The sequence below is a fragment of the Mizuhopecten yessoensis genome, unplaced genomic scaffold, assembly GCF_002113885.1.
Source record: "Mizuhopecten yessoensis strain PY_sf001 unplaced genomic scaffold, ASM211388v2 scaffold8071, whole genome shotgun sequence".
NCBI classification, from domain to species: Eukaryota; Metazoa; Mollusca; class Bivalvia; order Pectinida; family Pectinidae; genus Mizuhopecten; species Mizuhopecten yessoensis.
Window position 1 is genome coordinate 398,351 of NW_018407364.1, and position 53,455 is coordinate 451,805.

General features: G+C 36.9%; 1 protein-coding gene across 2 annotated transcripts; it reads right to left on the bottom strand.

The window, feature by feature from the left end:
* Positions 1-17,503: 17,503 nt before the first annotated feature.
* Positions 17,504-46,965, bottom strand: LOC110454840 (NXPE family member 4-like). Of its 2 annotated transcripts, none has more exons than XM_021504578.1 (4): positions 46,682-46,965; positions 21,983-22,747; positions 21,156-21,208; positions 17,504-19,486 (listed from the first exon to the last, which is right to left on the bottom strand). In XM_021504578.1, the coding sequence occupies exons 1-4, from the start codon at positions 46,759-46,761 to the stop codon at positions 18,696-18,698; spliced, it is 1,689 nt and encodes a 562-aa protein (XP_021360253.1). In that variant the 5' UTR covers positions 46,762-46,965; the 3' UTR covers positions 17,504-18,695. The 2 variants fall into 2 exon arrangements, with proteins under 2 accessions (XP_021360253.1, XP_021360252.1); XM_021504577.1 differs by lacking the exon at positions 46,682-46,965 and adding an exon at positions 39,175-39,342.
* Between the last annotated feature and the right edge of the window lie 6,490 nt (positions 46,966-53,455).

Here is a 53,455-nt window from a genome sequence, read left to right on the forward strand (position 1 = left end):
AGTTATGTCCCCTTAGTACGGGTACGGGAGTAAACAAAACACCCGCGATCCTCGCCCGCGATCACAACAAAGTCAGAATTTCATGTGAAATATGTTGTTTATTTCAACGAAACTTACATAATTATAAACAGTAAGGTATTTTCTTCTATATATCTGAAAATAACATGTTAATTTTCCCTAAATTTCTACTTATATGTGAAAAACCGTGATTTTCACGGTTGACTGCGGCGTACAAGTTTTACCCCCTTGAAAAACACATTATCGTCGATTTCTAAATTATTAGATAATAAATAAACATTTTTGTAATTGTCACATTTAGAAAATAATGGTTGAAATTATTCTATATTTTTATAAAAATTATAAACCATCGCGTTAATGAGATATTTAAATATCTTTATATTCCCGGTACGGGTTTCAGTCCGGGTCCGTGAACGGGGTACAATATTTACCTACCACCCTCACAACAGAATCAGGACAGTAATAATAAACAGACGTTTATCGAACATTAACAGATTAATACCGTATGTATTGAGACACTGATGTGCTAGATACAACACAAGGTAACACTCGTTTAATACATTGCTATCACACCAAGTACTAACTGACATGAATGCGAAAATATCAGCATTACATGTTTTCGATCGCGCAGACCTACTTTCGTTTTGCAGTTTACATACATTTGTACATGTCGGCATAAACAGTATACCTTAACTTGTGTGCTTCATCGTGCTGAAGATTATACATAGGCGCATTCTAGGAAAAGTTCGTGATTAAAAGCTTGTGTGTGTTGTTTTTTATCTTAAAATTATCGGATAAAAGCATAGAATCATTATTTTACGTTGAATATGTCATTTAACTTTTAAAACTTGTCACCTACAAATATGCGCATACCATAAAGTATTGATGACAACAAGATATACGACAGTCTCACAAGTCGAAGACTTACAACGACTGGAACTTAAGCTCTAAGGGGCTTGTATTTCGACAAACATATATATATAAATGGTAAAACATTGTAACAGTGTAAGGCAACAACAAATTTTATCACAAGATACCTACGTTGGAAGGATTAAGATAAAGAGGCTAAATAATCATGCTGTATAAAATTTGGCACTAAAACAACTTACTTAAAAAACCAGTCCAGAGGGCAGGTGATTGGGACTTAGCATTTATTTGTAACCAGGAGCACGGGTTTGGTAGCCGTTAATATTAAAAGACGTTTTTAGTATTGATGCTGCTCGTGACGCCAGTGATGTATTTTTTTGCTTACAAGTTAAAGCGTCGTTATCCAAAAAGAAGATTAATACAAAATTGAAAAGTGTGAATTGCCTACAGCTCCTGTCAAAAGTCAAAAACATTCCTCTCATGTTCTTTCTCGTCACCTGGACGTTTGTAAGTTAGAACAGCTGGTCTCGCAGACGCTTAAACTATGTACACAATATATATACAGTTATACAACAGTATTGTAATTGTCTCGGTATGGCTACGAATGCGTTCCAGGTCAGGTAATAGAGTATCATATGTATTAAATTCAAATAAAGCACCACTTCAGGACAATCATGGATTCATATGGGTACAATGTTATTAAAATAACATCCATACAGTGCATGCAAGCTGAAATTAACAAATCGTTTGTTTGAAATAACAAGTCATCATTTCCATGAAGTTATCCAAATAAATAAGATCTTTAAGTCAAAATAAACTTCAGGTTTGATTGTTTAATGTACGTCCTATCAACAGCTATACATGGTCATTTAAGGACGGCCTTCCCCATTTGCTAGATGCATGCGTGTGGTGAGTTTGTGCATAATTAATTTGTGTTTCGGGAGTCTGTGGTATGTTCATGTTTGTCTCCTTGTGATAGCGCAGGACTGATGCTGACTTTATAGTTTAATTTTACTGGAGCATACTGCTGAAGACACATCTTATTTTATGATCGAACCTCATTATCTCACCATCTTCAATAGCCAAGGGTTCATAATTTAAATTTGTACTATTCAACCTTGGCAGATTTAGCATTGTGTTTAATTTCCCTCCCCTGCCACCTTGCATAGACACTTTACTAGCAAAACTTTAAACTTTCAAGGTTATTTCAGCACTGGTCGCCTATGTATTTCCCTTGGTTATCATTTACAGTTTAAATATGGCCAATTATCTCTACCAACTGATCATATACAGAAAATGTTTCTATAAGTATTGTCCTCCTTTGTTGTTTTACATAAATCATGACATAGTTGACAAGGCAGCTTGTTACTGGGGGCCGCCATTATTATTTACATGCACAGGTACTTGGTATTAATTTCAAACCCTCAGTTCACATGTGTATTATATAATGTATGATATAAAAAAAATATGTGGACCATAGGATGGTAATTCGTGCCAAGTCCCTGTGCCAGATTCAATCATTTGAAAGCTTGGAGAACAAGGCTAAATCCCCTAATGTTGATTACATGAATATGTGAATACAAAATGAACGCTTGGCTAGCAAAGATGAGATGTTACAGGCTGGACAGATAATGACAACAAAAACAGGCTGAAAACATGTATGGAATGTGTTTAACACATTATGAATATGTAAAATCATGATGGAAGTCCATTTTACCCGAATTACCTGACGTTATTTTCAATACTTCAGTTCATCTATATTTCCACACTGTTCTCTGTATAAGGGATAGGAATCAGTTTGTTTTTTGGGTTTTATAATCCTTGCAACCACTTTTAAGTCATATGTATAAGAAAGGTCTGCCAAATATCTGATTCTTTGACAACTTTACTACAAATATATAGCAGGAATTGAACTTTCTATATCAACTGCACTACACTTCATATTATTTGTTGACATTTTTCTGCTCAACATTCATATTTACAGTGGTGTTCAAATCCACTAATACATAAGTTGACATAAAATTGTACTGCAGTATTTTTTGGTCTGACTTTTGACAATAAGTCTCATCAAGGGTCATTGACCTTAGGCTGTCAGAAGTTGAAGTAGCCAAAGTTATTTGACTTTGGTGTAGAAGCATCCTAAAAGTAGAGGAAATTAAGTGCTGGATTTTCACGAACTCGAAGAGTTGTGCCCCTTTGTTTGCTTTCCTATACATCTTATTTTGGCAGTTTATCATTCATATTTTTATTTTTCCATTTGTTATGCACTTCATATACATGCATCTGATGAGAATGGGAGATATTTAAAAATGCACAAAATTCGCCAAGAAAGCTGAAAGTTACAATAGCTAGGCCAAAAGGTGAAACTTTACACCATGCAGGCAAGGTTTGAACATTTTACTGTAATGTTTGTTTTACTTTCCGTGTGGGGAGGATTTTTCATGCATCTCCACTGTTATATCAATCAATTAATTTTTATTTAGATGGTGTCCATGAGAATTATTTCTTATATAACTTAAAATTTGTTTCAAGTAATACTCATACTCTCTGTTTTAAACTAGGAACACTTGCTATGTACTAGGTGCAGTTATGATTGATTGTCTTCCTTTGAGGATTGGTGAATTTGCGAAATTTGCTGATTGTTTTGCAAGGTACCAATATTTTTATGTTTATAACATATATAGGGTGCCCCCATCGCTACCACTTTCTTTAAAATTTAGATTTTCTTCCCGTTGTTTTTGGAAAACAATATCCAGAAATTCTAGATAGTTTTGAAGTTTTGCTTAAATCTTACCATACTGACAATGTCAGACAATGTCAGACAATTTCAGACATGCGAAACATATAATAATGTGTAATTCTTCTTGAATTTGGTGTACAGATAGATCTTGAATTGACAGATCTGTCAGATCAGCACAAATTACTTAAATTGGAGTCTACATAAAGAGTTATGTCCCTTCACTTTCTTTTTCAAGATTACATGATTCAAACAACTTTCTGCTTGAGTCATCGAATCTGTCAAAATCTGTCAAAGCAAAATTTACATACAATGTACATGGGGAGGGGGGCGAAAAGTTGCTCCCCTGAAGAATCAGGGATTTTCTTTCATGTTTACTACTTGGGGGACATTGAACAGACCAAAATAGATCTTCTGCCCCCATTGCAACACACTTGGGATCTTAAATCTTTCCTTTCTTTCTTCACTGTTCTGCCTTTCCTTGGTCGTGCTGCATGAGAAGCATGGCGAACACTTAAGGATCAGTCTGTGAGTCATCATACGTTGTCGTTGGCGGCGGCAGTCACATTTAAGTTTCCCAGACATTTTTTCGCCACCATTTACCATATCAACTTGTAACTTTGTATGTGGCTTAATCATAATAGATTACAGATCAAGATCCAACCACGTGCCAATATTTTATTTTTTTGCTGGAGTTACATGTATGGCCATTCACACATTGAAAGTTCTCATAATTAACTGTTTGCCATACTTTGTTCGTTACCACTTGCCACTGGTAGTATGTGGCTTTATCATAATGGATTACAGTTCGAGTCCAAACCCTGTGTCAATATTTCATTTTTTTTTTGCCTGAGTTATGGCCCTTTGCACATAAGAAATCTCATAATTAATGTTTTCCCAGACTTTTTTTCGCTACCACTTGCAACATCAATTTGTTACCTAATATGTGGCTCTGTCATAATGGATTACAGTTTGAGTTCAAACCCCGTGTTAATATTCCTTTTTTTTTGCTGGAGTTATGGCCATTCGCACATAGGAAAATAACAAAATAAACTTTTCTTTTTACTTTTTCGCTACCGCTTGCCATATCAATTTGAAACTTTGTTTGTGCTTTATCATAATAGATTCCAGAGTTGGAACTATGTATTAAAATTCCATTTTTGACTGGATTTATGGCCCTTTTGCACATAGGAAATTCTCATAATTAACTGTTTTCCATATTATTTGCAACTTAGTATACATGTATAATGGATTACAGTTTGAGTTAGAATCCAGTGTCCATGTTCTATTTTTTCTGGAGTTATAGCCCTTTGCTTATAGGAAATTCTTATAAGTAACTGTATTTTTTCCGTCAACACATGCACTTCCTTCAAATTGCAGTTTTCTTCTATAGGTGACACCCGTCCTCGTATGACCCTGGCTGTTGCGAGGACATAAGTCACCTGATACAGTACATCATTTGAAGTCCTTCTGTATGGCTTGATGATGTTATGGTCTGGAGCATTACTTGGTTAAGAAGACTGAATGCTGTTTAACAGAGGGTCTCTCTCATAATACTCTGGCCCCCTAGGGGGAGGAGTGGGGTCCCAAAGGGGGATTCTCCAAATAGATTTTACGTCTGTCTGTCCTTCTATCTGTTTTTAGCTCACCTGCCAAGGACAAGTGAGCTTTTGCCCTGGTGCGGCGTCCGGTGTCTCGTCCCGTCGCATCGCATCCCGATTCAATGTAAACACTTAGCAACTTCATTCATTGACAGATTTTGGTCAAACTTTGTACAAAGGTCAAGTATGGGTATACTTCGGGCATCTTTGTATTTCAGGGATCCAAGGCCAATGTCACATTTGCTAAATCAACTTTAAGTGTAGAACCTTGTGTGTGTGCATACATGGACTTTAAGCTTTTGGATAGCTTTTCAGCCTTTGATATCAAAGGTCAAGGTCACTTACTATAAATAGAACATCAGTTTGTGCACTGTATTTCGAATTCTGTTGGACTGATTACACTCAGATTTATCGAGTCCCTCCTGGAGGAAAGTGCCTGCTTGGGATAACTTTTCAGGTCAAAGGTCAATGGGTCACTATAAATAGAAAATCTGTTTAATGCACTAATGCACAATATCTTGATTTCTCTTGGGCTGATTACACTCTTGACTTTATACAGTGCTTCCTCAAAGAAAGTGCCTGCTTGGGATAACTTGCCAGGCCCGGGGGTTAGGTCTCTATCACTGTTACTATATGAGTAGAAAATCAGTTTATAAAATGCACTACTTATATTTTGAGTTCTGTTGGGCTGATTACACTCAAGAATTTATCCAGTGCTTTTATAAAAAAAAAACCACCCACTTGCTTTCACTAGTGTTTCCTACATGTATACCTAACCACAGTTTCTTTTAAATCTTCAATAAACATAATTATTGAGAATAGTCACGGCGGCATTTAAAATATATATATAAATCTTATTACCGGTTAGCTTGTAATAATAATAATACTAATAATAACTTTATTTAAAGAGGGTTACACATTTAGTACAAGACTAATCTTCCATGCGGCCCTCAAACACACACAGTACATGAATGCATAAAGAGATAAATGATATGATATAACTACAAACTACAAACACAATCAATTATTGAGATTACTGTAAACTGACTAGAATTACATGTGTTGTAATGCCTATGGTAACGTATTTCCAACACGAGGATTGAGATATCCCTGCTTTTAGAACAGACCCATGTTTGATTATTTTTCTCACATACATACAAATAAACAAATTCCAGTCGGAATAAACATCGATCTTATACTTCCGGCAAACCCCAAAGCCCTAGGGTTGGGACGGATGATTCCCCATTCACAACAATTGTATGACATCACGAAAACAATACAATGACGTCACGTCGACAATCCATTATTATGACGTCATAGCGCGTGTCAGCTGTCTTTCCCTACCTTGTCTTAGACGGGGGGAAATGCGGTCACGTGTATCGATGCACGTTCTTTTCAAACTATGTGCTGAAATCTCGAGGAAAAGGGAACGCGTAGTGTAACCGACTTCAATAGTATGATTCCAAACTACTCAAAACAGTTATTATTAGTTTATTTATATTACAGTATTAAAATCATGAACAACTATTTGGAGATGCGTTTTTATAGCATGTCATTTATATATATGAATTGATATGTACGGGTCATGGAACTTTTATAAATTTGGTGGGGTCAACACTCGGCCCCCACTTCAATTTCTTTTATTTTTTCGCCATATGTAGAAACATAAAAATGAACAGTAACTGCATATGATATGCATGAAGTAAGCGTAGTGACACTTTTAATTAGAAAAATATGCAAAATTTTCACAAAATTTGTCTATATTTTATACTTCTTTAAAAAACTTTTCATTTATATGTTCTGTCTACAGAATCATATTTATGTAATTTCAAAACAGGTAAAATACTTGTTAGCATGCCAAACATGGCCAATGCATAATCATTAAGATTTGATTATCATTGTTTATTAATGTAACTACCGATACATGTTCTGTTTTTGTATCATACCATAACACTTGTTTTTAAGCTATGCGCTGCAGTGATAACTCATAGATATGTATTCTGCGAAAGTAATCTTTCGTCTGGAGATAGACATAAAGATATAAAAACAATAAAATTATCTTAATAATAAAACTTTTATACTTTTTATATTTATTTTATTTTGTCTTTTGTCCACTCATTAAACGAAATATGAAGAAATATTACTTTCTTTTTTATCTTTAACTCTAAACAAGTAAAGCAAGGAAACATATCCTTGTCTACTTCCCCATACACAAATGATATTTTAGCACATTTGATTCGTGTGACCTTGAACGAAGGTCAAGGTCACCAAAGTTTATCAAAATTATATACATTTAAATGAACAACCAACTATCAAGACACCGAACTTTTATTTTTGAAGAAACATAATTTAAAGAAAAAGTGAGAGAAAGCTTTTGTTGTTATTTCTATTTTTTCAAATCAAAGCTGTTATATGACAAATTTACCGTTTGTCATTTTTTTTTTAGAATTTCTGATATTAAAAGATACCATTGGTAGCCAACTTTAAAGCAAGTATGACACAAAGACTTGTTTTAGAACTATGTAAATTAACGTGTCCAAACTGGGAACTATCTCATTAGTTACTGCTTAAACCTTTAATAAAAAGAACAATTCTTTCTTGAAATAGCGTACTATTTGGTATCAAAACAATAGATGCACACAATGGTTATCTAACTTAAAAGTAATTGTGTCGTAGGAGGACTTGTATTAACGCCCATTTAACGCCCACACATGTTTAAGACAATGAGGTCACTTTTGTCGTAAAATGAATTCTGAAACTACCTCTTTCTGATTTAAGCTTGCTATACCTATACCTTTTTGTTTGCATCATGTTTTGAACTTCCAAGCGGTGGCCGACGCTAATGTTAAATCTCCATAGGCGTTGACCCATCGTCGATAAACCAGGGGTTAAGCCCACTAACGCCCTCTGCAACCCTGGTATGTGTCATAGACATTTTAAGGCACAAAGACAGCTTTTCCAATGGTCTCAGATAAAAATCTGACAAATCGCTAGGCTGATACCTGTCCTTTGAAGATAACAAAGGAGTGACGTCCGATTTCAAAGTCAGTAAATTTTAATCGTTACGCGACCGCGAGATTCTTTTGATGTGCATCAAAGGATCGAACTAGTCTTCTTGTCTCATCCACAAGGTGGCGCACACTGAGCCTTCAATTTTGCTACGACATATATTCAAGGGTGCAGAGTTTGTAAGTGAGCCTAACCTCTGGAGTATCGAGGAGGGCGTTGACCCTACCTTTTCAATTGCAAACCGTTTAAGGACTAATTCTGCAGCTCTTTAGGACTGATGTCAAAAGTATTTTTACAATGGAAATGAAGTATCTATATCTTGAAGTACGTTAGATGGTTAATTTAAACAGATATGAAATACTAATTCTAGTGTGGCAGATTGAAAACACTAAAGTAAGAGAAATATCCAACTATTATCGAAACAAGCGAAGAGGAACAACCCTTGACGTATATCGTTATTAAACAAGTGTTAAACACTATACTATGTCATCATTTGCTTCTACTCTTAATTGGCAAAGTGATTTAGTCACACTAATCTAACCGTTGGTCATTCCGAGGTTGTCACAATATCTTCCCTTTACCCAGAGTTGTCGTTCCTAACACTCATTTGGTGTAAGTGAGTATAAGGAGCGACAGCTCTTGGTAGAGATTGAGGTCGTCCTTGGTTACCCGGTAATACCATCAACTATAATCGATGTTTAGACTACAGTTTTAGTCGGGGTTACATGTACTCCCCTAGCATACTGGTCATTGCTGCTAATATATGAATTATAAATGCATAGGTCAGAGACGTATATATTACAGAGATTGGCAACTCGCGCAGATCTCGCAAAAACACGCATGATCATATTTTTCAGGCAGTGGAATAAGATACGCCGCGAAATTTGGGTTGCAGCTGCGCAATCACGCGGAACCGGGTATCTGAGTGTTTGTTTTGACAGCTAGAAAAGCACATGTCGAAGCAAAATGATATCGATTCTGATGACGATATTCTAGTCAGTGTGTTCGTTAGTCCGTGTCAACATGTCACATATCCTAAACATATATGGCTCATATTAAGAAGCTGGTTAGAAATTTTATGTTATATCTGAATACGTTTTTGAAATTAAATAATGAACGAGAAAGGAGTGCCGGTGTCATGAAATTAATTTTTATCTTGTTTATTCTGAAAACACGGTATTTTCAGAGCTAAATGATTAAATTTTGCAAGTATTGTAACAACCTCATTTTAAAAAGCTGGCTAGATATATTATGTTAGAATAAATATCTGAAGATGTTGTTTTTTTTAATTGAATAATGAATTAGAAAGAAAGGAGTTCGTGTTTTAATGTGTCATGAAAGAATTAACCCTCAAACATCAAAGCCGCCATTTAAACTTGTATATTCTTAAAAAAAGTGTATTTTCAGAGCTAATTAAAGTATTGATCTTTGCAAGTATTGTAACAACCTCATTTTAAAAACCTGGTTAGAAATATTATCAAATAACTAATTTATGAAGACTTTTTGAAATTGTCTAAAGAAAGAAAACGGAGTTCCTGTTCTCCCGAAGCCAGAATCATTACCGATATGTAAAGACAGCCACGATCTAATTCTTACACGTGTAACCTTTCGATTTTTGGTGTTTTCAAAACTTGATTATTCAGGTTAACATTCATTGGAGCATCCAGAACCGTATGGAAATCTCAGCTAGCTACGGGTTTAATATTACGTTGATTTGCGATGTTTTCTCAAGTCATAAATATGTTTTGAACAAGACATATCCACTATGGCGCAGGTGAAGCGTAACTCGCGATATGACATCCGGTTACCTTGACAAATGGTAAGGCCAAGAGCAAGTTGCCAATCTCTGTAATATATACGTCTCTGTATAAGTGTAGAATTTCAATAAAATGTGTTGAAATTGAAAAAAAGACACTTGAATGCATGTTTAATATAGCTCAGAGCATTTTAATAATAAATTGATAATCAGCTAATGAACCTTCAGAACCTTTGTCTTTCATTCCATAGCATGAATACAACTTTATTTCAAAAGCGCACAGAGTTAATTATATAGAGATATTGCACGTAATTTATTTTATTATATGCTTTAAATTGTCTCGCAATCACATTGGCCCGATCCTTTACAAGTGACCAGTCCACAAACTTATGTACATTGGTTATCCGGTGAACATGTAGCCTTTATGGAAATTCCCCGTAGCTTGTGGCAGTTGACCAGAGCGCGATCCGTCAGACGACAACAGAAGATGGCTGCTTGCGAACGCTTCACCTCCGTTTCATCTGAAAATTTCCAAAAACTGCTCGAAGATAACGATGCTGTTAACACAAAAAGGCCGACGAACATGCAGTGCGTGTCCTCCATGCTTATCTTAAGGGAAAAAATCCCCATACTACAGCCAAAAACTGCAACTACGCATTTGAAACTGTTCTTTTTTTGGCATGACTAGTTTTGATTGATCATTTTTGAAAAAAGACATACCTTGCGGGACTTGTAGGAAAATAATAGAGATGAAATAAACAAAACAACAGTGAGACTAGTCTATATGACGGTGTATAAGATCAGTGAGACTAGTCTATATGACGGTGTATAAGATCAGTGAGACTAGTCTATATGACGGTGTATAAGATCAGTGAGACTAGTCTATATGACGGTGTATAAGATCAGTGAGACTAGTCTATATGACGGTGTATAAGATCAGTGAGACTAGTCTATATGACGGTGTATAAGATCAGTGAGACTAGTCTATATGACGGTGTATAAGATCAGTGAGACTAGTCTATATGACGGTGTATAAGATCAGTGAGACTAGTCTATATGACGGTGTATAAGATCAGTGAGACTAGTCTATATGACGGTGTATAAGATCAGTGAGACTAGTCTATATGACGGTGTATAAGATCAGTGAGACTAGTCTATATGACGGTGTATAAGATCAGTGAGACTAGTCTATATGACGGTGTATAAGATCAGTGAGACTAGTCTATATGACGGTGTATAAGATCAGTGAGACTAGTCTATATGACGGTGTATAAGATCAGTGAGACTAGTCTATATGACGGTGTATAAGATCAGTGAGACTAGTCTATATGACGGTGTATAAGATCAGTGAGACTAGTCTATATGACGGTGTATAAGATCAGTGAGACTAGTCTATATGACGGTGTATAAGATCAGTGAGACTAGTCTATATGACGGTGTATAAGATCAGTGAGACTAGTCTATATGACGGTGTATAAGATCAGTGAGACTAGTCTATATGACGGTGTATAAGATCAGTGAGACTAGTCTATATGACGGTGTATAAGATCAGTGAGACTAGTCTATATGACGGTGTATAAGATCAGTGAGACTAGTCTATATGACGGTGTATAAGATCAGTGAGACTAGTCTATATGACGGTGTATAAGATCAGTGAGACTAGTCTATATGACGGTGTATAAGATCAGTGAGACTAGTCTATATGACGGTGTATAAGATCAGTGAGACTAGTCTATATGACGGTGTATAAGATCAGTGAGACTAGTCTATATGACGGTGTATAAGATCAGTGAGACTAGTCTATATGACGGTGTATAAGATCAGTGAGACTAGTCTATATGACGGTGTATAAGATCAGTGAGACTAGTCTATATGACGGTGTATAAGATCAGTGAGACTAGTCTATATGACGGTGTATAAGATCAGTGAGACTAGTCTATATGACGGTGTATAAGATCAGTGAGACTAGTCTATATGACGGTGTATAAGATCAGTGAGACTAGTCTATATGACGGTGTATAAGATCAGTGAGACTAGTCTATATGACGGTGTATAAGATCAGTGTTTTTAGTCTATATGACGGTGTATAAGATCAGTGAGACTAGTCTATATGACGGTGTATAAGATCAGTGAGACTAGTCTATATGACGGTGTATAAGATCAGTGAGACTAGTCTATATGACGGTGTATAAGATCAGTGAGACTAGTCTATATGACGGTGTATAAGATCAGTGAGACTAGTCTATATGACGGTGTATAAGATCAGTGAGACTAGTCTATATGACGGTGTATAAGATCAGTGAGACTAGTCTATATGACGGTGTATAAGATCAGTGAGACTAGTCTATATGACGGTGTATAAGATCAGTGAGACTAGTCTATATGACGGTGTATAAGATCAGTGAGACTAGTCTATATGACGGTGTATAAGATCAGTGAGACTAGTCTATATGACGGTGTATAAGATCAGTGAGACTAGTCTATATGACGGTGTATAAGATCAGTGAGACTAGTCTATATGACGGTGTATAAGATCAGTGAGACTAGTCTATATGACGGTGTATAAGATCAGTGAGACTAGTCTATATGACGGTGTATAAGATCAGTGAGACTAGTCTATATGACGGTGTATAAGATCAGTGAGACTAGTCTATATGACGGTGTATAAGATCAGTGAGACTAGTCTATATGACGGTGTATAAGATCAGTGAGACTAGTCTATATGACGGTGTATAAGATCAGTGAGACTAGTCTATATGACGGTGTATAAGATCAGTGAGACTAGTCTATATGACGGTGTATAAGATCAGTGAGACTAGTCTATATGACGGTGTATAAGATCAGTGAGACTAGTCTATATGACGGTGTATAAGATCAGTGAGACTAGTCTATATGACGGTGTATAAGATCAGTGAGACTAGTCTATATGACGGTGTATAAGATCAGTGAGACTAGTCTATATGACGGTGTATAAGATCAGTGAGACTAGTCTATATGACGGTGTATAAGATCAGTGAGACTAGTCTATATGACGGTGTATAAGATCAGTGAGACTAGTCTATATGACGGTGTATAAGATCAGTGAGACTAGTCTATATGACGGTGTATAAGATCAGTGAGACTAGTCTATATGACGGTGTATAAGATCAGTGAGACTAGTCTATATGACGGTGTATAAGATCAGTGAGACTAGTCTATATGACGGTGTATAAGATCAGTGAGACTAGTCTATATGACGGTGTATAAGATCAGTGAGACTAGTCTATATGACGGTGTATAAGATCAGTGAGACTAGTCTATATGACGGTGTATAAGATCAGTGAGACTAGTCTATATGACGGTGTATAAGATCAGTGAGACTAGTCTATATGACGGTGTATAAGATCAGTGAGACTAGTCTATATGACGGTGTATAAGATCAGTGAGACTAGTCTATATGACGGTGTATAAGATCAGTGAGACTAGTCTATATGACGGTGTATAAGATCAGTGAGACTAGTCTATATGACGGTGTATAAGATCAGTGAGACTAGTCTATATGACGGTGTATAAGATCAGTGAGACTAGTCTATATGACGGTGTATAAGATCAGTGAGACTAGTCTATATGACGGTGTATAAGATCAGTGAGACTAGTCTATATGACGGTGTATAAGATCAGTGAGACTAGTCTATATGACGGTGTATAAGATCAGTGAGACTAGTCTATATGACGGTGTATAAGATCAGTGAGACTAGTCTATATGACGGTGTATAAGATCAGTGAGACTAGTCTATATGACGGTGTATAAGATCAGTGAGACTAGTCTATATGACGGTGTATAAGATCAGTGAGACTAGTCTATATGACGGTGTATAAGATCAGTGAGACTAGTCTATATGACGGTGTATAAGATCAGTGAGACTAGTCTATATGACGGTGTATAAGATCAGTGAGACTAGTCTATATGACGGTGTATAAGATCAGTGAGACTAGTCTATATGACGGTGTATAAGATCAGTGAGACTAGTCTATATGACGGTGTATAAGATCAGTGAGACTAGTCTATATGACGGTGTATAAGATCAGTGAGACTAGTCTATATGACGGTGTATAAGATCAGTGAGACTAGTCTATATGACGGTGTATAAGATCAGTGAGACTAGTCTATATGACGGTGTATAAGATCAGTGAGACTAGTCTATATGACGGTGTATAAGATCAGTGAGACTAGTCTATATGACGGTGTATAAGATCAGTGAGACTAGTCTATATGACGGTGTATAAGATCAGTGAGACTAGTCTATATGACGGTGTATAAGATCAGTGAGACTAGTCTATATGACGGTGTATAAGATCAGTGAGACTAGTCTATATGACGGTGTATAAGATCAGTGAGACTAGTCTATATGACGGTGTATAAGATCAGTGAGACTAGTCTATATGACGGTGTATAAGATCAGTGAGACTAGTCTATATGACGGTGTATAAGATCAGTGAGACTAGTCTATATGACGGTGTATAAGATCAGTGAGACTAGTCTATATGACGGTGTATAAGATCAGTGAGACTAGTCTATATGACGGTGTATAAGATCAGTGAGACTAGTCTATATGACGGTGTATAAGATCAGTGAGACTAGTCTATATGACGGTGTATAAGATCAGTGAGACTAGTCTATATGACGGTGTATAAGATCAGTGAGACTAGTCTATATGACGGTGTATAAGATCAGTGAGACTAGTCTATATGACGGTGTATAAGATCAGTGAGACTAGTCTATATGACGGTGTATAAGATCAGTGAGACTAGTCTATATGACGGTGTATAAGATCAGTGAGACTAGTCTATATGACGGTGTATAAGATCAGTGAGACTAGTCTATATGACGGTGTATAAGATCAGTGAGACTAGTCTATATGACGGTGTATAAGATCAGTGAGACTAGTCTATATGACGGTGTATAAGATCAGTGAGACTAGTCTATATGACGGTGTATAAGATCAGTGAGACTAGTCTATATGACGGTGTATAAGATCAGTGAGACTAGTCTATATGACGGTGTATAAGATCAGTGAGACTAGTCTATATGACGGTGTATAAGATCAGTGAGACTAGTCTATATGACGGTGTATAAGATCAGTGAGACTAGTCTATATGACGGTGTATAAGATCAGTGAGACTAGTCTATATGACGGTGTATAAGATCAGTGAGACTAGTCTATATGACGGTGTATAAGATCAGTGAGACTAGTCTATATGACGGTGTATAAGATCAGTGAGACTAGTCTATATGACGGTGTATAAGATCAGTGAGACTAGTCTATATGACGGTGTATAAGATCAGTGAGACTAGTCTATATGACGGTGTATAAGATCAGTGAGACTAGTCTATATGACGGTGTATAAGATCAGTGAGACTAGTCTATATGACGGTGTATAAGATCAGTGAGACTAGTCTATATGACGGTGTATAAGATCAGTGAGACTAGTCTATATGACGGTGTATAAGATCAGTGAGACTAGTCTATATGACGGTGTATAAGATCAGTGAGACTAGTCTATATGACGGTGTATAAGATCAGTGAGACTAGTCTATATGACGGTGTATAAGATCAGTGAGACTAGTCTATATGACGGTGTATAAGATCAGTGAGACTAGTCTATATGACGGTGTATAAGATCAGTGAGACTAGTCTATATGACGGTGTATAAGATCAGTGAGACTAGTCTATATGACGGTGTATAAGATCAGTGAGACTAGTCTATATGACGGTGTATAAGATCAGTGAGACTAGTCTATATGACGGTGTATAAGATCAGTGAGACTAGTCTATATGACGGTGTATAAGATCAGTGAGACTAGTCTATATGACGGTGTATAAGATCAGTGAGACTAGTCTATATGACGGTGTATAAGATCAGTGAGACTAGTCTATATGACGGTGTATAAGATCAGTGAGACTAGTCTATATGACGGTGTATAAGATCAGTGCGACTAGTCTATATGACGGTGTATAAGATCGGTGAGACTAGTCTATATGACGGTGTATAAGATCAGTGAGACTAGTCTATATGACGGTGTATAAGATCAGTGAGACTAGTCTATATGACGGTGTATAAGATCAGTGAGACTAGTCTATATGACGGTGTATAAGATCAGTGAGACTAGTCTATATGACGGTGTATAAGATCAGTGAGACTAGTCTATATGACGGTGTATAAGATCAGTGAGACTAGTCTATATGACGGTGTATAAGATCAGTGAGACTAGTCTATATGACGGTGTATAAGATCAGTGAGACTAGTCTATATGACGGTGTATAAGATCAGTGAGACTAGTCTATATGACGGTGTATAAGATCAGTGAGACTAGTCTATATGACGGTGTATAAGATCAGTGAGACTAGTCTATATGACGGTGTATAAGATCAGTGAGACTAGTCTATATGACGGTGTATAAGATCAGTGAGACTAGTCTATATGACGGTGTATAAGATCAGTGAGACTAGTCTATATGACGGTGTATAAGATCAGTGAGACTAGTCTATATGACGGTGTATAAGATCAGTGAGACTAGTCTATATGACGGTGTATAAGATCAGTGAGACTAGTCTATATGACGGTGTATAAGATCAGTGAGACTAGTCTATATGACGGTGTATAAGATCAGTGAGACTAGTCTATATGACGGTGTATAAGATCAGTGAGACTAGTCTATATGACGGTGTATAAGATCAGTGAGACTAGTCTATATGACGGTGTATAAGATCAGTGAGACTAGTCTATATGACGGTGTATAAGATCAGTGAGACTAGTCTATATGACGGTGTATAAGATCAGTGAGACTAGTCTATATGACGGTGTATAAGATCAGTGAGACTAGTCTATATGACGGTGTATAAGATCAGTGAGACTAGTCTATATGACGGTGTATAAGATCAGTGAGACTAGTCTATATGACGGTGTATAAGATCAGTGAGACTAGACCGGAATGCGAATTCTGGACCCCAAAAATGTGTACTACTTTTTCAACGGATTAGAAGTGTCCTGGGACAACTTTGTTACATTTATATCGAACAGGAATTCAAAGGGGAGGTTACTGTGTATACTAAAACCCGCGGAGCAGCATGACATGGATTCTTAAGGACCCATAGCCACGTATAGTTCATAACAATTAAAACACCCCACATCACACCGAAACCAAAATGTTTAAAATATCGTTAATGTCATTCAGTAGCAGTAACCCTGAAGAATATTGATATGTGAAGGAAGTAAATCGACTGCATAGACTATGATCTCAGCGATGCTTGGCCCACAACCTGATCTACTGGTGTAGGTTGAAGAACCGTTTCTGAATAATGGAGATTAGCTTAATAATTTTGAAGCTATACACTGTACCTTATTTTATGGGAAAAGCATTTGGGCCACCCAGCAAAATAAATAAATACACTTTTTCGACTTAATATCTCTAATTTCAAGATGATATCTCGAAAGTTCGACTTACTAACTCAAAACTAAGAGGCATTTCAGAGCGTCAACATTTTTAATATAAAAACATTATTAAGAAAAAACATTTGCATTTTCGCAAGTAGTTTAACATAAAATTTATGTAACGTTATTTGTATCCAATGTCCCTCGTCTTTGTTGAAAACAGGATTATATTATTTGTAGCGATGACAACATCAAATTTATCGTTAGCAAGGTACGTATCACGTCGATAGCAATAGTAATATCTAGTGTATCCATAGCGAAATGGAGAGGATGGTGTCAATATGATAGAAATCAACATGCTCGAAATTCAAATAACTACGATCATTAAGTTCTCTGCAGCCTGGAATACAAGATACAAGGAAATTTATTTAGTGTCATTTATGTTAAAAACAGTAACGTAAGCACTGTAGAGCTATTTGTTCGGCAAGGAATACGTCATGACAAAATTGAAGGCTTCAATAATGATACAATTAGACTAGTTCGATCCTTTGATTGAAAGAAACGCGCGGTAGCGTAACGGTAAAATTGAATGGCTCTTCAAGATACAGGTGTCGGCTTAGCAATTGGTCAGGTTTTTTTAAAACCTGGTCCCAATTACATCGTCAACTACATACCTTAATTTTGTCATATATTCCAGGTGTGCAAAGAAAGTAGATGAGCGTAACTCCAACAGGTAGCAATGGTACAGGGATATCGGTACCGTTATAATAGCCAAAATACCAATTATAGTAAACGTTACTCCCTTCCCAGGGGAGGGGCTGTTAACCAAAGGGAACGAAATTCACACATTTCATAAAGCCCCTTAAGACTATTTCATCCATGAAGAGTATTTTATTTCACTAAATTTAGGCTTAGAGAAGAAGATTGTTGACATTTTTGCAAATTTTACCCCTTTTGTACTCGCCCCTCGGGCCCTGGGCGTTAGTCAGGGTTTTAAAATTCAACATATTGCAATCACAGGATGATAATTCTAACGAATTCAATTATATCACACTGAAAATAAATAAAATATACTCTGAAGTGTAATTTCACTTTACAAACTATGCGAGCTAAAAAAAATCGACCAAAATATAACTTCGAATGTCAACACGCAAGGGCGAATCGAACGTGGAGAGAATAGAAAATCAATTACCAAACTTGAGGAGACACCATAGTTGATAAAAGCACAATCTACATGAAGGCAACGGAGGAAGACGACAAGCGCTCTTTTGTAATGAATCAAAATAAAACGTCTCTAAACTCCACACAAATACGACATAAAGTAATTGATCATGTCACTAACGGTCGCAGGACTAGGATGAACGTTGACGTTTTCTATACAAGCTGTCATATCCCAATAGTTTAAATAAGTAATCTTATCTTGGAATTCCCCAAACTCTTCATAGAATAGTTGTTCATGAATCTTTCTAATAAAATCAAGCGGTTTTAGGAGATCGATAAAAGTAGCTGAATGAGGGCCTTTGACAAACACCCTTGCTTCTGGTATTCGTTTAAAGAGTCTTCCAATCGCAAATTTTACATCGCGAACATGTAAGCGGAATTCAGACGGTGTAGTTCTCGCTATGTGCATCATATTATGTATCACAACTGTGACCTTTTTCCTCTCAGGAATACGATCTATATGCCACGCTACCGACTTGATGTGTTCCCGTGGTGAATCCTCCCCGGTATAGAAAGGCAATTCGTGGACGGCCCAAAGCAGAGTGAGATTCAAGTCCTTTCGCTCAGCTCTCCTTAAACTGAACCATCGGCTCGCCGTCTGTCCTTCGTGTTTCGCTGTCACCATAGTTACCGTTTGTTTGATGTGATCAAACCATGAGCGAATATTTGAATCACCAATCAAAAACAGGTACTGATCACGAAGGCATTTCTCATACGACACCTTGGAAGGTACGAACGTAATATCGCAGCCTCGATTGTGCCATTTGTTTTTGTAATAAAACCCAACAGGGGATTCCTCGTACCATGTCTCCTTATTTGGTCTCTTGTTACAAGGCAGATCGGGAGGGAGAACGTAATCACCATCTGAAAAAACAAGTGTATAAATGAATAAAATTATAGTTAAACTTGTCTACGATGTCTACAATCTTTTTCGGAAACCTGTGAAAGCATATTCAAATTCATCTACAGCCTTAACCTATAATGATGAAAAGTAAATAGGCACATTTTTGGACAGAGAACTTTTTACTTATTTTTCAATAATTATAACAGAAATTCAATTGACTTATTTAAATTACTCTTAATGGCCGGAATGGTAGCACATAGTCTTTTTGTGGGCGGAAACCAGAGTACCCGGAGAAACCCACATCCTCCATCTTGAAATCTCTACCCATAGTTGTCGTTCCTTACACTCATTAACACTGTTAAGAATCCCAGGTTTTCGCAGTCATCGTGCCACTTTTTTATATTAACGAGGTTGAGGTCAGCACGTGCCGAGACCTGTAGTGTGATTGGCTGGAAGCGCAGCTATTTTTTTCTCGAAACCAACCAACATGTTTCGGCACGCGCTGACATCAACCTCATTAATATTTTAAAAAAAATGGCACGATGACTGCGATAAACTTTAAAACTCTGAAATGGCGTGTGTTTTTGGAGGAAACGGCGGAAGGAAAATACATTTTACGTGCATATAGGAGGTTTTTAAAAGAATAATCCTCCATCTTTCCAACGGTACTAAGCGTTTTCTCGTAAATTAACAAGACATGTTGTTTTTAATGCAAGACAGTTAGGTAGGGTCGACTTTTCGACATCGAGAGCCTTCCTCCCTTTCGTATATATGATCATTGGGGTGTCACATTTTTACCGAAAGTCGATCTAAACCCTGAAAAAAATGTAAAAGTACTCTGAACACCTTAGGTCAGGTCCAAATATATCTGTAACAAATTATCAGGTCCCCGTGGTTCCTTACACTAATAAACACTGTAAATAATGACGTCGTTCTTGGTGAAAGGGAAGAGTGCCAGCCACTGGACCGTGCCATCGTTTTATCAAGTATTTATATACGTTGTTTGCTTAATGCTTTATATACGTTATAATGAATTTATCAATAAATGTGTCATTGTTCGAGGTAGTTCATGTTTAAAACGCCATTTCTGTCACTTCAGCAAATGCCTGTGAAAACATTTTTGTGTATCACTGTAAACTATTTTTTTTTACACAAAGTTTATGAACGGCTAGCGTTTTTTATGCACAAATATATCATTTCAGTGTCTTTATACCATATATATGGCCATTAGATATTGATTAACATTGAATTGGTCTGATTTAAACATATTCTGATATGTACTGGGCTGTTGAGCATGACGCGAGTGAGTGAGGAAATGAGGCCCCGAAGGGGTGCAGTAACTTCATGGTCATGATGATTTAAGATTGTAAAATTGCAAAATTAACATTTTCAAGAAACCGTCAGAAATATGAATCTTTGTGTGTCAACCAGGCGTGATATCTTCCAAGGCCGAATAGGAAAGGTTCACAGGCCTCAAACGTTGAGGCGATTAAACTGTTTCATGAAAAATGCATGAAAATATGTTTGAAAACGTTCTATTCCATCGTCTGCAATTTTTCGTTTGACAGAGGTATTCAGCAAGTAAAGTTGTTCCCAGGCCCCTAAATCTGGCATTCATTTAGGGGAAAAAATAATAGTGCCACGTGTACACTAAAATGTAAACTATTACGACGAAAACTTTGTACTTACCTCCCTTTATAGTGATTGCAGGACTTTTCTTCAACAACATGTGTTTGTGGAGCCTGTCAAATAAATTTTAAAAAAACAACAATTTGACATCTTCATTGTACATTCGTTACATTGCATCTAATTTGCTTGTAAAACATGTTTTCTACGAGATATTAACTTGGATGGGAAACTCAGAATATATACAAAATACTGTAAAGTGAAAGTTAAACTAACCGCTGTGTGGACATTTCCACGCTGGCAAAAACTCTGAAATCGAAATATTCTATACATAAATATTCGCGTGTTGATGTTTTCACGCTTAGGTTACTCAACCCGAAAAACGCGACCATTTCAACCGCGATAATTTCCACTTTCCCAGTATATGTTGATTTTACATTTTCTAGCACTAGTATGGTTTAGTTTGTAGTCAGCCGTATTTTCAACACTGTTACTGTTCACTCATCCTCGATATCCGGGGGTTACGCTCACTTTCGCTCTCTACACCCCTGCAATATGTCATAGCAAAAATGAAGGTACGCGGCTAGCTATATGATTGGTGTCAGGTAAAAGAAAACCCTGACAGCTAGTTTTCTCGTCTCATCCATAAGGTGCTGCACATTGAGCTTTCGATTTTGCTATGACATACTCCAAGAGTGTAGAGAGCGAAAGTGAGCATAACCCCTGGATATCGAGGATGTTCACTATATTATATTACATTTAACATAGTTGTTAAGTATATCAACGATTGAATTGGCCTGGTATCATACTATCCATACGGCTACCTAAACGTTGTATTTTTGTATGATAATTAGTGGTTTTAAGCTTATATTAAACATGTTATTATTTACCTTGCAATTGTTCTCTGAGGTTGACTCAAATGGTCGGTACGGTGACCTTTAGTAAACTTCCAGTCTTGGCAAGTAAGATTGGAATTTTTGGGTTTCCCACAAAACCAGTGGAGACCGTAATTTTCCTCTGTAAAGTTACACATATCAGCCAGTCCAAACACGTTCGGTTTAACACTGCACGGAGTTCGTTCTTGAATGTTATTTTTGTTAAATCCGGCAACCATATCATGAAGCAATCCGTGTTTCTCTATATATTTATGAACGATCGCAATGTGTTCTTTGGTTGCCGCTATCGACGTCTTTATGACGCAACTACCTGTCCATAAAGCCCTCACGTGACCTGTGTATGAACCGTTCCCATGATCGATGACGTAACCATTTGCGCTGGCATTCTTTGATGTACTTTTTAGCCAAATTCTAAGAATATCTCCTCCGTTTGTGAGAGGTTTACCATATCCGTCAAACAGCATGATTCGAACCTTTATAATGTCTCCCAGTGAATATATTTCCTTATTTAGAGCAAGTGCTTGTGTAGAATCAGCACCTGTTGCAATCCTTTTCAGATCGGTGACGTCGTTAATAGATAAGTATGCTTTATATGATGATAAAAAGGTTTTCGATACAGAGGCGGCAAAGTCCGAAGCGGAGATATTCTGGACCATCTTGTTGAAGCTTTCATTATCAAACACTGCCAGATAATCAGGAGAGATCTGTTCAATGAAACGTTCCGTTGCGATGTGCTGGAATGACGAATCATCGTAGTAACTGAAAAATATGAAATCGTTATGCTTTTAAAATAGTTAAATGTCATGTCCATATACAAATAGGGATTGAACGGCGGTTTTTTTCCACACCGGTATGAACGCAGATCGGCTACATCTATCCCGGTGGGCACACGACGTCCGGAGAACATTCGGAAAACGTCTTATTCTGGTCATAACGTCCGCTACTTAAAAGCAGCGTTATGAGGACGTCTTTTTCCAAACGTCACTAGTAGGTGAACTTATTTTTCCAGTTCTATAAACAGCCCAAATATGACGTTAACAACCTATCATGATAAGGAGTATGGGAGATTGAGAGCCTGACAGCTTACAAGCGCTATTATTCATGAGCCCCTGATGATGGCCATGTGCACTGGGTTCAACGTTTTAACTCTTTTTACGGTTGAGAGCGTGGGAGAAAAATAATCAATCATTCCTGTGGGATATTTGAGTTTATCTCAATTTTTCATGATCTCTGGCCGTAATATCTCTTACACAGGATGTTGTAATGATCAATTGCATATAATACGGACTTTGGTGGAGTTGAATATGTGGTTACATTACATGAACATGAAAAGTGTGATGTTAACCGAGACATAATCGAGGTTAATATCAATCCTCAGGTAAACATTACCACTTACCCATCGAAATAAAAGTCCTTAATTGGTAAATGAGCTATAAAATGATGCTGTATTTTATCATAAATCATGCTCAACGTATGAAAATCAACAAAACAAGCATTGCATTTGGCAGAGAGCATTGAGACGCCACTATTAACATTGGAACACATATTTACTCAATGCTGTTACGTACAGAGACGATATTGATTTTAAAGACATACATATCCTTTTTGGAAATTCAAAGAATGGACTATTCTTAAACCATTTTCTTATACTAATAAAACATCATATATACTGGAGCCACGTTAAAGACTCCATTCCATTTTGGACAGACAAAGAAAGTAGTTTATTCCGATGAAAAATAAACGGGGTCCATTCGAACATTTTTTGAATAATGACGACCTTAATTAATTATCTTAATTATTGCTTGTTTATAATAAAAACGGTTCTCTCCCCTTATTGGTTTGAAATGTTTGCTACCCTCACATGCTCATTAGTGGTGTATCCGGTGCCTAGCTGGCCAATCAGGGGGTTCCCACCTTCCTGCCTCATCTGTGTCATGCCTCAGTACATTTACAAAGTATTTATAATATCTCTTCAACTGACTATATCTCGTACTAAATGTAGGGCTACACGCTCCAAATATAAACCAACTTCTGTGTCAAATTCTTACATAACTTTCACTCCAAACAATCATCCCATTAACTCGCTGACTGCCATTTTTCTTTTCCCCCGATTTGTTTTTATTTTCCGTGGACCTTGCTCCGCATCAATTACAGGTTGTTACGTGTAAATACGGCCACTGTCATTCTTCAGCTAATCTTAACAAACATGCTCATTTTACACAACGTGCTCTTTATACATTCTCTTCTATCCGTGGAGACCTTAACATGCTAGAAATCAATTTTTAGTTGTAGATCGGGCTTCTGACTTACTCAGCACATATTACTGAGTATATTATACCTTCACAAACACAGCATATGGACTATTTTCACAACGTGCTCAAGTGGAACGTACCTAAGACTAAGTAAATAAATGCCCCGTTTAACCGTCCAGCTAGTACACGTACGTAAATAAACGACAACAATGACGAACGACGGCTGTTCGTTGTCCAAACATCACGGTGTCCATCTCCTCTTGTTTGTTATACACATGATGTTTAAAGGGACATCACGTGAAGAGCCATATTTTTTTAATGAATGTTCAAGTGGTTTTTTTTTATTTCCGAATTCAATACATCATATAGGTTAATGTATACATAGAACACAAAACATATTTCATTATCAAGATGGCGGAGGACAGTACCATACTAGCATTTATCACATAAAAAATCTACGTAATGTTTTAATGGGTTTTTTTGGGGCGTCGGTAGTAATATTGCTTAATGTATGTGTTTCTCATTATAGAATTAGCAGGACAAATACGAATGAAATGTATCACATCTTATATATCATTTTTGTCGCAAGTTAAACATATTCTTTGACCTCTCGGAACCCCGTTATAACGTCCAGATTCGATGTTAAGGGAATGCGCCTGCATGCGATACTGACTCAACATGTTTTTGGTAATAGAAGTTAAAGGCTTTACTAAATAGAATTGAGTATTAAAAGTAACGACAAGATGTTTATATATAACATTTAGAAGATGTTTCAAACGCACAACGTAATTCTTGAATAAATACGTCATGCAGACGTTGAGTATACATTTCCACAAACTGATTTTTCACTTTGAACATATTGAACATCCCAGATATGATTAAAACCCATTCTATATAAATCATGTTTAACATGATAAACCCATTATATATAAATCATGTTTGACATGATAAACCCAGTTAAGTTTACAATTTGGCTTTTTCACATTAGGCTCAAGTAGTGCATCATGACATGATTTTAGTACACAGTTATTTGTATTCAAAATATTTATCTAATAGTTCATAATAGGTACTTTGCGCTTTATATGTAAAGAATACTTCCCTATTTCAAAGTAAACCATAAAACTATTGACTGTTTTCTTAACGTTTAATAAATCTTTAAGAAAGAGAAGATGGACTTTTTTAATTTGCGGTGATAAACAATTACCCCATACTTCACACCCATAGTTCAGTATGCATGTTACATATGTACCAAACAAAGATAATTAAGCTTCAGTGTTAAGGATCAAATATTTCATTCTTCTTTTTTAAAGGTAAAAAGCTTTCCAACCTTGATATGCCAATGTATTTTGTGCTACGGTGAATCTTCCGTGATAATAAAAAAACTAATCCTAGATAACAAAATGTGTCCACTATCTCAATGGACTTGCCATTAAACGTTTGCTATTTCTAAAAACAATATTTTTTGTTTTATCATAATTAACAGTTAAATTCCATTCATCAGTGTAACATGGCAGACAATCTAGCATATACTGAAGATTGTTCATATCTTCCTAAAACAAAACTGTGTCATCGGCATACATTAACATAGATAGATTAATCAATTGTAATTCATAACACTGACAATTGGAATCTATAAACTCACTCTCCGTAGCATTAACAAATAATGAAAAAAGCATGAGCGATAACGATTCCCCTTGTAATAAACCAACATGTATATCGAACATAGCAGATAATTTACCATTTAATTTTATGCAAGAACGCACATTATCATAAATAGATATAATTACATTTAGCAGTCTACCGCTAACACCACTTTTCCAAAGTTTATTCCAAAGATTATCACGTGTAACACTATCAAAATTCTTGCTGTAATCTTCAAATACACAATACAGCCTTTTGTTTTGTTTTATTGGATGAATTATTAAACTATGTAGTGTTAAATGAGCATCCCTGGTACCAAGCCCAGGTTTAAAACGAAGTTGGACATCGGTGACAACATCCTCCCTTTTACTCCATTCTAATAATCTTTTTTTAACAAGAAGTAAATAGCTTAGCTAGATGACTAATTAATGTAATTCCCCAGTAATTATTGACATTGTTTTTATCCCCCTTTTTATCAAGAGTTATAATAACAACCTGCGCCCAGGACGCTGGAAAATATCTTACATGTAACATGGAAAATCCTGATATGCCAGATCAATATAACTTAAATATGTTTGACTCAATTTTTTTTTATCTGTAAGTCGAAACGATTTTAGTGCAAGATTTATTTATTTTATTTTATTTTTATGTAATTATTGCGTTTGTTTAAACAATGTACATTAACTTTGAAACCTATGTTGTTCGACAATACTTGTGACATGCCAGTATGATATTTAGACTTTGTGAGTCTTGTTGATACTGGAATTAATATAGACTACAACACTCTTGCATTTTGCAGGATATCAGTATACTTTTTGATTGGAATCAACGTAAGGCAATTTAGAGATTTCCAATGTATTTAATGCATCCTTATATAGAGCTCATTAGGGTTACCTTTTCATGAATCACATTCCAACCAGATTCAATTAAGTAATGCAGTTCTTCTCGTTATTCTCTTCGTAACCACTTTCTATCATTTCCTGATGCACCCCTTCCACCCTCCCCTCCCTGATTTCCTATTCTTCTCTTTGTCTGTTATTCTATTAAAATATATGTAACAGTGCCGTCCTACTGCCAGTTTTTTAATAAGGAGACGAATTGATATAAGTACTTATTGTGTTGATTTTGTATTATTTTGTCACTGCCATATATTGAATAAAATACTGTTTAAACTAATGTAATTCCCCAGTAATTATTGACATTGTTTTTATCCCCCTTTTTATCGAGAGGTATAATAACACCCTGCGCCCAGGACGCTGGAAAATATCTTACATGTAATATAGAATTAAATAATCTGATCAAAACAGGTGAAAAAATATCCTTATATTCAATTATGTATCCGTTAAGTAACATATCCACACCAGTCGACTTGTCACGAGACAACCCCCTAATTACATCTGTTGATTCCTCAAAGCTAAAATCCACATCTAACTAAGCCCCGTGAACACAAGATTTGCCTTCATCGAGCGGCATTGCAAATCGGTAACAATCGCTTTCAGCTCGTCTCTTTCACAACTCGCTTTTGAAACCTCACGTATCACCGCATCGGAGGTTGATCGCTCTGTCTGTTGTTTCAAGACACATATATCATTTTCTTGTTTATCTGTTGTAAATTGCATAGTGTCGAACAACTGTCCAATTGTTTCCGTACTGTGCTCAAGCTCACGTATTTGACATGACAAACTAACAACCTTAATGTTATAATGATCAATAATGTTGAGATGAATATGTGGTTACAATTCAATTAAATTAATTTACTGACTTAAAGCTTTTCAGCTCATCAGTAAACACATAACATTACATAAATACAGTGACAGACACTGCAATAATGCAGTGGAGAATGGGAAGAATAAAGTTACATAGAGAATGGACAGAATAAAGTTACATAGAGAATGGACAGAGGTAGGTTACATAGTTAATGGACAGAATAAAGTTACATAGAGAATGGACAGAATAAAGTTACACAGAGAATGGACATAATAAAGTTACATAGAGAATGGATATAATAAAGTTACATGGAGAATGGACATAATAACGTTACATAGAGAATGGACAGAATAAAGTTACATAGAGAATGGACAGAATAAAGTCACAAAGAGAATGGACAGAATAAAGTTACATAGAGAATGGACAGAATAAAGTTACAAAGAGAATGGACAGAATAAAGTTAAAAAGAGAATGGACAGAATAAAGTTACTTAGAGAATGGTCAGAATAAAGTTACTTAGAGAATGGTCAGAAAAATTTACAAAGAGAATGAACAGAATAAAGTTAAATAGAGAAAGGACAGAATAAAGTTAGATAGAGAATGGACAGAATAAAGTTACATAGAGAATGGACAGAATAAAGTTAAATAGAGAATGAACAGAATAAAGTTAAATAGAGAATGGACAGAATAAAGTTACATAGAGAATGGTCAGAATAAAGATACAAAGAGAATGGACAGAATAAAGTTACATAGAGAATTGACAGAATAAAGTTACATAAAGAATGGACAGAATAAAGTTACATAGAGAATGGACAGAATAAAGTGACATAGAGAATGGACAGAATAAAGTTACATAGAGAAAGGACAGGGGTAGGTTACATAGAGAATGTACAGAATAAAGTTACATAGAGAATGGACAGAATAAAGTTACATAGAGAATGGACAGAATAAAGTTACATAGAGAAAGGACAGAATAAAGTTACATAGAGAATGGACAGAATAAAGTTACATAGAGAATGGACAGAGAAAAGTTAGATAGAGAATGGATATAATAAAGTTACTTAGAGAATGAACAGAATAAAGTTACATAGACAAAGGACAGAATAAAGTTACATAGAGAATGGATATAATAAAGTTACATAGAGAATGGACAGAATAAAGTTACCTAGAGAATGGACAGAGGTAGGTTACATAGAGAATGGACAGAATAAAGTTACCTAGAGAATGGACAGAGGTAGGTTACATAGAGAATGGACAGAATAAAGCTACATAGAGAAAGGACAAAATAAAGTTACATAGAGAATGGACAGAATAAAGTTACATAAAGATTGGACAGCATAAAGTTACATACAGAATGAACAGAGGTAGGTTACATAGAGAATGGACAGAATAAAGTTACTTAGAGAATGGACATAATAAAGTTGCATAGAGAATGGACAGAATAAAGTTACTTAGAGAATGGACAGAATATAGTTACATAGAGAATGGACATAATAACGTTACACAGAGAATGGACAGAATAACGTTACACAGAGAATGGACATAATAAAGTTACATAGAGAATGGACATAATAACGTTACACAGAGAATGGACAGAATAACGTTACACAGAGAATGGACATAATAAAGTTACATAGAGAATGGATATAATAAAGTTACAAAGAGAAAGGACAGAATAACGTTACACAGAGAATGGACATAATAAAGTTACATAGAGAATGGATATAATAAAGTTACAAAGAGAAAGGACAGAATAACGTTACACAGAGAATGGACATAATAAAGTTACATAGAGAATGGATATAATAAAGTTACATAGAGAATGGACAGAATAAAGTTACACAGAGAATGGACATAATAAAGTTACATAGAGAATGGATATAATAAAGTTACAAAGAGAATGGACAGAATAACGTTACACAGAGAATGGACATAATAAAGTTACATAGAGAATGGACATAATAACGTTACACAGAGAATGGACAGAATAAAGTTACATAGAGAATGGACAGAATAAAGTTACTTTGAGAATGTACAGAATAAAGTTACACAGAGAATGGACAGAATAAAGTTACGCAGAGAATGGACATAATATAGTTACATAGACAAAATAAAGCAGTGATGAATGACATTGCTGTGACTGCCCTATGCGTCATGGCATAAAGCGCAAACATTGCATAAACCGTAGTAGTTGTTCAGGGCGTAAACCTAACTGTACATCGGTGATAGTATCGTTCGACTCTGACCACTCTATTAGTCTTTTGTTCAGTTTAGATGTAAATAGCTTCGCCATGCAACTCCGGAGACTTATTCCTCAGTAATTATTAGGATCGCCTTTATCACCTTTTTTATAAATTAGAACCATCACCGCTGTAGACCAATCTTCAGGGAAATATCCAGAGTTAAATACATTGTTAAAAATAGTATGTTAAGCTTGTAGTAAAATGTCACCAGCTAAGTAAAGTAAAAATAAACAACGTTCATCCATTGTATTACTAGTTGTATATTTTCCATATTCAACAGCTTGGCATTGGATAAGATGAAAGGGCATTGGATAAGTAGTGGTCTATTCATATATCCAACGGTTACCCATTGGATATATTAATAGGCACTACTTATCCAATAGTTGGATATCTGAACAATGCCAACCGTTGAACAGGACCAGCGCTCAAAAACATCACAACGTGGAATTACAGTTCGGAGCAAACTTAAGTTGGTAGCCAAGTGCAGTGGAGTTAACAAGAAAAGTAACATAATCCTTATCATATTATGTCCAGACTTTTAAGCAGTTTATACATACATGTACTATGATTTCCCCCGCCCGTCAGCTCCATAAATAAATGAAATATTAGATGTTACCTATTCGTATACTTAAAATGATATAAGCAGTATCCTTTAATGAAAATAGCATGCGTTGAGATATGTATAAACTATAAAGCCTGATGACCTATTAAATTATGAGCCAATGCACCGACTTGGATCTATGGTACATGTATATACATGTATTGCTGGTTTAAAGTTTATCATACTAATTGTTATAGTTATAACAGTATTACGTCTACATAAAATAAGTAATTATATCTTTATATTAATTAGTATATGGTTTCAAGTTTCAAGTTCCAAGTTTTGTATACCCGAATGCAATACAGCATATAGGTTAAATGCTTCAACAATATTACTGCACGTAGGTTGTTCTTTAGGCGGTAGGTAGCACACCGTAAATAATTAACCAATCTACGAAATGTTTTAATATTTTTACGTGACAATTAATTTATACGCACTGGGGGGTCGATAGTAACATTGCTTAAAGTATGTGTTTTTCAGTTCAGAATAAACAGGACAAGTATATCATTTTTGTCGCAAGATAAACATATTCTTTGACTCTCGGAATCCCCATTATAACGTCCAGATACTGACTCAACCATGTGTTGGTAATACATTATAAAAGTTAAAGACTTTACTAAATAAAATTGAATATTAAAAGTATCGTCAAGATGGCTATATACATGTAAATGACATTAACAAGATTTTCAAATGCCCCACGCAATTCTTGAATAGTAATGGGAATAGTATGGAACCATAAGTCTCATTTCTGTATATTCATTCGGAAAGCTCAAGTAGGTATATACTACAGTGACCCACTCTGACCTTACAGGTACCAAAGACTCTATCATCAGTGGCGGATCCAGAGGGGTTTTATGGGCTTCAGCCCCCCCCCNAAGGCTCCCCGAAAACTACTAAAGGAACTCCTGTGTCCTCATCCATGAAACGCCAGTAGGTACACACCATCGGGAAGGGCAGCTAACGCAAGCACGTACGATGGTCACGTGTCCAAAGCGTGGGGTAAGGTCCAGTGAAAAATAATGCTTCATATATAATTTATCATCAACTTAGTTAGCCCGAGTTTCCTCAGGCACTGACACCAGACTTAGACATTTTGACATATAGAAGTCTGGTGTGGGGCCACAGCGCTATATGAACCGAATATTGACTATGTCACAGCATGATGTACCTGATTCTAGTACCCTGCAACCTGAACCCCGTACCCTGTACCCCGTACCCCATACCCTGTACCCCGTAAACTGTATTTTTACAGCACAATACATTCGATACGATATGTATCTTGATACACATATCTGACTTTAAAGTTAGTTTCACAATACATGTAGCTTTACGATGTAAATAGTAAATACAGTTCAAATATATATATAAAAAATAGCTGTTGTACGTTTTCGTATCACTGCACAGTGGATAACATCGTTTCTGTTGTTTAAAAAAAGAGTCGGTGAACTCACAAATCGAATTTATTTAAACTTTGATTGATAATACCCGAAATGAAAGTGTATTCTCTTATGCAAGCAAACACATTGTTTTGCTACAATACACAACAATGTCTTGCGAAGCTAAATGATTTAATGAATTGTTTCAGTCTACGCTGTACTCTGTACCCCGTACCCTGTACCCTGTACCCTGTAAACTGTATTTTCACAGCATAATACTTTGAATTGTTTCCAATCCTTTCCAGGACTTACTACATAACTACTAATCAGGGGCGGGTTCCAGATTTCCAATTTTGTGGACACAGTTTGGACTGAATCACGTCAAGTTACGTCAAGTTAAACAACAACGAAAGAGTCCGCTAATATTACTCTTGTTCATATTTTTCTCTAGTTATCGATGTCGAATTCGAATTATGCTTCGATATTCTCTATGTCGTTTCTATACCTCAGCGGAATGAACCATTGCTATTATATATAATACTTCTAGAAATGTATAAGCTGTAGTATATTAATTCATAAAGAAATCTTTATACCCTCCTATATCAGCTATACTTCATATACCACCTATACCCTCCTACAGTAACTATACGTCCTATACCACCTATACCCTTCTTCATCATCTATACTTCCTAAACCCCCTAAACCTTCCTTCATCACCTATACGTCCTATACCACCTATACCCTCCTACATCACATTTACTTCCTATATCACATATACCCTCCTACATCATCTTTACTTCCTATATCACATATACCCTCCTACATCATCTACATATCATATACCACATACACCCTCCTACATCACCTACACGTCATATACCACCTATACCCTCCTACATAACCTATACCTCCTATACCCCCTTTGCCCTCCTACATCACATTTACTTCCTATTCCACCTATACCCTCCTACATCACCTATACGACCTATACCACCTATACCATCCTATATTATCTATACCCTCTTACATCACATATACCCTCCTACATCATCCGTACTTTCTATACAACATATACCCTCCTACAACACTTTTACCTACTATACCACCATAACCCTTCTACTTCACCTTTACTACGTATACCACCTATACCCTCCTACATCACATATACTTCCTATAACCACCTATACCCTCCTACATCACCTTAAATAACTATATCCTCTTACATCACCTTTATTTTCTATACCACATGTACCCTCCAGCATCATCTATACCCTCTTTCACCAACTATACCCTCCTACATCACCTATATTTCCTATACCTTCCTACGTCACCTTTACTTCCTATACCATTTATACCCTCTTGTATCACCTATACCCTCCTACATAATCTATGCTTCATATATCACATATACCCTCATACAGCAACTATACGTCCTGTACCACCTATACCCTTCTTCATCAGCTATACTTCCAAAACCACCTAAACCTTCCTTCAGCACCTATACATCCTATACCACCTATACCACCTATACCCTCTTACATCACCTACACGTCATATTCCACCTATACCCTCCTACATCTCCTATACGTCATATACGCCCTTGCCCTCCTACATCATCTTTATTTACTATATCACATATACTCCCTACACGTCATATATAACATACAACCTCCTCTATCACCTACACGTCATATACCACCTATACCCTCCTACATCACCTACACGTCATATACCCCCTTTGCCCTCCTACATCATCTTTACTTCCTATACCCCCTTTGCCCTCCTACATCACATTTACTTCCTATTCCATCTATACCCTCCTACAACATCTGTACCCTCTTACATCACCTATACCCTCCTACATGCTATACCCTCGTGCATCACCTATACCCTCCTACGTCATCTATACCCTCTTACACCACCTATACCATCCTACGTCACCTTTACTTTCTATACCTTCCTACGTCACATTAATTTACTTCCTATATCACATATACCCTCCTACATCATACACCCTCCTACATCACCTACTTCCTATGCCATCTATACCCTCCAACATCACCTATATTTCCTAACCCACCTAAGCCTTTTTATCACCTATACGTCCTATACCACCTATACCCTCCTACATCACCTTTACTTCCTATATCACATATACCCTCCTACATCATCTTTACTTCCTTTGTCACATATACCCTCCTACATCATCTACATGTCATATACCACATACACCCTCCTACATCACCTACATGTCATATACCACCTATACCCTCCTACATCACCTATACGTCATATACCCCCTTTGCCCTCCTACATCACATTTACTATTACTATGTACATCGTAAAGCTACATGTATTGTGAAACTAACTTTAAAGTCAGATATGCGTATCAAGATACATATCGAATCGAATGTATTGTGCTGTGAAAATACAGTTTACATGGTACAAAGTACAGGGTACGGGGTTACGGGGTACAGGGTACAGCGTAGACCGAAACAATTCATTAAATCGTTCAGCTTCGCAAGACTTTGTTGTGTATTGTAGCAAAACAATGTGTTTGCTTGCATAATGCAATACAATTTCATTTCGGGTATTATCAGTCAAAGTTCAATTAAATTCGATTTGTGAGTTCACCGATTCTTTTTTTAAACACCAGAAACGATGTTATCCACTGTGCAGTGATACGAAAACGTACAACAGCTAAAAAGAAAAAAAAATATTTGAACTGTATTTACTACATACATCGTAAAGCTACATGTATTGTGAAACTAACTTTAAAGTCAGATATGTGTATCAAGATACATATCGTATCGAATGTATTATGCTGTGAAAATACAGTTTACAGGGTACAGGGTACTACGGGGTACAGGGTACAAGGTACGGGGTACGGGGTACGGGGTACAGGGTACTAGAATCAGGTACATTACAGCATGCTCTTTTCAAACTCGTCAATCCCTGGAGCCTTATAGTAAGCTTGATCACCATGAATTATATATGGTGTAAATGTGGCACTGTAGATATACACATTTTTATACCTCCACGAACAGCACACTGACCGCTCTAAGATGTTTCTGTACGTCTGTCGTGAGTTAAGTAAATGGATGTTTAAGTCGACCGTCTATCTGGAATGTGATTCAACAACAGACTGACAGATGACGTCTGGATCTGATTATTGTCCGGCAATTACACACGCGATATCTCCGGTGATTTTACACGGGTAGTAGCCGACAGCGGACTGTCAAAACATTGCTTGACCGCGGAATTAGATAAGATGCTATCTAATACAAGTCCGTGGCTTGACTAACAGCTTTTGTTACCTTTGGTACCTACGTGTAGATATGTTAGAACATTATAAGTAAAAACTGCTGTTAGTATCGACAGCTGTTAGTATCGACATTTTTGTACATATTACAAGAAAAATCATTATTAACACGGCATAAAATAATGTGGTTACGAAGAACTTTTTTGTACTTATTGTTTAAACACGATTTAAGTACAAAAACTTATTAGTATCAACATGTTTAGAGACTGTAGCCATGGATCCAAAAGTCTGTGGAAGTTGATTAAGCTTGTAATCGCATTTGTGGTCTTAGTATGTATTTGTTATAGTATAAACTATAAACTTTATTTATTTTACAACAATAATGAAACAAGGTATTTCAACTCATATTTATCACTCTTGTTGGCCCATATGTAAGCGCGTGGATGGTCTAAATGTGGAAGGAAACCGGAGTACCCGGAGAAAACCCACGTGGTCGGGCAGGTGACCCCATACCTTTTCACGTCCGATCGGGAAATCGAATCCCGGCCGCCTTGTTGAAAGACTAGAGCGCTATCCACTACGCCACCCGGCCACCCGATAGTATACAATGACTCCTGATTGTAGGTTTGATACATTTGTTGTTTAATTTTCTCGAATATTTGCTTATTGTTAACTGGTACTCTGGTTCTGTACATAATACACGCACCACCATCAGGTGCAAATAAATCTGGGTTTTTTCAAGTATTTTTTGTTTTGTTTTCTAATGGCTGAACTCAAGCTCCAGTGACGCAGAAATTCTTTAGCACGAATGCCTGCCAGAGTTGAAAATAAATCGTGCTTGGATGGAGACATCGTGTCGTACATTAATATTGTTGACCGCTTACCTTATCCCAAGTCCCAAGGGTTACTACTCCAGAATGTCAATATGTTCTCGAAGTGTCTCTCAAAGGTCAGATCATACTGAATATGTTACATATGTATTTACAATAAAAGGAGACACGGCAGTCTAGTGTTAAGACGCCGGGCTCGTGACCAAAGGATTGTACAGCTGTAAATGAGTATGTGGTTGGGCAGTGCTGGAACTGTTGAATGCTAGCAGTGAGCGCCGAAATGGCAGCACCGGCTGAGACAGGTGTTATTCTCGAGCTAAGTTCCTGTAGTATTTTTTTTACAAAGTCAGTTTTTCCACAGGATGTTGGTCCAGAAACAGTCATAGTGAATGGATGATGGAATTGAAACACTCCTGCTCCTCCAATCATAATATCTCCTCCTCCTCCTCCTCCTCCTCCTTTATTTTATTTTAGATTTTTTTTTTTTAGTTTTTACTTTTTAGAAATCTTAAAAAAAATAAATCATCCCGCCATTTCGGATGGCCGTTCATTTTGCTCCGGCCGCCATCTTGGATTGGCCGATCATTCAGTTGACACATGGCCGCCATCTTGGATTGGCCGATCATTCAGTTGACACATGGCCGATCAGCCGATCATTTTGGAGTAGATTCAAAACCTACACACTATACTACTGCTCCCTGAGGGAGTTGAGAAAGATATCGGTTGGTTAACGTTGCAAAGCCTGAAGGTCCTATTTACACGGATAATAATTTGTGTACCGCTTTGAAACAACCTACGAACTAGGTTGTGATGAAGCGGATAATATATATGAGGAGGTCAAATTATTATTATTATCTTAAGTAATCACAAAATTTTGGTTATAAAATTTTAATTATCTGTGTATGTGTGTGTATTGTTTTTAATTTTGTTTTGCTGTTAATCACGTTTCTAAGACTAAAAAGATCAATCGTTTAAAGTGTGTAAAGTGTCTACCTTTGAATACATTCTACAATTGTATAAGATGCAGCCTATTAGAGAAATTTCAATATGAACGGAATCACTGTTACAAAGAAATCAGGCAAAGAATGAAAAGCAATTTCATAAACACATAAACGTACACACATAAATAAAAATAAGGAAAACTAACTATAGTGATCAAAACCTATTGCTGGATTTGATGTTATGATGCACATGTCTAAATCTGCTTGTCTTGAGGTCTACCGAGAGTTGAGCATTACCAAACAAAAATAGTTTTAAATTGAAATCACTACGCTAGGCATTCAAACTTTGGGACAGGAGTCGTCTTTCATTGTTAAAAAGTAGGTACTCATACAAAATAGTGAAAGGCATTTTCACAGGGACGGCTACCGTAATAAACTGGACTATCAGTAAAAATGTCTATATAAAGGTCATATTTAAGTGGACTACACTGATGTCTAAGTTTTGTATGAAAAATACACTGTATTAAATTTACGTTCACCGAAACCTAAGTAGGAAGGAGATAATCACATTTGAGGTAATAAGTCAATGATCGTACTGAAAAATCTACAATGTCAAATTTCATTCAATTACAAAGCTCAAAGTCTAAAATATCCCAGTGGATGAACCCCCTTCTAAGGCCATCTTTAATTTCAAAATACCATGTGTATGGGGAGTAGTAAGAATAAAGTTATCTCCGTGTATAGCAGATATACGTCAACTTCTGGAGGGAATCCCCCCTCCCCCCGCCCGCAATATTTAGCATTTAGGAGGCGTTAATTTAAGGTTTATGTATTGTGGTGTTTCATAACTGTACTTGTTAATAAAGTATCGTTATATGCACATGATTGAACGGTGTTTTATGTATACTGTAATGTATGTCACTCTCCTGTCTATTCTTATTAAGTTTAGAGAATGTTATATGCATATATGTATGTACCTATAAGACTACGGGCTTTTGGCCAATAAAGAACTAGAACTAGTTATACAAACATAAATAAAAATAAGGAAAACTAACTATAGTGATCAAAGCCTATTGATGTCTAAATCTGCCTGTCTTGAGGTCTACCGAGAGTTGAGCATTACCAAACAAAGGTTAGCAACTTTGATTATATTTTAGGTGTATTGACAGACGAGGCTAGTACCTGTGAACTGGGTAGGGATTGTCAGCCTGTTGTCAATATAATGTCGGCGGATGACTGGAACAAGCGTAGCGTGTAGATGTTAAGAATTTCAATGACATGACATTTCAGAGTGGATCTGAGTGGCCTCAATTAGCAATAGGCACCTTTTGTATAGGCGAGGAACTCAAATATACCACAGAGCTTCTTCTTTCGTTTCTTGGGTACTCCCCTTATCTGCAATCGGTCCTGGTACAAATATTTCGGTACAACTACCAACTACATTATGTATGAAGAATCCGGTACGGTATACAGAAAAAAAATCGCTGTTGTTCAATACGCTCACTTAATTAAGTTTCGATGAGTATTTTAGAAGTAATTAAAAAAACTACAATGTCAAATTATGGGTATGGGGTCATCCAATTACAAAGCTCAATCATGCGTCAGTCTAAAATATCCCATTGGGGGAACCCCCTTCTACGGTCACTTACCCCTTAGAAGGGAATTCACACGGATAGGAGGGCCATTTTTAATTTCAAAATACCATGTGTATGGAGAGTAGTAAGAATAAAGTTATCTCCGTGTATAGCAGATATACGTCAACTTCTGGAGAGAATCCGCCCCCCACCCCCACCCCCCAGCGGTTGCTTATGCTTATTGTTAACCCAAGAGCTATTGGGTTGATACCAGGACTTATCGCGATCTAAACATTTTGTTCTTTTATGAGACAATGTGGACATAGCAGTTTGCGGCTGCTTTTAGACGAGCCTCGATAAAGCCTTGAAGGCGTACATAACCCCTTGTAGGTCCGTCAGGATTTACACCCGAAAATATAACATTTAAAAACGGACAAACCGGGTGTTTGGCAAAAACGAACATGCCCCATATAATACCTTATATATATATCTGATCTCCAAAAGAGGATATGAACAACACGAAATTGAGCACTAAGCATTAAATTATTCTTAAAACTGTAAGATAAAACTTTTTTTCAGGTTCTTGATTTCATACAAGTACAAAATCACTCTGTTAAGAAATTTCGTAGCTGATTTTTACACGTTCTTTGAAATCTTTAAGATATCTTTGATGTTTATCAAAGCGAGACATGGCGATGACCACACACAAGATGAATACAAAGAACATTGTAACATGAATGTGTCAATATGTTAACTCACCTGTACGAGACAAAAATCCACACGATCACAAGGAATATTACAGGAATTGAAAGTCGAAAAAATACAGCACGTATAGCCATCTTCCCTATCGATCTACCGTCCGCGCTATACACTACATGTAACAACCAACAACCGTATCCGGAGCTACAGACGCGAGCTATGTAATATAAAGGGTCTATGCGCATGCCCAGGTATATATTTATAGATATCAAACGTTATGGACAGCGTCACCTATTTAACCAGCCGGAGAAATGTGATACTAGCCGGCTTTATCCAACCACAGAATTGGATACGACCGGGTCAAACCATTCAGATTGAAAACAAATTGTTTTCACGTTATGAGGGTCCGCTAATGCATGCCTTACAAGGCTTTGTCAAGGCTAGCCTGAAAGCAGCATCACTCAGATTAATAGGTCTGACCTTATTTCATAAACGAACAACTTTGGACCAACCGGTCAAACTGTTTGAATCGCAATAAAAGATAGCGGCCAAAATTTCCACAAGGACCTCAGAATTTGTTACAGCTATATCTTGACATTAAATTAGGTGTTCAGAGAAACCTATTGCTTTTTATGGATTTAGATTAAATTCCGGTTAAAATGCCATCCCCTATCATGATATCATACGAGAAGGGTGAAAAGCTATCGATGTCGAAAAATCAACCCCACCTATCTTTCTTGCATAAAAAAACCACATTTCTGGTTGACGTACAAAAAAAAAGTTTAGTACCGTTGGAAAGATGGAAAGTTTTTCTTTCAGAAACATCCTACATTCACGTAAAAGTTACTCTCCTTCTGCAGACATGACATCCGTTTTCTTCAAAACCACACGCCATTTCCGAGCTTCTAAGAGTTACTTTTATGAGATTGACTTCAGCCACGTGCCGAAACATGTGGTGTGATTGGTTGGTGTGATTCCGAAAAGAGCAGCCATCTTTCCCCCTTAAGGTGGGTCCATCCTTTTGAAAACAAGCATGTCATTTCAGTCTAATTAGGCTTATTGTGTTGCATTTATTTACGTAGATTCCATATATGAAAAGATAAAAAGGGGTTCTCGACTCACTTGTTGAGATATTTGAGCTGTAAGGTAGCCATTTTTCTTAAAGTTTTCCCAAAAATATGAAAATTTAGTAAAAATATGTTTTCTATAATATTTACGAAAAATTTGAGTTACAACCAAGTTGCATGTTTTGTAGACATTCCGTGATGTACTATCAAAAGCAAAAAAAATAAAATAATTATATTTGCTATATTTATGCATTTTTCGTGGCCGTCCATTCTCTTCAAAATGCAATTTTTGACAAATTTCATCGAACAAACGCATTAGAAACAAGCAAAAATGTTATCAAAACCCATATCAATTTTATAAAACTTTGACAGAAGACAGCCAAGTGTATATGCTTTTCGATAAGTATAAAAAAATAGTGGGGCTCCCGATAAAGATTTAGCAATTTTGCTAACTTGAAGCAGAGACGTATATATTACAGAGATTGGCAACTCGCGCAGATCTCGCAAAAACACCCATTTTGTTCAGGCAGTTGAAATTAGATACGCCGCGATACTCGGGTTGTGGCTGCGCAATCACGCGGAACCGGGTCTCTGAGTGTCTCTTTTGACAGCTAAAAAACATGTCGAAGCAGAATGATATCGAGCCTGGTGACGAGAGTCTGGTCCATGTGTTACCTGTGGAAATTTGATCATGTATTCGTTAGTTCGTGTCAACATGTCACATATCCTAGACATATTCAATAAGGAACGGGAACGGAGTGCGTATGTCATGAAAGGAATTAACCCTCACATCACATCACAGCCGCCATTCTTATTTGTTTATTCTGAAAACACTGTATCTTCAGAGCTAAATTATAAAACTTTGAAAGTATTATAACAACCTCATTTTAAAAAGCTGGCTAGAAATATTATGTAAGAATAAACATCTGCAGACTTTTTTGAAATTGTCTAAAGAACAAAAACGGAGTCCTTGTTCTCCTGTAGCCAGAATCTGCAACCTTGCGATGGTTGGTGTTTTCAAGACTTATTTATTCAAGTTTACATCCAATAGAGTACTACCAAATCGCATGGAAATCTCAGCTAGCTACGGGTTTAATAAAACGTTAATTTTCGATGTTTTCTCACGGCATAATTAACAGGACAGGATTATTGAATGCAGCGAAACGTATATCCAATATGGCGCAGGTGAAGCGTAACTCGCGATATGACATCCGGTTACCGTGACCAATGGTAAGGTCAAGAGCAAGTTGCCAATCTCTATAATATATGTAGACCTCTGCTTGAAGTCAGAACTCCGTCCCCCACCCCTATTTTGCCTTTTCATACTTTAATTAGTAAAAGGCAAAATTATGTCATGTTACCATTCAAATCATCAAAAACTATAAATTTTGGTATACGTTAAATTTAAGTAACATTAATGCTCGGAAAATAAATAAAAATCAATAATCCGAAGTTCCGATCCGTATGTTGATGTTGTTATGAGTGTGGGGGCTCCAGACAGCGCTACAATATTCCAACCTCGGTCTTACGATGATCTTGTAAGCCTACTCCTTGATGTTCTGTGGAGCCGAAGTAAGGTTTCTCCTTAGCATTCCTAACACACGATAGGCTTTTGATGTTACATTTCCTATTTGAGTATTCCATCTCACGTTACTGTTGATGGTGATTCCGAGGTACGGTGTTTCGTTGATCTGTTTCAGCAGGTCCCATCCTAGAGTATAGGTACTGGCATGTCTGTGCTTCCTGGCAAGTGTAACTATCATAGAGTTACACTTTTTGGTGTTGAAAACCATCTGCAATTTCACTGACCACTCATGCAGGAAATCTAGATATGTCTGTAATATTTACTGGTCGTGTTGGTTGTTGATCTCTCGATAAAGGAGACAGTCGTCGGCAAACATACGGATGGTGCTGTTTATGTTGTCAACAATGTCGTTGATTTAAAGTAGGAACAGGATCGGGTCTATTGTTGTCCCTTGTGGTACCCCGGATAGGACATCTGCTGTTGTGGATACGTCACCGTCAACTACAACTTATTGAGTTCTACTCCTCAAGAAGCATTGTATCCACAGTACCACTCTGTTGTGGATACGTCACCGTCAACTACAACTTATTGAGTTCTACTCCTCAAGAAGCATTGTATCCACATTACCACTCTGTTGTCAAATCTGTAGTGTTGTAACTTCCGTACTAGTCTTCGATGAGGGACATGGCAAAGGCCTTTGAAAAATACAATACAACCAGATCAACCTGGGATGAGACTATAAGTCATAGCACTGGTGGTGATGGCGAGTTGTGACTCACAAGGTCGGCGTTGTCGAAAACCATGCTGGTAGTCCGATAGTTTGTTGCTCCTGTCAAGATGGTCTATGACAAACTTATCTTTCAAAACCAATTCCTGCTAACTATAAAAACGCTATTGTTAGATTAAGTTCATCTTCGCATTGTCTTCTTATCGAATCGGGCAGCCACAGAAATGTTCCACGTCAGCTTCGAACTTGTCCTGTGTGTCTTAATGACATCGAGGACGAATATCGTTTCATTTTAAAATGCCCCTTGAAAAACGATCTGGTCTCAAATATATGAAGCCCTATTATCGAATAAATCCAACCGTCTTTAAAAATACGAAGGAATTGTGCAATTTAGAAAAATCGTCCATCACGCAAACATATAACGAGCAAATTATTTATAAGATAATTAAATGTTCTATGAATGGAATGGACCAGGAAATATTTGTTGTAATTAGGTTTAATGTAAATGTTGTATCTTTAAACTGATAACATTAGTAAACTGTTCCAGGTAAATTTAATTATGAAAATCACATAAAAATATACCTTATACAGCATAGTAAATTACGATTTAAGAGCACACCAATGTATATCTGAGTGTTAAAAAGATACCTTATGCAGCACAATTAATTACAATTTAAGAACACATTAATTTGTATCGGAGTTATTTGTTTACAATAAAAATAAGGAGTATTTATTTGAATCAAAAGTAACATTACTCAATACTAACAAATGTGGTCTTAAAAGAAAGTGACAGTATTGAAAAAATTAATAAACATGAAAATTAATTAATTAAATCTAAAGAGGGGAAATGTATAAGAAGGAACCAGAATTCCTCATGTACGTGAAATAAGGGAGAATGGTATCCCACAGGGGAGCTGTATCTGCCAAATCGTTTTCAATATTTCGATAACATCGTTACAGGTCTAGGAAAATAATAAAAACAAATGCGTCACAGTATGCCAATGGGAGTGGTACGTGTGTCTGACTGTTCAATCATAGTGTAGAAAATAAATGAAATCAAATATCATCCGAACTTGTGGTAATCTTAAACTTGTCAAATCTGGGGCTTTAAAATATATAAATCAAAATGTCAGTGACATATAAACATGGTAATATAGATGATCCAACAATTGGACTAGGTTGTAAAATTATTGAAATAAAAAAAAGATAATTTCTTAATTTTGTATTTTGAATGAGAATTTATCTCTTTACTGGGTTTCATATGGTCAATTTTATTTTATTTCTGCTTTTTTTTCACATTTAGTAATAATTTATATGCATTTTAAAGTTCTTTTAGTAAAAAAAACTTCATCTGTGCTTAATGTGAGCTAAAACATTTCAGTTTTCATCGTACATGAATGTCAGGTCCAGCACAATCTACCGATTGAACTTTATAACTGTGACCTGTAACCTGTTTAGTTATATCCACCTGTAATTTATAGCTGTATTGAAATTTAATTCTGAGATTTTAGTTTTCATTAAAATAAAGCAAAAATTATTTATACTATTGACTATAACAAGTATACACGTAGAGGTTCATAAATGTAAATTTTCCGAATTTTTTACATCACATTTTTCTCCAACAGAAAACTTTATTTTCTCCTATTTTTTTTAATGAATACGCAAAGTTTGAATTTTAACTTTAAATGCTATTAAATATCAAAATCAGATATTACAGAAATAGGGTTTTACGTATGGCCACAGATTTAAGTTTGATATCAAAATCAGATAATAAAGGAAAAGTTTAGTACTATTAAACACGGATACTGGAATATTTCATTCCAATTCCAGTTTTTTTTTCTTCAAAATATAAGGAAACATCTCAGTAGATATGATGCTACAACTGAAAAGGGTACAAGTAATCCATAATTGTTGATACGGACCAAATATAGCAATAGCAATACAGGAGAGTGTGTCGTATGGTACCATATCAGGTATTCACAGGTGAAATCCAACATTTATGAAACAGTATATAATTGAGTTCCATTGTTTCGTAAAACAACACCTGCCTATTGTTGGTAAATATGTTGGCACTCGGAGAACACCCCAACTCACCATAGCAAGAGATTTTTACATATAAACTGTAGCATATGATCCCTAGTTTTGGTTGAATGATACATCAATCCATTGTTAATTTGACAACATTCGTCTTTTGGGGAAATGTTCGACTGTTTGAGAATTTCAGTTTTATGCTTCTACGAAAAACGTACCAAGTACTCATTTTTATTTTAATAGGTGTTTTTGTTGTGATAAGGTTTATGTCTACACCTCACCAAAAGAAAATTGAAAACAAAGGAGGGGCCATTTTGGAAACACCCCCCCCCCCCCCCCCCCCCNGTAAAAACAACGTTTGTTAGACAATTTCAAGCAAGAGTGTGAGCATTTAAATTTTGTTTCGTCGCCAAACGTGTTTCATACAGGCATGTTGTAGATCGCGTTGCATTGCAAACTTATCTTTCAAAACCAATTCCTGCTAACTAAAAAAAGGCTATTGTTAGATTACGTTTATCTTCACATTGTCTTCTTATCGAATCGGGCAGACACAGAAATGTTCCACGTCAGCTTGCCCTATGTGTCTTAATGACATCGAGGACGAATATCGTTTCATTTTAAAATGCCCCTTGTAAAACGATGTGGTTTCAAATATGTGAAGCCCTACTATTGAATAAATCCCTCCTTCTTTAAATTGGTTATATTTCCATCATCTGTGAATACGAAGGAATTGTGCAATATAAAAAAATCGTTCATCACGCACACATATAACGAGCAAATTATTTAGAAGATAATTAAATGTTGTATGAATGAAATGGACCTGGAAATATTTGTTGTAATTAGGTTTAATGTAAATGTTGAATCTTTAAACTGATAACACTAAGGAAAATTACATAAAATATATGTCTTATACAGCACAGTAAATTACAATTTAAAAACACGCTAATTTATATCTGAGTGTGAAAAAGACACCTTATGCAGCACAATTAATTACAATTTAAGAACACATTAATTTGTATCGGAGTTATTTGTTTACAACAACAAAAAATAAGGAGTATTTATTTGTACCACACAAATACAGGTTAGTGAAAGAGTAACATTACTCAATACTTACAAATGTGGTCTAATTGAATAAACTTAAATATTAAATCTAAAGAGGGGAAATTCATAAGAAGGAACCAGTTTTATGAGAATTTTTAACTAAAGGAAATTCCTCATGTACGTGAAATTAGGGATAATTGTATCCCACAGGGGAGCTGTATCTGCCAAATCGTTTTCAATATTTCGATAACATCGTTACAGGTCTAGGAAAATAATAAAAACAAATGCGTCACAGTATGTCAATGGGAGTGGTACGTGTGTCTGACTGTTCAATCATAGTGTAGAAAATAAATGAAAACAAATATCATCCGAACTTGTGGTAATCTTAAACCTGTCTAATCTGGAGCTTTAAAATATATAAATCAAAAATGTCAGTGACATATAAACGTGGTTATACAGATGATCCAACAATTGAACTAGGTTGTAAAATTATTGAAATAAAAAAAAAGATAATAAAAAAAAAGATAATTTCTTTTTTTTTATTTTGAATGGGAACTTATCTCTTCACTGAATTTTATTTGGTCAATTTCTTTTCTTTCTGCTTTTTTTACATGTAGTAAATAAATTTATATGCATTTTACATTTCTTGTAGACAAAAAAACTTCATCTGTGCTTAATGTGAGCTAAAACATTTCAGTTTTCATCATACATGTATGTCAGGTCCTGTACAATCTACTGATTTTTTTCTCCAACAGAAAACTTTTCTCTTAGTCTTTTAATGAATACGCAAAGTTTGAATAAAACCTTTTAATGCTGTTCAATATCAAAATCAGATATTACAGAAATAGTTTATTACTAATTAGAACATATTTAAGTTTGATATCAGATAATAAAGGAATAGTTTAGTCCTTTCTTAGGAGTCTGAAAAGAAACATCGAAAATTGCTTTTGGCTAGTCGTCAAGAGGATCCAACCCCCCCCNTCACAATGGCATTAGAATACGGAAGCAGTTTTATTCTATAGTCAATTTTATTTAGGCGTGGTCAGCAACACATTTACTTGCCCATTCAATGAACATGTATAGTGATAGCACGCAAAGGATTTCATGTACAATGTAACATGTTTTAAAAACAATAAACTAGTTAGTGTTAGAAAAGATAAAGAATGAAAAACTTACCTGTACAAGACAAAGTTCAATGAAATCACTAATATCAATACACAAATTACGAGTCCAACAAATACAGAACGCTTGTCCATTTTAGCTATGGCGTAATTGACGATCGTGTAGTTAGACCATAAAAATCACTTCATATTGATTACAGCTAGGATAATTAGATCTGTTCTTTTTCATTTTTAAAATCCGGAGGCAATAAAGAATCAAACCACAGGTTTAAACACAGGTGAAATAGTGTTGGCAGAGACCTAGACAAGCAAATACAAGGGTCCTTTTAAAGATAATTTTATATGGCACGTAGCGTATAGGGTATGTCAGAGCGTGCAGACGCACATGTACATGACTATAGGTAAGCGAACAGGTAAGAAATTATGTATTCGGTAACCGCAGTCGTTATAATCTTTTTCGTGGCTCAATGAGTTTAGTTTAGTTTAAACATATTTATTGCCAAAATTAGACAAGGGATTAGGCACAAGTTATAACAACTTATCAACGCCTTCGCTCAATGCGACCGTATGTGACCGTGGTTATTGATATTTCAATATCTCCGTTAAGGATCTCACCCGAGACGTCTGTTGTGTTTTTCTGACGCCAATTGAGTAACAATAAATTCCTCGAGCTAAAATAATCAGGTGGAAGAAGTTTGTATTTTACATATATAACAGGGATCACACATACATTTGTAAATTAAATTTACCATCCACAAACTTCTTCGGACACGATATTTACTTATTACGAAAGAAATGTTTAACGCTTACACGGTGTCTTTTTATACATGTAATAGGCCTAGCGTTAAGCTGAAGGTATTTGTTCCACACATTTTCGTATAGAGGTGGTTGGACAAAAGGACGTTTATTAGCATCCCTTCGTGGCAAAGTAACGTTTATGAATGTTTTCAGTATAAACCATAATTTAAAAAACCTTTTCTGGAAAAATCCCAAGTAAGGTGTAATGCAAATCAGGGGATGTTACTGTAGGTAAGGAGCACTAAAAGATCGTTCTCTAGTGTTTTGTCGCAAGCAGGGGACAAAGTCCAGATTCAATATGACGAATGTTAAGTTCATTATCAATGACCAGTTGGGTTTGAATGCAATGATAATGTCTATGTCCACTATAAAATAGGTGTTGATTTTCTTGCGGCACGTATATTTCATGTGGTGTCCCGTCGATGCAACCAACTGCTTCCTCAATGTGGCTCCAGGTTCCCCGCATTTGGCGCCATTCTCTACGCGAAGGCCATACAATATTGTCAGCCAAATTGGTATACATACAGTGGTGCGCTTAACCTTATTCCCCTGAGCGTTTCCATTCGCAGTGTAAGTATACAGTATTTCATATATATATAAGATCACAAAATGATGTCAGACAATGTGAACCAAAGGTCAAAGATGTCAAGACACGCACAAACAAAACACGAGAGCACGACATCGCTTTTACCCGTTACGTTAATAGATGTAAGCCATGTAAGCTACTGTAGTGCTGACCTTGTACAATTTATCGTCACTTAGACATAGCTTGACAATGACACCAGTCGGTGTTGAAACGTAGCACAGTCTAATATCACTGTTTGTGTAAAGATAACATTATTTTGATATAAATAAGAAGCTTTAACATTGTGTTTCTGTATCCGGAACTAATTTCCGCACACTACCGGTCTTGACCGGCTGGGTTTAGATCGCTAAAGGACAGCGCGCCACCATATCTGGAAAATTCTAATAATAGCAATACGACCCAGCAACAGACTATAGCTTGTCGTTTTGAGAAGAGAACGAAAGCGGGAGTAACCCCTGGATATCCAAAAGGAGGTTTTCTTTACCTTATCTACGTTGTAGCTGTAAATATGTCTCTTGAATAAAACTTGAATGTATACTATCTAGATTAAACCGTCCGCATATGACCTTGGCTGATATGGGGACCTTAGACCCAAAACAAAGCAAACAAACAAAACCTATATTAAAGTTTTCTGTATCGTTAAGCTAACCAAACTTTGAACAAACTGTGACACTTGTCCACAACAAGCAGATCCCGTGACACACCTAGGAGATACATATGTAGCATGGATATTAGACACCAGTCTGGTAGATCAACATATTATGTAAGTCGCGTACTTTCGTAACACACCTAGGTGATAGCCATCCTCGATACTCCAGAAGCACGCTCACTAACGCTCTCTGCACCTCTAGGCATCTTGTTTGATCAGAAGTCAAGCTCAAGCTTTCATTAGGTTGACAGATGAATGAACACTTAAAACAGTTACAATTTATGTACATGAATTTACCACATTCATAAATTAAACAAGATGCCCAGGGGACCTGTATCGCTCACTTTTTCTGATGTTACATCAAACTGACATATAGGCAACTCCAGACCAATTTTGGTAGCTAGAACACAAGACATTATAACATCTCTTAAACTGTTCTAAAGATATTGTTGTTTTCAATTTGCAATTTGAATTTTAAAGCTTTTAACCTACGTTGACCTGCGACTCCTGGTAGCACTCAAAGTTGACCTTTGACCTCCTTACTGTAATACAAAAAAAGAATTCACACAGCTGGTCTACATAACATACCCAAGTATCATGACTCTAGACCAAATGACTTAAGATATTGTTTTTAAATATATTTGACACCTGTGACATTGAAACTAGTTCAAGGTCATTGTTATGAGGAACTTTTAAAGCACTTCATCCCAGGTACCTACGGGCCAAGTAGCATGACCCTGGGCCTTATGCAACTTGAGATGAAAGTTGTTAAACCGTTTAACCCATTTTGACTGTTGACCCCTGACTAGCACTTAAAGTTGACCTTTGAACTCATTACTGTAATTAAGAAAAGGATTCACACAGCTTGTCTACATAACATACCCAAGTAATACGACTTTAGTCCAAATGGTTCTTAGGATATTGTTGTTTTTAACATATTTGACCCCTGTGACCTAGAAAGTAGGTCAAAGGAATTTTAATGAGGATACTTTACAGCACTCCATCCAAGGTACCTACTGTCGAAATATCATGACCCTAGGTTTTCTAGTTCTTCAGAAGAAGTCGTTCAAAAGAAGAAGTTGACGGAGGTACGTCGGAAAACATATGCCGAAGTACGGCATAAGCTCACATGGCCCTTTGGGCAAGGTGAGCTAAAGAGCAAAGATGGAAACATGCTAATAAAGAAAAATGACATAGGAACAAGATGGATGGAACATTTAAGTGAGGTATTAAATACACCCGTCCGTATCGATCAAGCAGAAATTCTTACAGAAGGTACTTAAGAAATAGAGACAGGCCCTTCCACACAGTTTGAGATTAGAAGAGCGCGAAAGGGACTGAAGGCTGGAAAAGCACCAGCTGTGGATAACATCACAGCAGAGATCCTGAAGATTCAGAAACAACAGTAAAAGAGCTAGATAAATTATCCAGTGTAGTCTGGTTCACAGGGAAGGCGCAAAAAGATTGGAGGAGAGGTCTTATAATTAAGCTCGCAAAGAAAGCAGACGTCACGAACTGTGGGAACTGGCAAGGTATCGCCCTTATAACAACAACCGCCAAAATAATGGGAAATATCATAGTACGAAGAATTGTCCTAAGTGTAGACATCAAGCTAAGGGAGGTCTAGCTGGAAGCGGGAAGTGGGACATCACAACAGATCGTCGTTCCGTGCAACATCTTTCCAGCAAGAAATCGAATGGAAAACAAACCTGTATTTATGCTTTATTGACTTTGAAAAGGCATTTGACAGTGTACATCGTAAAACCTTATGGAAGATCATGAGAAAGTACAGAATTCCAGGAAAATTGATCCAAATGGTGAAAATAATGTACGAAGACAGCGAATTTGCAGTAATAGATGGAACAGGTACAACATAATTGTTAGTATAACATAACAGCTAGTAACAAAACGGGCATAAGTTGGAAAAATGACAACAAAGTTAAAAAATCTAGACTTTGCAGATGACATTGCTCTTTTATCCAGCACCACGGAACAGATGCAAGATAAGGTGAATTTACTGAACAGCTACGCAGCAAAAACAGGCTTAAAAATCAACACAGGCAAAACAAAAGTCATTCGTCTAATGCTAGGAACAGCCAGTCAATCACCATCAATGAAAACGACATAAAAGACGTGCATTAATTGGTATACTTGGAAGCAACAGTCATAAGACAGGAGGCACAAACGAAGATATCAGAAAGAGAATCGGCCAAACAGGATTAGCATTCCACAAACTCAGCAAGACCTGAAGAAGCAACGAAATTAACAGGAAAGCAAAAATAATGCTATTTTAATCAAATGTAATAGCGATACTCTTATACAGCTGCGACATATGGAAAATGACAAAGGGAGTTGAAAAACTACTCGACACCTTCCAACACAAGTGCCTCAGAAAGATTCTTAAAATCTACAGCCGAGAAAAGTGTCCAACGAAACAATGAGAGAAACAGCAGGGGGTAGATACAATCAGCGCCTTGATAAAGGAACGCCGTTGGCAATGATTAGGTCATGTTCTAAGGATGGAGACAACCGCAAGCCCACGCATTGCACTAGGATAGGCACTGGAAGGATGGAAACTAACGCACACCCACGCATCACACTCGGATAGGCACTGGAAGGGTGGAGACAACCGCACACCCACGCATCGCACTAGGATAGGCACTGGAAGGATGGAAACTAACGCACACCCACGCATCACACTCGGAAAGGCACTGGAAGGATGGAGACAACCGCACACCCACGCATCGCACTAGGATAGGCACCAGAAGGATGGAAACAACCGCACACCCACGCATCGCACTAGGATAGGCACCAGAAGGAAAACGAAAGGAAATTGAAGGCCAAAAGAGACATAGAGGAGAATCGTTGAAAGAGAAAGGGGAAATCTGGCTTTCGGGTCATGGACAGAGTCAGCAAGATCAGCCCAAGACAGAAACACTTTGAGAGGACTTGTTCATGGCTCTATTCTCCACACTGAGAGGACTTGATCATGGCCCTATTCTCCACTCTGAGAGGACTTGTTCATGGCCCTATTCTCCACTCGGAGAGGTCTTGTTCATGGCCCTAGTCTCCACACTGAGAGGACTTGTTCATGGCCCTATTCTCACGAAAGGAAATTGAAGGCCAAAAGAGACATAGAGGAGAATCGTTGAAAGAGAAAGGGGAAATCTGGCTTTCGGGTCATGGACAGAGTCAGCAAGATCAGCCCAAGACAGAAACACTTTGAGAGGACTTGTTCATGGCTCTATTCCCCACACTGAGAGGACTTGATCATGGCCCTATTCTCCACTCTGAGAGGACTTGTTCATGGCCCTATTCTCACGAAAGGAAATTGAAGGCCAAAAGAGACATAGAGGAGAATCGTTGAAAGAGAAAGGGGAAATCTGGCTTTCGGGTCATGGACAGAGTCAGCAAGATCAGCCCAAGACAGAAACACTTTGAGAGGACTTGTTCATGGCTCTATTCCCCACACTGAGAGGACTTGATCATGGCCCTATTCTCCACTCTGAGAGGACTTGTTCATGGCCCTATTCTCCACACTGAGAGGTCTAGTTCATGACCCTACTCTACACTCAGAGAGGACTTGTTCGTGGCCCTATGGAAAGAAGGAATCAAGTCAGTCAAAATACAACTTGTTCATGGCCCTATTCTCCACTCGAAGAGGACTTGTTCATGGCCCTTCTCTACACTCGGAGAGGACTTGTTCATGGCCCTATTCTCCACCCTGAGAGGACTTGTTCATGGCCCTATTCTCACGAAAGGAAATTGAAGGCCAAAAGAGACATAGAGGAGAATCGTTGAAAGAGAAAGGGGAAATCTGGCTTTCGGGTCATGGACAGAGTCAGCAAGATCAGCCCAAGACAGAAACACTTTGAGAGGACTTGTTCATGGCTCTATTCTCCACACTGAGAGGACTTGATCATGGCCCTATTCTCCTCTCTGAGAGGACTTGTTCATGGCCCTATTCTCACGAAAGGAAATTGAAGGCCAAAAGAGACATAGAGGAGAATCGTTGAAAGAGAAAGGGGAAATCTGGCTTTCGGGTCATGGACAGAGTCAGCAAGATCAGCCCAAGACAGAAACACTTTGAGAGGACTTGTTCATGGCTCTATTCTCCACACTGAGAGGACTTGATCATGGCCCTATTCTCCACTCTGAGAGGACTTGTTCATGGCCCTATTCTCCACCCTGAGAGGACTTGTTCATGGCCCTATTCTCACGAAAGGAAATTGAAGGCCAAAAGAGACATAGAGGAGAATCGTTGAAAGAGAAAGGGGAAATCTGGCTTTCGGGTCATGGACAGAGTCAGCAAGATCAGCCCAAGACAGAAACACTTTGAGAGGACTTGTTCATGGCTCTATTCTCCACACTGAGAGGACTTGATCATGGCCCTATTCTCCTCTCTGAGAGGACTTGTTCATGGCCCTATTCTCCACCCTGAGAGGACTTGTTCATGGCCCTATTCTCCACCTTGAGAGGACTTGTTCATGGCCCTACTCTACACTCAGAGAGGACGTGTTCATGGCCCTATTCTCCACACAGAGAGGACTTGTTCATGACCCTACTCTACACTCGGAGAGGACTTGTTCATGGCCCTATTCTCCACCTTGAGAGGACTTGTTCATGGCCCTACTCTACACTCGGAGCGGACTTGTTCATGGCCCTACTCTACACTCTGAGAGGACTTGTTCATGGCCCTATTCTCCACACTGAGAGGTCTTGTTCATGACCCTACTCTACACTCGGAGAGGTCTTGTTCATGGCCCTATTCTCCACACTGAGAGGACTTGTTCATG

Coding starts and splice junctions, on each gene's coding strand:
- LOC110454840 (XM_021504578.1), bottom strand. CDS start 46,761: ATGGACAAGCGTTCTGTATTTGTTGGACTCGTAATTTGTGTATTGATA. Junction 22,748..46,681: donor TTGAACTTTGTCTTGTACAG/GTAAGTTTTTCA, acceptor CATATTTTTCAG/TTACTACGATGATTCGTCAT. Junction 19,487..21,155: donor TGCAATCACTATAAAGGGAG/GTAAGTACAAAG, acceptor TTGTTTTTTCAG/ATGGTGATTACGTTCTCCCT.